Raw genomic sequence first — 72089 nt, forward strand, 5'->3', positions numbered from 1 at the left:
AGTGCTGAAAGTAAAGACCATCTGATCCAATGTTTTCCCAAAGTTGCCTGATCACTTGGGGTATATTTATGAAGAAAAAGAAAATGATTTCAGGCCTCTTATATGGAGGAGGGTGAGGGCCAGAAAACCCCCTCCCCCCTTTTCCTTTAGCAAGCACTCCAGATAAACCTTCAGATCAAGTAAGTTTTGGAAGCTGAGTTAGGGCAGCCTCTCCAAGGCCAACACTGTTCAAGTGATTCACTTGAGGTTACAGCTTTATTTTGTCATGTTTACATTTTCCCCATATAATTGACTGCCACAAGAATATCACTTTTGTTCCTTTATATATCAAAGTCTTTGACAGGAATTTAGGTTTGGATCCAAAATTGTGATTTCTAAAGTGTTCACTTAGAAGTTTCCAGACTCCATCGCAAGACTTAAGGTGTTGGAGACAGAATGGTGGCACCACAGCTTTTTTTTTTTTTTTCCCAATGCTCTCTTCTCTCCACCAGAATAGCCTTATTCTTATCTGATTTATACATTCAGTTTTCTGGAAAAGTTCAATGAGCAATGTTTGTTGCTTAAAAGAAGAATTTGAGAATAAGTGATATAAAATGTTCTCATCTGTAAGCCTGATCAACTTAGAAGTTCACCTGTCTCAAAAGGAAAAAGTATTCCAGAGCTCTTATTTCAAAGTTGATTCAATGTTCATTAATCCCCCTGCTAGTAACATCTGTGTATACTTATCTAAAGGCCATATGTATTTTATTATTGGTCATTGTGCATCTCAAATAGTTCATACTTAATAAGGACTTAGCAACAATTTGGTAGAGGAGTTTAATACCTATTCTCTAATGTAAAAAATACAAAATCTACAACCCACCTTGGAAAATAATAAACACCAGTGAACTGTAGGCTCCTGGGGATAAACCAGCACACACCTCCTTCTTTTACAAAGCAATTCTTAACCAGGATGATGCAGCCATGGAAGCATGGCGAACACTTCCCAGCTATGCTGTGAACACCTCAAAGATTTGATGCTGGCTGGGCCCGGTGGCTCATGCCTATAATCCCAGCACTTTGGGAGGCCAAGGCAGGCAGATCATTTGAGATCAGGAGTTCGAGACCAGCCTAGTCACCTGACCAACATGGTGAAACCCCATCTCTACTAAAAATACAAAAATTAGCCAGGCATGGTGGTGGGCGCCTATAATCCCAGCTACTTGGGAGGCTGAGGCAGGAGAATCACTTGAACCCATGAGGCAGAGGTTGCAGTGAGCAGAGATCACACCACTGCCTGACAGAGCAAGACTCCATCTCAAAGAAAAAAAAAAGATTTGATGCCATGCTTTGACTAATGTGCAGAATTTATTTCTGCTCTGAGTTTATGTATTGATAAGATAATGCTGTTGGTTTCAGGTCATATTTAGTCAGACATGCTTGGTACCAGCAACAGGAGAAAATGTAGTTTAACACTAATCTGGCACCAAAGAAATATTTATGCTTATTGAAATATGAGATTTTGCCTTATGGATATGTAAGAAGGTCTTCTCAGAGCAATACACATTCTTACTCAAACCAAGACTCAGAACTCTAGGACAGATAAGTGAACAGTACAACTAAATGCCTGTGTCGTTAATGAAAGGCATTATGATTCAGTAGTAGCGATTGTGTGGTCATCATTAGTGGCTTGTTCAATGCTCCTTTGAGTCTCTGAATTCCTTTCAAGTGTGCCTCCTGAAACTCTATAGTGGTAACTTCTTACAAAATAGAAAGAACTACCACAGTAACATAACCAAAAGATTTAGGGCAAAAAGATTTTATCCTTCCCAATCAAGGCACCAGGACTGGTCCCTGGAATGCTCCCCATATGAGAAATTCATAATGATGCTGGGTGTTGTTTGCTCCAGAATAGGACGAAAATAGTGAGCACTCTGACTTCCATTCTCGAGAGGCTAACCCCACATAGCACTTACTGGTCTCAGAGAAGGAAAGTAAGACTTGAACAAGTCCTGCTGGGTCCACATCATTGCCTTTCCCCGACCGACATTATGAAGATTGTTAAGTGCCATCAGTAGCTCTTCATAATGGAAGCTTCTCTTTCCCCCAGACTTCTAGACAAAATGTCTTATCTATGAAAGAGTTACTGCTTCACAACTCAATTTTTAAAATGCTTGTTGAACAATTACTATTTTCCTCATACCTTTAAAAATACAATAGAAGTATAAAAAAACCTCTTTTCTCAAAAATAGAAAGGTATATAATATTTGGGGAAGACATAGGACATAACTAGACTTGTGATATGTATATAATAAAGGCCTAATATTCAGGTCAAATGTAAAGGACACACAATGAGTGCTATGGAGGGGTCAGAAAGGAAGGCATCAATTATGATAAGAGTTGATAGAGGGAATTTTCATGAAGATACTACAGAATAATGTAAATAATTGATGGCTTTGAGATTCAAATTCTATTACCACTTATTGAGTATTTACCATGTCTCAGATAGCAAACTATGAACTTTAACCAAATTATTATAATTTTGCAAAAAATACAAAGACTGGAAGAAAACTTGAAAAAATGTGTATGGATGATATATGATGGTTTATCATCATGATGGTGATGACCGGTGATGATTTTATTTCTTCTAAAAGTTTTTCTTTGTTAATATTTTGTATTGTGCATACAATAAGTAATGAAAAAGAATTTGTAAGATTTGGGCATATAAGAAGTAATGAAAACTGTTTTATAATTGGAGAAGATATGGTTTGCAAAAAACATGACAGATAATTAATACATCATGTGCTGCGGACAACGGGGTGTTAGAGTGAGAGAGGGTCATATTACAAGAAACCTTGACTGTTTCACAGAGGAGTTTGTGTTTAACCATATCTACAATGGGAATCTCTTAAAGTTCCTGAGATGAAGGAATCATTGAAAGGCAATATTTACAAAGATTACTCTTGCAACATACAGTGAATATTTCAGCCAAGAGAGATTAGACATAAGAGAATCACAAATAAAGACTGAAGTATGAGGAATGTGAGCAACTGAAGGGTTGAACTAGAATCACAGTGGAAGAGGTAGAATCTGAACCCAGGTCTGTCTGTCTGTCCAAAGCCCATGATTCTTCTGCTTCTTTTTTTTTTTGAGACGGAGTCTCGCTCTGTCGCCCAGGCTGGAGTGCAGTGGCTGGATCTCAGCTCACTGCAAGCTCTGCCTCCCGGGTTCACGCCATTCTCCTGCCTCAGCCTCCCAAGTAGCTGGGACTACAGGCGCCTGCCACCTCGCCTGGCTAGCTTTTTGTATTTTTTAGTAGAGACGGGGTTTCACCGTGTTCACCAGGATGGTCTCGATCTCCTGACCTTGTGATCCGCCCGTCTCAGCCTCCCAAAGTGCTGGGATTACAGGCTTGAGCCACCGTGCCCGGCTTTTTATTTTTTTTATTTTTTTTAAGAGACAGGGCACTGCTGTGTTGCCCAGGCTGATCTTGAACTACTGGTCTCAAGCAATCCTCCCACCTCAATCTCCCAAAGTGCTGGGATTATAGGCATGAGCCACTGCACGGGCTGATTATTCTACTTTACACACCTGTCACATTTGGAACCAGATGAACCTTGATTCTACTCTACTCCTTCCCCACTTCTCAAACTCCTCCATCAATTTGTTCCTGAGAACCTGGGGCACAATCTTAGGATATCCACCTGCAAACCAAAACTTTCTTTGAAGTAGCAGATTTTATCTTTACAATTCAAGCAACACTTTTATTTTCTTATATTGTGTATTCATATTTGTTTTAATATAAAATTAATATTTAGAATTTTATTGAGTAAAATTAACAAGTACGATCATGCACTGTGCAACATTTCAGTCAATGATGGACTGCAGATATGAGCTATCTTAAGTGATTCCTCAAAACTAGCAATTTTACAACATACATAGAGAGAGTTAAAAAAGCAGTTTTACTATTCACAATAGAGAAGACATGGAATCAACCTAAATGCCCATCAGTGATAGACTAGATAAAGAAAATGTGGACCGGGCGCGGTGGCTCATGCCTGTAATCCCAGCACTTTGGGAGGCCGAGGTGGGTGGATCACAAGGTCAGGAGATCGAGACCATCCTGGCTGACATGGTGAAACCCCGTCTCTAATAAAAATACTAAAATTACTGGGTGTGGTGGCATGTGCCTGTAATCCCAGCTGCTCGGGAGGCTGAGGCAGGAGAATCGCTTGAACCAGACATTCAGAGGTTACAGTGAGCTGAGATCGCACTGCTGCACTCCAGCCTGCTGACAGAACAAGATTCCATCTCAAAAAAAAAGAAAAGAAAAGAAAAGAAAGAAAGAAAGAAAGAAAGAAAGAAAGAAAGAAAGAAAAAGAAAATGTACATACACCATGGAATACTGTACAGTCATAGAAACAATGAGATCATGTCTTCTGCAGGAACATAATTGGATGTGAAGGCCATTATCCTTAGCAAACTAACACAGGAACAGAAAACCAAATACTATATGTTCTCACTTATAAGTGGCAGCTAAATGATGAGAACACATGGACACACAGAGGGGAGCAACACACACTGGGGCCTTTTGGAGGGTTGAGGATGGGAAGAGGGAGAGGATTAGGAAAAATAACTAATGGGTACTAGGCTTAATATCTGGGTGACGAAATAATCTGTACAACAAACCCCTATGACACAAGTTTATCTATGTAACGAACCTACACTTGTACCCCTGAATTTAAAATAAAAGTTTAAAAAGAAGATTATAGCATTTTTACCTTACCTTTTCTGTATTTAGATATGTTTAGGCATTGTGTTACAATTGCCTACGGTATTCAGTATAGTAACATACTATGCAGGTTTGTATCCTAGGAGCAATGGGCTATATCATACAGCCTAGGTATGTAGTAGACTTTTCTAGCTAGATTGTTTAAGTACACTCTATGATGTTCACACAATGATGAAATCACCTAGCAATGCATTTCCCAGAATCTGTCTCCACTGTTAAGCAATGCATGACTGCATATTCTATTCTAATTATACATGGGCTGAGAAAGCTCTCCTTCAGCTACTGCAAATAAGTGATAATCAGGCCCTTTTTAAAAATTTATTTATTTATATTTGGAGACAGAGTCTCACTCTGTCACCCAGGTTGAAGTGCAATGGTGCAATCTTGGCCTGCAACCTCGACCTCCTGGGTTCAAGCCATTCTCCCACCTCAGCCTCCCAAGTAGCTGGGATTACAGGTGTGTGCCATCACTCCCAGCTAATTTTTGTATTTTTAGTAGAGATAAGGTTTCACCATGTTGGCCAGGCTGGTCTCAAACTCCTGACCTCAGGTGATCCGCCTGCCTTGGCATCTCAAAGTGCTGGGATTATAGGCGTGAGCCACCGCACCTGGCCCAGGCTCTTTTTAAATCCCCACAGAGAATGATCAAAATCTTCTAGATCATATGAGTCTATGTTAGTAAGAAAGTTATTTCATATAGTTTAGATATAATCTTTTTTAAAAGTCTGATCATTGGTTCTACTCTTATAGGGCTGCAGAGAGTGGAGATGGAGGAAGCAGCACAAAATCTGAAACAACTCATATGATGTCCTACAGACAATATCTTCCCACCAATTAAGAAAACTTGGTTCTAGTGAGTACAATGATCAGGAGGACGTCAAAAATAAAATAAAATAAAAGACGAAGACTGAGATTAAAGACAGAATGAAGAAAGGATCAACAGGATTTGGTAACAGAATGATACAAGATAATTTTAAAAAGAAAAAAATAAAATGAGAAGAAGTCGATGGAGAAATTGATGACTCCCAGTGTAGGTGACTGGGAGAAACTTCAGTAACATCTTTAACAAAAATGTCAAAAAGTCCAGAAGTTTGCTGAAGAGACAAAGTGAGTTCAATATTATTTATGCTGCCCTTCAAACAATAACAGAAGTCAGGTGGAAATGTCTCAAGAAATATATTTGGAGTCATCACTAAAATGTTGAGCCTTTAAGATAGAATATTGTTTCCCAGGAAGCAAGCAGTGCAAGAGTGGAGAGGAGATTTTGAAGCTGGACCGTGATGTGCTGGCTCTGATTCAGCTGAACCCCAGGGAGAAGCAGCAGGTGCATGGCCTGCGAGGAAATCGTTTTGGAGAGAAGCAAGTAATAAGGAGTGTAAAATCTGGCACACATGTAAATGTGAATAAAAACAGGGGAAATACCAAGATTTGGGTAAGAAAAAGGTAATTGCTAACTTTAAGAAAAATGGTTTCAATAGTGTAATGGGAATAGAAGTGATATGAACGAGAATTTAGGAGAAATGGTGGTAAGCCGCTCATGGGTAATGAAAGCTGTGAACATTTATAGAAAATTCAATGAAGTAATAGCCATCAGTGTTTTATAATAATCGTAATCTAATCTATCTAAATGAATTGCAACTTCCAGTAACAATTCAGGAGCAATACATAAGAGGTATCGATAGTGCCATATTATTGCAATTACATTGTTTCAGCAACGGTTAAAAAAAAACGTGTAAATCCAAATGGAAACTCTTGATACACACATTTTTCTGAGGAAGGCCAAAAATTGTCTCTGAACTAGAAACAATACACATCTGTCTGGGTGTTTTCCATTTCAACTGAAAAAAATATGAGAATTTGAACCAGACAATTTAGTAACCCTCTTTCTGGTACACAGAATGATTCTATGCTTTTATCAATATCCAAGTCTAAACAGAAACAAAGTCCATGGTGAGAACTTTTATTAGTGATAAATTCCAATACAAGATACTCTGGAAAAACAGAAAACATCAGTGTTGGTACCAAAGGCTTCATAATCCAACACTTAATAGTTAGGTATTCAGGATATTGAAGTTGCGTATGTAGTGAAGTCTCAGGATCTAGCTGCATTTATTACATAGGACGCACATTGAGCATGACACTTATGTACTTATGTGTACATAAATATGGATTGATGATAAATGTATAGCTGATATTTACTAAGGAACTCATGGAAGTCCAGCCACTTTAATAGACCCATAATGTTGAAATTAAACCAAAATAGTCCCTTTGATCTGTGAAAGAACCTTTTGGGTTTTTTTGTTTTAGAGATGGAGTCTCGCCGTGTTTGCCAGGTTCATTTTGAATTCATGGTCTAAAGCGATCCTCCCGCCTCGGCCTCCCAAAGTGCTGGGTTACAGGTGTGAACCACTGTGTCTGTCTTATATAACCTTTTGTTTCTGCTGTGCCTCTTTTAGTAAATGAAGTAAATTATACTGTTCATTCCAACAAAAATTACCTTTTTTGATGTGGTTGTTTGTGTTGAACTATAAGCATTTGCCAAACTTTGTTGAACAGAGAAGTTCAAAATGGCAACACAATTCCAGTAAAAAGCAAAGTTATGGCCAAGCTCAATAAAGAAAGTAACCTAGAAAGATCCTCTACGGCCTTAGCAGGGAGACTCTGGGGAGCGCAGCTTTATGTTAGGCTAACAGAAAGTAGGCCTATTACAACTACAATACCTCAACTGAAGAAAAATTGCCATTACTTTACCTTTTTTTTTGCTTTCAATTAAAAACTGGCTTTAGAAGAGATGAGCCTTCTTTCTTAAAAATATATATATTTCTACGGGTGTTAGGATGAAAATATACAACACACACACATACACAGGCTAATGACGCTGAATTTAAGAAGAAAACTAGGGAAATATATCAGAACCCTTGGAAATATAAACATCTTGTCATTAAAATATCCAGATGGAGGTGGGGCGTGGTGGCTCACGCCTGTAATCTCAGCACGCTGGGAGACGAAGGTGGATGGATCACAAGGTCAAGAGATGGAGACCATCCTGGCCAACGTGGTGAAATCCCGTCTCTACTAAAAATACAAAAATTAGCTGGATGTGGTGGTGCACACCTGTAGTCTCAGCTACTCGGAAGGCTGAGGCAGGAGAATCACTTGAACCCGGGAAACAGAGGTTGCAGTGAGCCGAGGTGGCACTACTGCACTCTAGTCTGGTGATAGAGTAAGACTCTATCTCAAAAAATAATAATAATAAATAATAATAAAAGAAAAAAATATATCCAGAAGGAGACCTCAGAATCTGCACTCAATAAAGTAACTAGGTAATTGTATTTATAAAATAAACTGTCTCAATTTATACTACAAAAATAATCATCACATAATTACATCCTAACATTTTGGAGGCTTTTATAACTGTTTAAAATTCATGTACAGTATTTGGACCAATCAGGTAAAATGTTACAAATATTATATTTACAATTACTTTCCACTATATTTTTCCTCTGAAAAACTACTCTGTTTGCAGAATTCAAGCAGCTTTGGCTGCTTGAAATCCTGAAATACCTTTGTGCTTTCAAAAATCACACTTCATAAAGGGCATTTATTCTACAGAATTAAAGTTTACTGAATAATAAATATACTTTAAGTGATGCAAGCTGTCAAAACCCTTGAATGTTGAAGTTAAAGCTGATAGCCCTTCATAATTTTTGTTGCTTTGGAAAAGGAAAAGAAGCAGAATGAGAATGATTAAGTAAAGGCAATTTCACCTTCCAATTTCTTCATCTTTGTATATTTGTCATAAATAACAATTTAAATATCCTCTAAGGTTAATATTTTCTGATTTGATATGAAAGTACAGAAAAAATTAATATATTCAGGCATAATATGAGGCAACAGAGACTGAAGCATCTTATTTGTAGCAAATTTTATTTTCAAATAACCATAAAAGGTATCCAATTACTTTTCAGGTTAATTTATAGGATCATGCAAAATGTAAACAGAAAGTTCCAAAAGAAAAAAACGTTCCTGACAATTCTAATATGTGAGGGAAAAGTACACAGAAATGCACACCAGGAACTTTCTACATATGGCTAATATCTGGATCTTTATTCTTGCTTGCTTTTTGTTATCTTATCACAAGATAAAATGTAATGCAAAGAAGCAAAAATTAATCCAAGGGAGGAGAAACTTATTGATGTGATACATGATAAGGGAGGGTTAACTATGTTAATATTCACAGAGAAATGCTGCAAGTAGGGAGTGATGTTAGATAAAATTATCTTATTCTGCAACACAGTTAAACAGAAATTTAGTTGCGGCAATAATGTTACTACTTACATCATAGTCATAGACTTTTCCTTGAGTATCATGCACAGTTCTGAAATTTCCCTCTCCCGACCTCACCCCCCACCCCCAACTGCCAGGGAACCTCATAAAATAAAATGGAAATCTTCCCAGAGGGCATTTAAAATAATATTTTAAGTTAGAATTATAATTTATTTTTAAAATAAGGTAAATCATAATATTATTCTGAAAACAAACTGTTGTGAGGGCAGAGCAAGTATTATTAAAATGTTTAAAATCAACAGCAAACCATTAAACAAAACTTCCTATTTTTGACATTGACTGGAAGCAAAGGGCTGTGGCTTTACATTAGAGGCATTTTATTTATATTAATATTGAGAGTTTGTTCCCAATTACTAAAAACAGAAAATATATCTAAAAGGCCAATCCAGAGTGTATCTACATATGTGGTTTCAAAGAAAATTCAATGATATTTCTTCAATTTGGACTAAGTCCTACTGTGCTTATTTTGCCCTGTTGTGGAAGAGACTACAAAATGTTAAAGCTATTGAATGAGCTCAAGAGTACACGAACTCTCTACAAGTAAAGCTAGCTTTGTTTATAACATAGTTAAAATTTAAATAGCAAAACTTCATACAAAATTAGGTGTTTATATTTATTTTTTACAACAGTATTATCCCTAATATTCTCTTTAAGAGCCTAGAATGACATGATTCCAAATTTCCATTCCAGAGCTTCCCAGTTCTAATGCTTTCCACCACAACACGCCTTGCAGTCACACTGCAACAGAAAATGAGATGATATTTATATGTGACTAATAAAAAACCATACTTTGACTCCCAAAAAGGGTTATTATAAAAGAATGTATGGTAGATTCCACTGGGATTTTGCTTAATAAAGCTATTTATGTTTTAGGTGATGAAAAATCACCTAAGTTTTAAAAGTGTTTGCTTTGGGTCCTTTATTATGGAGTTTTATCCTTATTTGAGGTATCAAAAACCTACCCACTATGTAAGTCAGTATTAAGGTGGCTATTCAACCAAAGCGCACAGACACTAACTCTCCGTGAAGCTTTTTGCCCAAGATCAATCTGCCAGAAGTTAGACTAACCCAGGCAATTGGGAGGTAGAAGCTATGAAAATTTAGTGCCCTGCTCTCAACTAAGAGGTCCACATTTTTCTATTCCACACCGAACAGTAAGTGTGCAGTTGCTCAGACTCAAAGACTGCTTTACATCACAGTAAAGCACAATAGACCTTACAACTCTGCCTCACACGCTTTCTCGTCCCACTCACATAATTAGTACTCCTTTCTCTCTCTCTCTCTCTCTCTTTTTTTGGTTTTAAAAAATATGCCTGTTTCAAATTTGCATTATTTTTTTCAGATGTCTAATTTCAGTTATGTTCTTTCCCTCTCTGGTCTCTTCCTGCATTTCACATACCAGACAAATATTTAAAGGTCTGTAAAACCAGGCGAAGTTCCAAAATACTTCTAAATGAAATTGCCATAGGTGACAGAACAGCGAAAGAAGGCAAGACTGTAGGGCAAAGATTTGAATAAACTGGCTGGAAATGCATTGGAAAATCTATTTAAGCTGCTATAGCTGTGGATGAGGTTTCAATGAGGCATAAACATTCAAGTTACTGACAAAACCAACATGATTTGTGATCACTCAAAATAGTCTACTTGTCATGGTGCATTGCTTTTTTTTTTAGTAGTAAGTTGCTCTCTCTTCTTTAAAATTTTTTCTTTTTAGTATTCAGGAAGTGAAAGCATTTAAGAAAACATTCAAAATTCTGAGAATACATGTAAGTGAAATATTTAATGTCTGTCATTCATAAAAGTTACATCATTTACATAGGGTTCATTTGTATATAATAAAAATTTCATCATAATGAAAAATTTTCTGGAAATTATATGTTAGTTTGTTTAACATATGCTTTGGATATACAGCTAAATAGGAATAGCTAAAAATTTATTCTTCAAATATTCCCTTTAACAATTAAAAAAACCTCATTCCTAAATATTTGTCTGTCTTTCCATTTGCTTTTTTGTTTGTAATAATCATATGTAACTTGAACTATGCAAAGATTGGATCTTTTTATAGTTCAGAATATATTTGTATACTTCAATAAATTTGTTCATTGCATAGCAAACATGTAAACTCACATAGGATCTATAAATTTTACCCTAGTAATCTAAAAAAGTTGCTGAAATTTTACACAATAGTTTATTCTAAGGTTTATTTTGTTGTAATTTGGATTCACTTTATTTTTTATTTGTAATACATGTGGCAATTGAATACAACAAATGAAAATAAGTCATGAAAAGGTAAAAACCAAGTAATTTTATCCTAGATTACCAGAATTTAATCTCATTATGCTGTTTGTATTTTTTCATTAGTATAACAAGTTGTAAATGTACTGTGCTGCCTCTTTAAGTGTTCAAAATTAATTTCAACAGCGTGTGTTTAACATAAAGTTAACTATGTTTGCATCAAATAAATGTTTATTAATGAAAGCTATTTATCATACAAGAAACAGCAAAGATAAGTCATCATACAGAGGTGTACACTAGAGGTGACATATGTAAAAGTGCATGCAGAGATTTCTGTTTAAAAAGGAAGTAATAAACAATAATACTAAAATTACTGGGGTTTGATCCCTATACTCTTAAATGGGTGATAGCTTTTCTTTGAATTTACAGTTGGAAAATGCCATTAACAGGACTAATACACATTAGCAAGCAGGTGAAATGAATGTTTTGGACTTTATTTTACAACTATTTGTGCTTGACAAATGTGTGGAATTTTTTTCAATAATAATTTTTTTCAAATATGGGGTGGGCATATTACTGCCAGGTTGCTCTGGTTTTGTGCATGGTTTATCTAATTTTGTTTAAACCACATAATTTCAGGCCTTCAGTTGTGTTAGACACCATAAAGAACACAAGTTTCGTTAACATTCAGTAAATGACATTTAAGTCTCTCTCTCTCTCTCTCTCTTTTTTTTTGTCTCAATAAATTTTTTAATGTATGATTATCATAACCTAATAGTGTCTTTGTCTTCACTGCAGTGGATTTCCGATCAAACTTTTCCCCTTCTTTTAATACTTTAGGGAATTTTCAAACGTCGGGATGTTTGGCTGTAATGCCCCAAGATTTGTTCTCCCTGAAAAAAATCATAGTGACAATTTATTAACTACAGAGCAACTTGGCTTTTAGGGGTCTGCAATTTCTATTTAGATTTACAAATATCCATTTGTGCTCAATAGACCTAACATGAAATCTTAATCATATTTAAGGTTTCTTTCCATGCAATTACTTTATATGCTAGTTAGCCTTTTTATTCTAAAAATTGGACTGAGTCAAATCAGTGGGGCATGACTTTTATTATAAGCAAATATATTCAAAGGTATTTCTAGGTTGAATTACATTGCATGTGCAACAATGTGTAACATTTCATATGAATCAGAAGTTTGGAAATCTAAAAACTATTTGTATGTTTAAATATTTCTAAAAATTTTGTATTACCATTTGAATAGCTTTTATATAGATGCTGGAACACACTAGTATGGTTAAAACTTAAATAAAACTGATGGGAAAGAAAACTCCTTAGATTCAAAATGGTTTATTCACACAAATTTAATAGGATATATCACAATTGTTTGGTCCATAAATATTTAGGGGAAATAGTTTCTATACAATGCATTTATCAATAAACAAAGAAACATGGACAATTTTGCTAGACCACTTACTGTACTATAAACACGAAGCTCAATATATAAGATTATTGAATTTATCAACTATATTTGAAAGAGTGCACAACTGCTTTCTATGACATGTTTGTCCCCTCTAACAGGATACACCATAAAAAGAGTTTCAGAAATAAGAGGTAAAACAGTACAAAACTAGTGAGGTGTCAAAAGGGCTTAAAACAGTTAATTTAACAAACAACACATATATCCTGATTTTTCACAAACTTACTTCCAAGTTATATCATAAGGCACATAGGAGAACTGAGTTATAATTAGTCTACTTAATAAAGTAGATCTATAGTACCATATATTGTTCTGTCAAAGAACAAAATTTATAAGCGTCAATATTTTACCTGTAAAAGTGTATTAATAAGATCTCAGCCTTACCAAGGTTGTTTGGTCTGGTTAGTGGTAAATGCCCAAAATGTAATAGAAATATGAAAAGTCAAGATTTAAGCTCCATATAAGATGATAACCATACTTGCTAAATATATAATGGCAATCACACCTTTCTTCTGTTACAGTGTTAACTTATCTTCCATCATCTTTTTTTAAAAAATAAGCTACTTTCTGTGCTAATTTTCTAAAGACCCTGAGCAAAAGTTACAATAATGCACTTTAATGTGGGCAGTGAACTGTCAATATGTAACCACACATTTATACAGCCAGAAGGACACCTTTAACATCTATTAAATAGCCACTTCGACCACCAAAGGAGATTTAAGGGGTCCAAAAAGTGGAGAATATGTGCAAAGTTATTCTTAACAATCCACTAAAGCAAGACATATATCTTGACTTCTTTTTTATTTTTTTTAGGAAATCCACAATCTAATTGGTATTTAACTACAACAGAAGCGTAATAGATGAACATTCACCACTGCCCAGACCATTAAGATTTTAGCTTAAATTAAAAGAAAAAAAAATACTACTGTAAACTAGGAAATATATTCAGATCAGCATCCACAAGGCTTCTGAGTTTATCTACTTTAAGACTAATAACTTCGAATCTCTACTATCAGAAAAATTATTTTCAATACATAAGTCAACCTATGTCAAAATAAAATAAGACAAAACAAAACCGATTGTTGGTATAAGTCTACCAGGCTGGGTATTTTAAACATTATTCATATAGAATGCCAGATACAATATCATGGTACAGCTGAAGCCAATTAATAGAGCTATTAATTAAATTATACTGATTTTTTTACTTCTTAAAACATTATATTTTGCTTATTTCCATTTTCCCTGGGAAAAAAAAAGTAACTTAGAAAGAATGGTTTCCGAGCTATTGAATTTAGCTTTAGGAGGTTAAAATTATGGAATGTCAAAATCTATGCAGAATTTTCATGGATACACAGGGAGCTTAATTATTTTTCAAATGTTGAGAAACAAATAGTCAAGTAAAAAGTTTTTAGAGTTGTACACCCCTAAGAGAAGGAAAAGTCACTTTCCTGTAATAGATTTCTCACCTAATTAATCATTACTATTTTAAATGTCTGTAGTTAATGCTTTTATTTCATCATATTCCTCACTTGAATTAGCAGTTCAGGTAAGAAATAGAAATACTAAAAACAAGTTTTCAGTTTTAAGATTTAAAAAATGTAATGTTTTCAAAACTCCATAATCACACATACAACTGCAAGATTTAAAAAGTAACTAATTAATTAGCTGGTTCTTTATTAACCTAATCATTTAACTGGGAATTTGATTATTTGCCCATAATAATACCACTCTTTTTTTTTTTCTTCGAGATTCTGGAAATAAGTAACATACAATTTTAAGAGGCACTTATTAGAATTATTCAAAAACTCTCCTTACCAACTGAAAGACCTAATTAATATTTTTTTTAAAAAAATCCAAATACACTTTGTAGACAAAATATATTCACTTAAAGGAGACAATACTGTAAACTCATTTGCCAAGTGGCTGCAGATGCTACACACCAAGCTGTTATTTTTATTCCCCAAATATCTTGTGGGTTAGAAGAAAAAAAAGTCTTGTAAATAATAAAATAATAATAATTAGAATAATAATAAAAAGAAGAGGAAGAATTTAAAAAAAAAAAAAAAAAAACCAATGTTAGAAAAGGTTCGTTAAGGTAGTTTGTGAGGGGCTTCCGGATTCGTGGCTGTCCATGTTAGAGGTCACGGATGTCACTACAGTGATAGTGGGATTGGTCAGGTCTGTTAAAGTGGTCGCAGTGCCGGGTGGAGTGAGAGCTCCGCTGTCTGCTGAGGGCGGGGCCGGAAGCGACGTGCCATCAGCTTTATCAACACCCCCATTCTCCTGCCGCAAAAGGTTCCTTCTGAATTTGGCTCGTGCGTTTTGGAACCAAACCTGCAAACCAATCCCAATTGATTTCTTTACCGATGTTCATTTTTATATTTCTTTTCTTTCTCTCTTTTTCTTTCTTTCTTTCTTTTTTTTTTTTTTTTTTTTTTTTTTGATATATGTTTCTCCTTTTAAATAAAATAGTTTGTTTTTCTTAGGAGGAAAGGGGCTTTTTTTCCTTTCTTTTAAAACAAAGTTATTCAAGTAACACTACGGATTTATTCTCTCTCAAATGCACTTATTCCACCTGGTAGCATTAACGAGTGCCACTTGGAACAACTGATGCTTAAGCGGATATACCATGAAAATGAATACATGGTGATAAAGAGGGGGAAATACACGATGATTCCTCAACTGTTACAATAACTGTTGAAAAAGGGCAGGGCCATTGAAAGTATGGCAAAGTAAGAATCACTCATATGAAATGGACATCACTGAAACAGACTTCAAGCCATTTGTGAGCCCAAAACACGGTATATATTCTTCACACAGAAAAAACTCCCAGGGCCACAGACCTCAAACAGCCTGAAACTGTTTAGCAGAATTTAAAATACCTGCTATTTGTCACCAAGAAGTGAGAGAAGACACAGGTGACTTACAGCAACCTATTATAATTTCATTACTTATATGTTCTGACCATGATGAGTTTAGGAAATCAATTGGACAGCAGAACTAACTTCCAGTATTTTGTTTTTAATTATGGTTTGTTAAGGCAGGAAAATACTTGCTCCAATTGGTTGCTGAAACACTAACCATACTTTTGGCTTTTCAGGAGTGGAAAAAAGGTTCCACCTGAATTTGGAAGGTGAGTGAGGCTGCCAAAAGTTTGCCGAGTTAACACAGTGCCAACAGGTCCCTCTCAAGTCTGTTCACTGAGCATAATATTAATGGAAATCTATAGAGCCACGGCCTGTGCAAATAACATCACTCCCATTTGCACAGCAGTGAGTCAAGCTGTGCTGCCTTTGGAGGGCCCATCTCCACATACGTAGAGAGAATGTGGCTGTATTTAAAAAGACACTGGGTCTCTGTTTGGGAACCCTCCAGGAAGCTCCTGCAAAATCTCAGAACATCCTCTAGGGAGATAGCTAAGATAAACTAGTAAGAAGCAATACAGGAAATAGCTGCATCACTCCAACCAGGGAAGAGCACTATTTTTACTGGCAAGGGGAAGGGAAATGTATGCACAGTCAATGATGCACGTGTCTTACCTGCAAAACTCTTTTGGTCAGGCCTGTTTTCTGGGCAAGCTGCTTGAGGTCCTTGGCATCCGGATTGTGGTTGATGGCAAAGTAGGATTTCATGGTCCGGAGCTGGTGATGCTTGAAAGAGGTTCGCATGCGCTTGGTCTTCTGTGAGGGTGGATAAGGCTGCTGGTCCCGGTCCAAGTGGTCTGCCTCATTCTCATTACAACCTGTTGCAGTAACAGTGAACAAACAACTGCTCAGTGGAAATTCTTGCATTAGCTGACATGATGGCAGGCTATAATGACACTGCTATGGTAATAAAGCAGCAGTGAAAAATGCTGTCAACCCAATTATGAGTAGTATCTAGACAAAAAGAAAGAAGATCATTGCTAAAGTAAACTGAACTTGTCTGTTAATGCAGATACAACCAAAGTTTATACAATAGAAAAATATTGGTTAAATCCTGTCTTTTGCTTAATGGTTGCTAGAAGAATTTGAGAATATGAACAAACCCTAAGTAGTAAAGTGGGAGTGAGAGAGACCTACGAGAGTGAAAAGAAGAAACCCTTTTCTAATATAGTTATTTGTACCAGCTTCCCATTGCCTGCACTCACAGTGTTTTAAGACTCTACCTTTTGTCTGTATTTCTGGAATGAGACACACTGTCTGAAGGTACTGCTTCTTGTCATGAGACATAGAGAAACAAGTATTACCACTCTCTCAAGTCTGAAAGTTTCTGAGAGCCCGCCAACTAAGGAAGCATCTAGGTCAGTTCTAATGGTTAGCCTTTTCTCATATTCCTAGAACTCTCTCAGTCAGGAAAAAGTTAGAAAAGGCTGAAAAAGGAGGAGAAGTTAGAAATTTAAAATTTGTGAATTTCTTACGTAAACATAAGAATATTATTTGTTTCAGCTTTTAGCTATGACTGGTTAACGCAGAGCTATACCAGAAAGAAAATATTTTTCCCCTGGAGTGATTTTAATAAATATTTCTGAAAGAGAATGAGCCCAGACTTCCCTTCACACGGTTCATGCCTGAAGTGCTCCCCACAGCTCACAGCTGAGAGACACTGATGGTGCTTATTTCTAGGCTCAGATCTTAGTCCCTTTTGCTCCAGATGTGTGTGAGTGGGATGTGAGCTGTGCCCCTGGCTGGCCTGGCAGAGAGAGGGCGGCATTTTCTCTCCCCTTACAAAGACTTTCTCAGCACCAAGGGCAAAACAACCCAGTCTTTGAAACCAGCCAGAAAGTCATTATCCCCAGGATGTAAAGCTGCACATTTAAAGGGTCATTTCCAAGAATCTACTGGCTCTGCATAAGAAATACAATTGTAAAATGAAAACATTTTGTGAAATATTTACACAACCAACTTCAGCCAACTTCACACATTAAAGTGCATGGCAATTTTTTTTCTTTAAATTCTTCCTTCAGATAGTTATATAAATTTAGATCTAATCATCCTGCCTTGTGCTGCTTTATAACAGAAAATCTAAAACCAACCTGATCATGTCATTCCAGGGAGAAAGAAACCTGAATCTTAAAAAAGGGAGGCATCCCTTAATATTAGCTCTTCCAATCTGCTTAATAAAATGTTATCTGCCTGGTAGGCTCTGTTTATAACAACTCTTTAAAAACTATTCAGCAAATCAGCATATTTACAGAAATACAGAAGTTTTGTAGTCATCAACCAAGAAGTCAGCCACATATAAAAGTCACTTAATAAGAAATTCCTCCTAATGTGATAAGACTAGATACAAACAAATGTCTAGTAAGTAGGAGGACACACTTGGCAAAAGAACAGGTGAGTCCATTGAGGGAAATGACTCTACCATATTCACCTTTGGACTGATTCCCTGAGTCAAACACAGGGGCAGAAGCTCAAGAAACATTCAATCAAGACGTTGGGCCCTTTGTTCATCAGTAAATTACAAGTGGGTATTAATGCAAAATTAAATCAACTTGAAGTAGAATCCAAGTCAGATATACACATTTGAATGTAAAACATAGGCTTCTTAAACTCCACCAGAAAGGGTACCATATGTCCAGAGATAACAGAAAGAGTATGCATTACATTTTATCCCATTTTGGCCCAGTGGGGATATGTCAAGTTCAAATATTCGACAGAATTGCACTTTCATGTCCTCAAATGGATGAAACAGCATCTCTATGACCTACTATAAAACTATACTTATCTCCAGTAAACTGAGCCATATTTCATAACCAGATTATAAATATACCCACAAAAAATAGTCAAAGAGGCACACGTTAGTCATCGGAGGGTTCTTCAAGTAAGATTTCTTTCCTATCATATGTAACATGTAACCTTTCCTGAACAACACATCAAATTGAATTTTACACTTGGGACAGAAGACTTGGTGTTTAAATAATGCCCTTGGCCATCTTTCCCCCATTCCACACCAGGGTAATATATAGAAATGAATATGATTCCCAACATGACTATATAATCATTAGTTCTTAAAATGAAATTTATGAAAAATAATTATAGTAAGATTTGATGAAATTGCTTCCCTGAAAACTCATTCTATATCCATTATTGCTGATTAAAAACTCAGCAGAGCCTTTTAATGTGTTTTAAATACAGTTATAGGCCCCATTTCCACACAAAATACATAATCCAATGTGTAAGGAGATAACTTGTTGGGTCTTTATTAAACAGATATTACTATATATGATATTCCTGTGATGCATTATCTCATATTATGCAACTTAATCAAGAAACCTATTTCTTCTACAGAGTAACAGTGCATTATCTGATATTATTTATGTTTAACTACACATGCATTATATAACTTGCAAATGACTGTTTCTCCAAGGCCTGTTTCTATAGCTGTAGGGGATTTCCCCACTCCCCGAATTATGAGACGAAATGATAACTCTTAAAACTGTCTTAAATATCTACCTGTAAGTTCACATATAGTATTACAAAGTTAATGAGAAGATCTAAGTATTTTATTTCCAGTCACTTACGTGATGGTCACCCATCCTAAAGTGAATGTCTGCTGTGAAGGTATGTAACCTTCTGAGAATTAACTGATCCCTGGAAGACCACTAGGGGTCAGTGCCAGGCTAATTTAACCACCAGGAACCTTAAAAGTTTGGATAGGAAGAAAGGACTTAAGGAAAGGATATTTTGAGAAGTGGCCAAAGTTTAATCTCTCAATTAATGTTTAAATTACACAAATAAGAGCTTCCTATCCTAAACTAAATCTTCTTCTCATCCCTAGAGGGCTTTATTTCAAGTTACCATTTCAGGTAAACTTTCCATGTCTCTTTCTAAAATATTTGCCTGATTAATTTGCACAGAGGTATAAATGAAACTAGGGACTTTCTCATTAAAAGGCATTTGCCTTATGTCAAGCACTAGCTGGCCTTTGCCAAGTTTCACATCTTCTCTGAGATTCTTTGAATCACAAACATGTTTTCTGCACATTTTGAAAACATATTATTATGTAAATTATACTTAGTTTAGTATCAATCTTACCCTTTATGAGACTTGTTTACATTTAATGTTTACATTTAATGACAGATGGCAAGATAAAATCCAAAGAAGGCTAAAACAATGAGTTAAAACTGGATTTATTTTATTTTTTACATTTTAACATGTGTTTAATTTGCTGAAGGGTTTCTTTCCCTAGTTTTGTAACAAAGTGGCATCAGATTCACAAGCACTGTTTTAAATGATGGTCTGATTTCTGGTCAGGAATCTTCAAACCAATTAACCTGATCTTTAACATATATATACTACTTACTAGTATCTCTGGGAAAAGTCCAGAAAGGATGGAGTAGATGTTAACTAAGAGGCATCCAGTTTGTAGTGATGCAAGGTACAAACTCTTCGGGCTAAGGGGGCCTCAGCAATTTTTCCCTCCTTTGGGAGCAAGACAAAAGTGACCTTCTCCACAACAACTTGTAGCAGCATTAATTTGCAAACTAAAGACCTAAGGGGTTCCAAAGGATTCTTTTATTCTTCTTAAAAATAAATTTGTACACTCTAGTTATTTTCAGAGAAGTAAAATAATCTAAATGCTACTGTTCTTAAAGTTCCTTGGATCTAACATGAAGTAAGATCCAAGGCAAAATCAAATTTAGCTAATTAGATTAAATAAAGAATAAAAAAGTCAGGCTTGCCTACTGTTTGGCTAGAAATCTTCACCCTTCTGGACTTTATCTGGGCTGAGAGATCCCTTCTTTCCAAAAAAATCTCGCTAGTTGTGTATGAGTGGCACTCTCTCGCTTGCTCAAGCTCTCTCTCTCTCTCTCTCTTTCCCCCTCTCATTAGGGCATTAGGGCCTTGGTGAGTGGCTTGAGATTCCAATGTCATCTTCTATTAATAAAGAACAATTAGTGCCCTGCCTGCCCTGCCCTGGGGACCACGCATCAAAGAAGATGAAGTAAGCATGCTGGGCAAAGTGGCCCCTAACCAAATCTCCCGCCCCAGCACAGCAGGGGCCAGTGTGAGGGCACGGCCACTACTGAGGGTTGCCAAAACCTGGGGCTTCACCCGCTGCCCTCATACAGATTGACCGACCCTGGTGAGATTTGCAGTGAGCTGGCAGGTCCTTTTCTTTTTATCCGGCAACCCTGGTATGAACCCCCTAGGGACAAGTGCTGCCGCACAGTGTTCCCCATTGCTCCCCATTCTCCCAGCAAGGCCACCTGCTGTGCTTGCCCATAAAGGATTCTCCTCTTCTGTTAGATCAGGCAGTAGAGAACCCCAGGAGAGAGCCTAACAGAGGTCTGAGAGAGCAACCACTCATCCTGTGTGGGTTCTCCTGAAAACTCTAAACTCAGAGCAGGACCCTTAGCTCCATATTCACACTGGCTGTGTGATCTTGGGCAAATCACTTAACTGGCTGGACACTGTTCTTTACCTTGACTAGCAATGTCAGGCACCATACCAGGCCCTGCGAACTGGAAGAGAAAAACAGGCAAAATCCTGTGCTCTGGGGTGCCCATGTGTTGTATCTGGGGGCATTTGGAGTAATACAGTGGGGTTGCCATAATAAGGTCCTCAACGTTCCTTCCAACAGAATGGTCTCCCCTGTCCTGAGCGTCAGTCTGCTGAGATTCTCAGCCAGGTCTGGGCCAGGGCACTGAAAGCCAAAGCAGTTAACTTAGGCTCCCCAAAAGTTAGCCAGGGCTTTCTAATACCTCTTTTTTCCAGTGATTGGGACTCACAAAAAGAGTTTCTGTTCTGCTCAGAGTTCACATCTGCAGAGTGGATCACCATCCTCACCTGGAGGATGGGAAGTGGGGGCCCGCTACCAACAATGGGAAACTGATGCATGTGAGATTGACACATGATAGGTGTGTCCCCTAAAGCAAGGAAGAATGTGTTCTTGACTCCTTGCCTGCGGGTTGTTTTTAATGAAGAGAGAAGGTGATTGAGTATAGATGAATGGTCTGAGATACCATTAAGCTTCCTCAGGGGGCCCAACCTGAAGGTTCTTTCAGTTGGCCAGGGGTCTGGATGTCTGGATGGTCTATCACACCGGGAATGAGACAGCTGGATGAATATCCTGACTTAGGAAAGACACAGGCTAGCTCAGCTGTGGAGAGTGATTCCCACCCCTACAACTGCTTTTTGCCAAGATCAGGGATTAGGTTTTTCAACACTCTTGCCAACCGTGTTCCTGATTAACTTTGGGCTGGTGACCACAGCCTCTGACCCCTCTAGACAGACTGGGGTTGGGCTCTGAAGACTTTTTTTTTTTTTTCTTCAGTATTTAGGAAACCTCCTCCAGGATCTATAATTTGGCCTCCACAAAGAAATTGCCCTGGGGCTGTTTTGCTCCAACTGAGAGCCAGAAACTAATGGGCTCATTAACTAACAGGCAACAACGATTTGGCTCTGCCTGTTTGGGGGAAATCACTACAGCCCCATAGTTATGGATGTGTTTTTTGCCACAACCTAAATAAAGTGTTGCCTTTCCCTCCCCTCCCTCCTCCTCCTCCTCCCTCTCTCCCTTCCTTCAGAGTGACAGGGGGTTGTGGTGAGAACAGAGGCATCGGGCAAAACACTCTTGCAGCAAGACTTTGGACGGGGAAGGAGCTCTACGAAATTTCCTCAGGGAGGCCGGGGCTGCGCCGGGGGTGAGGATAGGGGGCACACCTGAGTTGTAATTGACGATGTCTACTCCCAGCGCTGGGCTCTTCCGCTTCCGGGGCCGCCCCTTCTGCACGGTGCCCGTACCATTGAAGTAAGGCAGGGCCAGGCCGCCGCTCTTGGCCGCCAGCTCCGTGTAGCTCAGCTGAGGTGGATACTCTCCTTGCAAGAGGGTCTCGAAGTGGGCGCGGCAGTACACCAGGCTGTCCTTCATGCCGAAATGGTCGCCCGTGGTCAGAGTCTTGTTGCAAGTGGAGCAGGTGAAGCAGCTCAGGTGGTAGACTGAGTCTCGGGCGCGCATGACCATCTCTGAGGCGGAAATGCCAAGGTGGCAGCGGGCACATCTCTGCACAGAGAACCTTCTGGAAGGAAACAGTTGAGTCAGGGTGCTAGTTGAAGCAAGGCAAAGCCATCTCCCACCCGCGACACCTGGGCTTGGTCTGCAGTGGCTTCAGACTGGGACCTGGGAGGGTTCCAGGAGGACAGGACAGTGGACATTAATTTTATTTGCCCATCGACCTTTTCTGATAAACCGAGACAAAGGATCCTTACATTAAAGTCAGAAGAATCGGGCAACTAAGTCTTAGTTTTCTTCTCTGTAAAGTGAACATTAAAACAAATTTTTTAAAAATTTAAAAAAGCAAACCACTAGTTAGAACGATCTAACAGTACTAGAATATTAAATTGCCATGCCAAGTAAAAACAGTTAATCAATTACAAAATATTCTATGAATGAGGGAAGATATAATTATTCCTGGATGTGCGAGTGTGCGGGAAAACATGCCGACACAGTCCTGGAAAATGACGATTTTGTAGAGGAAAGGTTATTATTTTTTTAACCACTTATCTTGTTTGGGCTGAGAGCGGAGCTAGGTCATCTGCACATAGTTCTGTCTTTCCCAATCCAGAAATATAACTGAGAAGAATCAATAAAGACGCCTGCTGCTGACTTTTCTCTCCAATCTGGCGGACATAGTTGTAACTAGCGATAAAAGGAACTCGGAACTGAGTGGCTTGGGTTTTGGCAATGGCATTTATTCCTTTTCATAGTCATTTACAGAGTCTCCTGCCACCTGCGAAAACCTAACACTCTGTTGCTGCTGCCCGAGCCAACTAGTTCAGTTTCAAGGCGCAGAACTTGCCCAATTCGTAGCAAGCGGAAAACAAAAACCCAGTCAAGTCTCAGTCGACGGAGACCACGTCCATTTACTCTTCCCCAGATTTCCCCAAGTTCCTCCAGCCAAGCTGAGAAGTGATGGGAGCGCGTGGTATTCGCTGATAGAGCTCTAGACCTTGAATGTCCCTCCCACCCACCCTCACCGTCGGTCAGGGAGATTGCAGCTTGAAGGCATATGCAGTGGGTTTCCCTGGTCTCCGAAGTGATAACCGCACCCGGAATGGGGCAAAAGGTGGGAGACGGAGAGGGGATTCCGGGCTCAGGCAGATAACCCCGCCAGGTGTACTTGGGCGGGCGTAAGAAGTGGGGGTGTAGGGGAGTACCTGTAGTAATCCTCCTTGCAGTAAATGCTACCGTCCTTGGCAAAGCAGGTGAGCTCGGACTCGAGGGCCAGCTTACATTCACAGCACTTCAGGCATCTCAGATGCCACTGTTTGTCCACAGCCAGCAGGTAGTACCTGTCCGAGATCTTGCCCCCGCAGCCGGCGCACAGGGCGGGCTTCTCCGGGCTAAGCGGGGGCATGCCCTGCAAAGAAAGCACACCGCAAGGCTGAGGAGGGCGCGCGGTGTCGCCGCACGACGCGGGGTTCTCCCCCAGGAAGACCGAGCCCAGGGCGTGCAGGGAGCGCGGCAGGGGCCAGGGTCCACTGCACAAAGGCAAAAGTCGGGGAAAACATTTGTGATTTCTCTCTTTGCGGCTCGCTCGCTTTCTTCCGTATCCGCCTAAACCGGCATTCGCGTCCTCCCGGGACTATTAGCCTAAAGACGTTCCGGCCATCAGAAGCCTCGCTTAAAAAGGACTGGCAGAATATTGACTATAGTTTAGTGGTCGTTTCCGAATTCAAATAAATACAAGCTAAAAATTGTGGCTTTCGACGCACACAAAATAAAACAACGGAAATGATTGGGGAGTGAAATGGAAATTTCAACGAGCACAGGTTATTTTAAACAAAAAATATTACAGTTCGATTTCTCTAAATTCTTATAAGCAGCATTGAAATCAAAAGCAAAGGGGAGATTATTGGACCTGTGCTCATAACTTGGTCGACTTTGTTTTGATTGAGATATATTTGGCAGACCCTGCTGTTCCCTAATTTTCAGGACTATTGGTCCCGTTCCCAATAAGTGTGTAAAGTGGTTGTTCCGAAAGAGGGTCCGTTGTCCAGCCCGCTCTATACAGTCCCCTCTTTCCCTAGCATCAACAGGCGTACAAACAAGACCTTTGTCTTGAAAATCTGTTTAGTGCCCAAGTTACGCTTCCCTTCTGGGTCCCACTGACCCGACTGAGGATGCCCCAGTGACCCCACCTTGAGGAGCCCAGCCCCACTGCAAAATTTGGGTTTGGGTTGCTACTATTTGATTTAAACGTGATGACCAGAAAAAGGGAAAAGGAGTTAACCTCCGGACATTTCCCTCACGACTAGCAGAAATGGGTTGAACTTCCCCATGAAATTTCAGTGGGCCTGAAAAAGTAAAGTTTAGCCCTTTACTCTGACCAAGGGCCCTGGCACGGAATGAGTGTTACAAATATAGACACGTTCACCAGTTGGGATACTTGCCGGACCCAAAACCCAGCTGACAGGGCTAGAGCAGTCTCCTGATTAGTTTGGGCTACAAGTCCTACTGTGGTACCAAAGGATCTACACAGCTATGTTTGGCTGAAATCATTTCCGGAGACTTCTGTAGTTTCCCCCGCTCCAGTTAGTAATCGGGAAAGGGAAGCACTTAGATAAGTAATTGGTTTTCTTTATTAGGAGGACATAACTTTATCATTATGGATAGGAGAAACAGTGGTAGTTGATTAGCTTGTTTAAGGGTTGGTTATAAAGTTCGTGCGTTTCGACTGGGTGCCGCGCTCCTCCGTATGTTTTATTTGATTTCCCCCTACACATGACACCCGCCCGGTCCCGGCGCTAAACGTAGTGCTGTCTCGTTAGAGGGACTGAGTCAGGATGCCAGAAACCCTGAGATTCTCTCAGTTAGGGGTCCCAAGACCCGAGCGTCTAGAGAACTGGAAATGACCCAGTCGCGTCCGAATCTGCTCCAAAGGTCCAGTCATCAGGGCCAGAGACTAAGGCCACCTGGGCTCCCGCTTGGCTCGGACGCCTAGGCAGCGCGCCGTCCTCTTATTGCTTGCGCCCAGCTTACTCTCGGAGCTGCGGATCCTCGCCGGGGAGACTCCTGCCCCGGAATCAAGGGAACCTTGAGGTCTGTAGAAGAGAACGCCACCTCCCCACTCCACCTCCTCCCAGCTCCTCTCCCTGCTCTTTCGGAATCAGCTACGACAGAGGCTAGTCAGCTAATGAAGACATTTCAATTCAGAAAAACGACGATTCTTAGCCCTGCAGACCTAGTGGACGGGAGAAAACCCACCCGCCAGCCTCAAGCGGACGTCTCTACCACCCGCCGCCCCCGATCTCCTCCGGCCAGGGAGTCTGCTTGGCTTAACAGAGGGCGCAGGGGTGCCCGGCTACCGCCGCGGCGGAGCCCTTCCTTACCGCGTCGCGGCCGTTGAGTTGGGCGCCTTTGGCCAGACGGGCCTCAGTCTTGGATCTGCGCTCCATCTCCTCCATGATGCCTTGGATGTGGCCTCCAGAGATCCCGTGGAAGAGCATGGCTGGGGGGCGGAAAGGACACGAGTTGTCTTCTGCTCGGCACCCCACTATTTCCATATACACACGCCCAGGGCTTTCAGCTCATCCGAATGAGGGAGGCAAGGGACCCGAGAGGGCTGCGCTGTGGGAGCGCAGAGAGGCTCGGGGATGGAGGGAAAGAGGGAGAGAGAAGAGGGGAAGAAAGAGACAGAGTGGAAATCGGTCTGCTTGGGGGGACTGGGGGAAGCAAAAAGAAGTGGGAAGAGTGGTGGGGTAAGCCTCAGCGGCTCCCTGAAGGAGATGTGCAGAAAACAAACAATTCGGGTGGAGGAGAAAAGAGGCGTAGAAGGCAAATCTTACTGCTCTGAGAGATCGAGTTACTAATGGGAAACAACTGCAGCGGGGAGGAAAACAAAATCTGGTGAAGAAAGAAAATAGTTTTGAACACAAAGAAAGAAAAAGAAGTGCTATTTTCAGCGTTCCCTGACTGCTTGCAAGTTCCCAGTTCCTGTAGGTTGGGTTGGGGACTGCTCCTGCCTGAGCTGTGTCCAATTTGTTAAGAGACTAAAGCCAGCCCATTTTTGATAATTTAGTAGGAGGAGTTCTCTCCCCGGAGCTGCCACGGATTTTTATTCAGACAACAAAGACCTGTCATACTCCTCTCAACCCCCTGGTGATGGGCAAGCAGGACAAACATTACAAAGGGGTGGGGGGATAGAGAGCGGGGAGGCAGGAGGAGGGGGCATTTACCTCCCCACAAAACACACACACACGCGCGCGCGCACACACACACACACACATCCAAGAGTTCCCAGCAGTCATGTTTTAAAGGGGAAAAGGAGCTCTTGTCCCCGCCCTGGTGCAGGAGGCCTAGAGCCCGCCTATTTGATCCGAGTTCAAGATCAGACCTTGGCTCAGGACACACAGAATATCAACTTCAAACTTTGGGTTTGCTCCTTGTGGACTTTTTCATCCCCAGCCTGCAGGACTGTCACCAGAAATGCATAAATATTGCGCAGAAATGTAAGCACTTCACTGAAGTGGAGATAATGTTGGCTCCTCTCCTCCCCATCCCATCTTCCTCAATCCACTTTTAAAAGCAGCTGTCTGACAATGCAGGTCTTTGCCTCACCTCCTTGAGGGCTGGAGACCCTACTAGGTGCGGGCTTCATCCAAAGTGGAAAGCGCGTTTGGAGCGTCTACATTTCGCAGGGTTACTTTTGGCAAAACAATTTTCTTTGAGAAAAGCAGAGTGTATGGGACAGGGCATGGACTTGTACACATGGGTATGCAATTGAGCCTTGGCCATAGGGCGGCTTATTCTTTTCCCCGGTTCAGGTTTGAAGGAAGGCTGCCGGAGATTCTAATGTCTCATTTGAAACTTGCCAATATAGGAAGCGACTTGGGGCCTCCCGGGAGCTTGGCGCCTGCCCCGCAGGACTGGGCACTAGCCCCATCGCATGCTGCTCCCACTACCCTGGCAGGACAGGGGACTTGTAAAACTGGGCGCACCCGCACACTCAGAAGGGTGTGAAAGGGACTCTTTGCCTTGGAGGAGGGGAAGGTGAGAACGGACAAGCAGAATGGCAGACCTGCTCCTCACAAAAGGTGGGATTGTTCTGTCGCCCTCTGTTCCCGGTAGCGGCGGCCCCTCCCTGGCCCCATTAAAAAGTGTCCACAATACTCTGATATTGTCGATTCATTCAAACGGCCACAGGCCCCCTAGGGGCCCGAAGCACAGCGCTGCGGCAGGAACCAGCGTGGCTTTACCCAGAGAGGAGGACGCGCGGGCCGCTCTCTGCTCCTTTCGTCCGGGTCATCAGCCTGCGTTCCCCACTACTTCCCGCCGCCTTTCCCAGGACTGTGGTGCCTGTGTCCTGGCACATCCTAGACACCTCAGAAGAGCCGCCCAGCCGCAGACCCGCTTCCCTCCGCCCGGGGGAGCCCGACAGGGAACTGTGGCCAAAGCTAGAAAGACCACGGGAGAAAATCCAGGGAGAGAAGGAGGAAAGGAGGGAGAGAAGAAAGAAAGAAAAAAGGAAGGGAGAGGATGAGAAGAAGGGAAAGGAAGGAAGGCAGAAATAAAGCGAGGGAGGAAACGGCCCCTGGTGCAGCAGCCTGACTTCCTGTCTCAAAGCGTTGCCTACTGAGGCTGCTGGAGTGGCCTCTTCCATGAAACTCAAGACTCTACTGCTTCCCCTCCTTTTTTCTCAGGGTCAAAAATAATGTTATTTGCAGACTGGACGCGGTTTAGGTCCTCCGGGTGCCAGAATGCAGCTCATAAAACACAATTTCACACAAAAATGAAGCCAATCAAGTGCACTAAGCTGGAAACATCCCCCTCCTCCTCACTTTGGCAGCTATACCTGACAGCAGGGCTGCTATTTACTGTAAGTAATGTAATTAGCCCCTTTGGATGGGAATCAATGAGCTTTTCAAACCCACGTGCACACAAGAAGGGCCCTGAGGAGGGGCTGGGGGCAGCAGTCCTTTCAGAGACAGCAGGTCCTCTCACAAAGGGGCAGATTGCCTTCACACAAGTCAGAGGCTAAACTGACTCAGAGCTGGAGGAGGAGAGGGAGAAAGAGGAGGAGGAGTAGGAGGAGGAGGAGTCTCTGAGAAATCCCCTCAGTCAATTCACCCAAGGAAGCTCCAAGCAAAAAGTAAATACAGGACTTCAACTGACTTTGTCTAGTTTCTGTGCTAAACCCTCTCCCAATGCCCAAATGGGGGTATTTGAAATTAGGTTTGGTTCTTGTTGCATATTGCCCTTACTCAGCAAAATCAACAACAAAGAACGCAAGAATACCACTGTTTCCTTGCAAGAGATAAAACTTTGGAGATTGCATGCAGGGAAAGTTAAACAACTCCAGGAAAAAGCCAGAACTTTACAGAGTCTCCAGGGAAGCCAAACACAGAGGTTTTGTAAGCCCTCCAATCATCCATTCATTCTGCGATTCCACACGTATTTGTTAATCATCTAGGTACAGGCAAGGCAGAACACCTTCTGCAATCAGTTTCCAAGTTGAATCCTAGCTATTGTTGCTCTTATAAAACTCAGGTTATAAGTTCCTGCATTCAGTGGCATTTGCTACTTCCTGTAAAGAAGCGAACTGCCAGGATTCTTCCTTCACAGCAAATGCAGGAAGTCTGGAGAAAGCTGGGGGTGGGGTGGGGGTCTGCAGGAGTTTGGGAGGTCCTTGTTAGCTCTGCAGAAATAGGTCCCCATGGGTCCAGACCTGCCTCCTCTCATAGTTCCTAAGGAGGAAGCCCATGAAGAGTGGGAAGGAATGCCCTCAAATTGGGTGTGTGACCCTGAGTTTTCTACTTTTTGTCTTGGAGTCCCCAAGAGAGATTGCCTAAGAGCTCCCCGCTCCTCATTCTCAAAGGACGTTAAGCACTTTAAATAAAGAGAGCATCTTTGTACTCCTTTCACCTCTCCAGCAGAGGGACTGAGGCCCGGTGGCTGGTGACAAAAAAAAAAAAAAAAAAAAAAAAAAAAATTCCCCCTTCTCCCAGCTCTAGTCTGAATGGCCCGCAAGTGTTCTATAAAAATTAGAGTGTTCATTTTTTCAGTTCCTGGGCTGCGCCACTTCCTCACTTGATGGGACAGGTGCATGTGGTTCTCTCTAACCTGCATCGAGGATAGGATCTTAAGTCTCCTCTAAATTCAGAGCTCTACCAGGAATAATGGGGCAGGTCCCTTGACCAGCACTGCTCTCCCTCACAATTGAGCACACACAGTCCACTAAGCTTTCTTTCCTTTCTATTCTGACAGCACCCATCCCGCTACTGTTGCCACTTTTAGGAAAGTGGACAGCCAGACTATAGTGGAGCATAGTAGGTGGAACTGAGAGTTCGAGATCTCAGAATCTCTATGAAGGTCAAGAAGACTGCAGCGCCCTTGTCCCGGGCTCAGGTGGGTCTACCTGGGCAAAGAACCTGAGCCCAGTAGAACTCCCCAGGGGAGAGGAAAGGGAAATTAAACCCACAGGACAGTTAGGGTTGAGAGGGAAGAAGTAACCCAACAAATGTGCATCTTTTGAGAGCAAAGGTGACTTAAGGTCTCTTTCTACCTGAATTTTGGAGGCCATGATTCTGTGCCTCTAAGTTTGCCCTTTAAAGAAGGAGGTGTTACCTTTCCTCCAGACCCTGTTAAGCTAGTTAAGGAGCCCCTTTGGTTTGAAAGGCGAGACTCTTAAAACAGTATCCAGCTTCTGGCAGTGTCCTGAGCACCCCAAGGCCCAGTGAAACGTCAGCATCATCCTGAGGCTCAGAACCATGCGTTCAGTGCCATGCCACCTGTCCCTGGATGCCCGGGCTGCGCTGGATGGAAGGTGAGAGGATGGCCGGGACACTCTGGGGCCTTTCTCCAGAGAGTGGAGACTGAAATACTCTATGTGTAAAACTTCCCCCTACACCTAGGTGGGCAGATCTATACTGAGGCTGCTACACGGGCGCACTTCTGGTTCAGTCCTACTAGAGGGGCCTCCCTCAAGACAAATGGAAGTGAGCCAAGCAGAGCTGGGACAGAGGGAGTTCGGCTGCCTGGAAAGGGGCACCCGAGGCCACGCTCCAGCTGCACACCCTTGCCAGTCTCTCGCTGGGCGGTAGTCCCCAGCCAAGGCCCTGCCCCTTCGCACGTTCTCTGCCTACCCTCACCCTTTGTGACAAAAAGCCTCTCGCCGACTTTTGCTTCCTTCAAACCTCTATCCTCTATAGGCCCGGGGCTCTTCTCCCCAAAGGGGCCTGCGCCAAGTTTAGAATACAGCGCTTCTGAAATCTGATGCTCTTTTACCTGAGATTTGTTGCGCCGCCTGCCCTCAGCTCCGCAGAAATAAAGGGAGAAGTCCCGCACTGCGTCCACTGAGATCCGGCGCAGAAACTGCTGCGCTAGGTTAGGACTGAACAACAACAAAAGAATGTGGGTGAAGCCAGTTTCCAGTTAACCCCTACCCGGGTGAGAAACGGTGTCTTCTCGGCCCCCCTTCCATCCCTTCCAAGAAAGAGACATCCCCAGCAGCTCAGCGGAGGGTCGGGAGCGCTTCCCTTGCGCCACTGACTACTGGAGGATCAGTGGAACCAGGACCTCTGCCTGGCGCCCCGGACCCTGATCCTGAGGAAAGTCGAAGACAGTCAAAGAGAAAGGCAAAAAGAGGGAAACGAAGGTTTCAGGAATCCTATCAGGAGACTCTGAAAACGAATGTGTTTTTTTGAGCCTACGAAGCGCGGTTTAATTTTTAAGACAAACACACACTCCTCTTCGTTCCACCCAGCGAAGGCGCACACACATGCACACACACTCACATGACATACGCACTGGCCCAAGGGGCAGAGAACATCGCAAGGAACCTGGCACATAACTCACCTGCCTCTAGAGTGGTACCGTTCAGCATTCTTGGAGGAAAAGGAGTGGATCACGCCGTAATGGTGGTTGCACTGGCAGAGAAAAGCCGCGCGTCAGCCGGGCGGTACGGCCCGGCTTCCCCAAGCACCTCCTCCCATCCGGTGGGGCGCGTCCAAACCGCTCCTCCCGCGGAGACCTCAGGTAGGGACTCGGCTTGGAGCAAAGCCGGACCTTCCTCTGGTAGGCTCCCAAGACGTCCCTGAAACTCCCGGCCGTCCGGGCGCACTCCGAGGGGAGAAAACTGCTCCAACTAAAACATCTCCATCAGGGTCTTACCTTGAGGTCCAGATGTCAGACGTTTCCCCCACTAGAACTCGGTTCTTGGCGAGGAAAGGCGGGAGGCGGCGGCCAGAGGTGCGGGTCAGTCCTCGAGTCTCGCTGAGGGTCCCTCTGTTAATTCAAATAAATAAATAAAGCGTTGGATGAAAATTAATTTCTCCCTTCTCTCTCTCCCCCACCCCGTTGGAGTTGATCTGATTCCCTCACCTCTGACCCTTAGCTCTCTCCACCTGTCTTTTATTTTCTGTTTATGCTTCCAAATCGGGAGGGGGAGGAAGAAGGGGTGGGCAGAGGGCACAGACGCGGGCCGGTGCCCAGAGAAACGCTCTGAGGCTGCGTTCAGCCCTTCCAGCCTCTCAATAATCAGAGGAGGTGTTAATGGAGGACTCGGCGGTAACTGAACCTCATAAAGCCCAGAGCATCTTGAGGCTGGGGCGCAGCAGGGGGGCTGGAGTCCCGCGGCGTGCCCTGGGCTCCCGGCCCCCCAGCCAGCTTTTGCCTCCCTGCAGCTTGTACCTAAAAGATGCTGCCGCCAGCTGGTGCCTGCATAGACGGTGGATGGGCGGTAGCTCCTGCGGGGAAACTAGGCTAAGCCATTGATTGTTCACCCACCGCGTCCCCGCCTTCCCCTCCCGGTCCCTCCTTCACTCTCCGCGCTCCCGGGCTGGGTATCAAGAACCCAACACTCTGGGGAGTATTCTGCGCTCGAAGTCGGCGTTTGCGGCGGGGTCAACAAGAGAGCCGGGGCATCTCTTCCTCCCGGGCCCCGGCTAGGGGATGGGGGTGGTGGTTAACCTTCCAGGAGAAAATCCGCACTTGGACCCGGGCAGGCAAGGGTTCGAGGGGATGCAGCCAGACCTGGGACGGGGTGGAGGCCACATTACCTGGTGTCAGGTTCCCGAGGGGCTGCGTTGCCCTGCGCGCAGTCAGGCAGCGGGAAAGTGGAGGGAGAACCGGGAAGCTGGGCCTTGGGCCAGTTATTTACCCATTCCCCCACCCGGTGCGCCCCTCACAGTCTGAGATGGGAGGGCGGGAGATTACAGCAAGGCTCCCACACGGGTGGGGAGGAGAATATGAGCAGTGAGATTGGCCGCTCCAAGATGCTGGTCCGGGTGATGGTGCCGCCCTGCCTACCCGCCCCTCCTCCACGTGCCACCATAGCTACTCCTTGGCGGTGCGTGGCTTGGGTCCAGGGCGCAGTGGGCGGGGTGGGGGGACGCCCGCTTGCCTCCAAGCCGCTTGCGAAAACCGCGTGGGATTGCGGCTGCACGTGGGGCACGTGGGGGTGGACGCCGCCTCCACGCCTGCCCCACAAGCTCTGCCATACATTTTAGGGTCCGTAAGGAACAGACCAGGAGCTGGGAACCCGAGCTCCCTGGCTTTCTCTTTTCATCCCAAATCCGGGAATGTCGCTCGGAGTACCTCCTACAAGATCTCTCTTCCTACCCAACATTTGGCTTCGCTAACTAGTCCCACCAGCCCGGTCAGTCCCACCAGTTTACCTTTCAATCTCCCCCACGCCTGACTTTCCTCTTTCCGCCCTGGCCTCCTTAGCTCTTTCTTCTAGAATATCCCCTATATCGGTCAGGTTTCGCAGCCAGGAAAAGACAGTCCTCCCGGGTTCATCTTCTATGCTCATCAGCGAGGCCATCGAATGAATGGACGGCGATACCCTCCCAAAAACTCTTGGGTGCTTTCAACTCATCCCTGTCTAAAGCAACCGGGCTTAACCTCTTTGCGGTCCAATACCGTTTTAGGTATTTGGTAACGACATCCATTCTACACACACACACTCACACACACACACACACGCAGGCGCACGCACACTGAAACGCGCACCGAAGCTCACACTTTCGAATACAAATTTCTGCTTGGAGGATGTGGTCGTTAAAGCTCTCCCAATTCCTCTAGCGTCCACGATTCCTTGGTTAACACTGCCTTTTATGACTGCAGTGCCAGAAAGGAAAGCCACGTGAATCTGTGCGTTTTGTGTCATGAGCCCAACCTCGAAGCTGTTTATGGGGACAGAGGTCAACCCAGTGCCCTGGGCACCCCAGCACACATCAGAGCATCCAGAGGTCCATGGTACGCTGGACATTCCAGGGATAGCTCAGTCTCTGGCTAAAGATAGTTAGGGGTTCTTCCACAACCTTTTTCTCAGAAATCAGGCTCTTCACAGAGACTGGCGAAATAGGATGTAGACTTTCTCTGCCCTCCACCCCCGACTTAAATATCTTACTTTTTTAATGAGGGGAGGGGATAGTTTTGGCATCCAGGATTATGTCTTAATTTTTGCATGGTAGTGAAAAAATAGCACCAATTTTTCACTCCTCCACCATAGACATCCAATCCACAAACTCAAGCCATGGCTTGAATGTTAGAAAAGATGAAATGGCAGGTGTCAGCAAGGAGTGGAGGGCGAAGTTCCTTTTGCACTAGCCAGGGGCTGTGGGATCTCAAAGTGCTCATAGGAAGACAATATGCCAATTGCCATTTGTCTGGCAGTGAGCTCTCTTCCCCAGTCTTGTCTGGAGACAAATCTAAGATTCGCAGATTTCTGACAGTGGAACCGTGTGTGTGGAACAGACTTTGCCAATGCCTTTGGAGAAGGGGTGCTGCTCTGGAACAAAGACACGTGCCAGGCCCAGAGACTGCCTCCACTTCTAAGGGCGCTGTTTCAAACACACCCTGTTTGGGAACCTTAAATTTTACTTGAAAAAATAAAAGCCCTTCTCTTCCCTGCTCTATATAAACGGTGGGGGCAGTGCTGCTTCTTGAAGAGAGAGGAGTGTGCATCATGATCCACCTGCTGGAGAATCAACGCTGCAGGGATCTGTCTTCACATCCCACCCTGATAACCTTCACAACAAGATTCCCCAGTTTCCGTTGGGTCGTTTCACATACAAAACAACCTAAAAATCAATTTCCCTTGATTTATTGCACCCTGGGGCAGAAGGAGTCTCCAGAAACCTTGAAAGTGAAGCAGCACCAGAGTTGATTTAAACTCTAAAGTCTCCAAGTAAGTCTCTATTTCTTGGCATCCACATGTTTTTGTATACATACACCTAATAAGAAACCTGAATTTTACTTTACAATGTGCGAATACAATATAGCTTAAAGCTCTTACAGGAGACCCATTTATGTGGCCATATTGTATTTAATGTGGAAGCACCCGCCCCCGCTGCCACCCCTAACGTGTTGTTCACATGCATCACTCTAGAACTACAGCAAACTTCAGCCCTCCTTCTGGATCCAGGAGCAGGGAAGACTATGAGCATCTCTCTTCCCTAGTCCCCGCCGCAGCCCCCCAGCGGCTCCTTTGCTGTTGTTGCCCTTAAGGCTTTAAGTTCTGCCAGGAAGAATTGCCGAGAAGAATTACAAACGTCCCACATAAGGGTCCTCCGTGATGAACATCCTTTCTTTTTTGGCCAGTTTCCTACTACAGGAAGAGCACTGGGAAGAGGCAAGAGCTGCCAAGAGGAAGGAGGCATCTTTCCATCTGCTAAGGGGCTTTCTCAGAACAGTCTTACCTCAGACCCCTTTTCAAAATGAACTTCCTTTGTTCGTTCCCCTATTCTCCAGGAAGACAACATTTTAGACTCTTCTGTCTTGGGGGGCTGCTAAAGAAACATTATCTATGCCCCACACAGAAAATTGCCTTGTTAATCTTCAAATCGAGCAGAAAACATGGAACTGTGGTTGCTTCTTGACCAAAAAATGGAAAGGAAACTGGCTCCCAGGAAGCCCTATGCTTTTCTGGAAAACTGCTTCAATGATCACAATGCTGCTCCTACTCCTCTCAAAGTAGTTTCCAGATAGGACAGTACCAGTCCACAGACACCACTCTTTTACATCCTGCTGTTACCTCTCAGGGCTCATGGGCAGTGTTACTGAGGGCACCATGGTTAGAGCACCAGTAAAAGTAGGGCCCAAAAAGCAACAATTTGGGGAGACACTTTAATAGTTGACATTAAAAAAAAAAAGACATAATCAAGAGGAAAATTAGAACCTTATTGGGCTTCTTCTCACTTATTTCATGGTTAAAAATGGCTTTTATTTTGAATTGAATGTGGGAGAAGGTACCAAAACATTTTGTGCTTAAGATTTCTAAAGCTGTTATTTGGGCCACAGGCAGAACCTGAGGCAGACCCCTGAGAAGTCCAAGAACCTTTCAGATTCCACTGAGGGAAGGCTGGGAGTCAGCTCTGGGCAAAGCCAGTCTTCCAAGTGGGCAGCAGCCTCATTTTTCTGAGCAGCTGCAACTGGTTAGGAAAGGGCTTCCTGGGGACTGCTATCCTCATAGGAAGCCGGGAAGGTGTGGAAAGAAGCTCATGTAAGCTCCTGACTCAGGCTGGAGACTGATGCCCACCGGCATCACCGCAGTGAATGAAAAGTGTACAGCTAATAAAATGTTCAAAGATAGGTTTGCCTAGGAAATGCCAAAAGAAATACAGGAGGAAAGGGTGGGGGACAAAAGAAAGGATGGTCTAAGTGACACATCTTCAGCTGCCTAACCCTCAAGTCAAAATGATTTAAAGTTTTTATGGAAAGAACAGATGGAAGATGAGAGCATTTCTTGATGCAGGATGGCACTTGGGCATTCATATGCTGCACGATATATTATATCAATCTCCATATAGCTCAAGATATAAATAAAATGAAGAATACATTAAAACTCTTCTATTTGCCAGCAACCTCCCTTGGATTGCTAACACTGTATGAGAAAACAGTAGGAGAACGGAGGCTAAGAAAAACCAAGAGCTACTAATGTGACCCAATTGCTACTATTTATTTAGTGGAACAGCCATTATTTTCTTTCTTCAACATATGTGTCCGATAATGAAGCAAAAAGAAAGGAAAATAACTATCAATGTGCCATTTCAGAAACACACAAACATTTGTTAGCTTTTTCATTTTATTGATGTTCTTTTAATGTATGTATTTAGGATTAAACTAGTGTTCAAAACTAATAACCCAGCAATTCTGAATTAGGGCTTTATTTTTTTAAAAATACAAGCACAGTTAGAGAACACAGATGAAACTGTTGTCAAACATAAAAATATGAATTGAATTGCTTCTTTTTAGATGGATCTTTAACATTGACTTGACCATACGGACACTGCAGAAGAAATAAAACAAATTATTACTAAATATTTAACAATCATCTTGAAAAAGCACACTTCTCATGGTGACAAAAAGAGACTGTTAACAATTTTATATAGATCATTTGATCTATCAGGTCCTGCAGACTAAGAGAATATTGGCAACCTCAGGCAAATGGTCCTAATTAGCATCCAAGAACCATTTCCTAAATTCATCCTTCCAAATTTAAGAATTTTACTGTCAAAAAAATCCACTTTTAGAAAATCCTCAAGTCCTCAATTTACAAAAAGCTCTTAGGCATTTGATTAGAAACAGCTAAGGGCACAGGAACATACATAAAATGGAAGGTTTAATTTTTAATCCTGGCTATAGTTAATACATGCATTTAGTGTCTATTCTTTAATTATAGAGTGGCCAGTTAAAGGAAATTACACCTTCTTGCACCAAAACATACAAAGTGTTCTGTAAACAGAGGTTGTTACTGTTTATAATCTTGACCTATAACAATTTACCTCACCACTTTGCCTTTAAAAAGTAATAGTGAAGAACCCATTTCCATTTATTTTTTGCTTATAATAGGGAAGGAGAAGTTAGTTTATCTTAATTAGTGAACATAGAGAGGTACCTATTGAAATAAACATTTTAGGAAATGTATAGGCACTACATGCGGTACAATCTTGTTTCACAGTTATTTCAAACACAGACTGGAAAAAAGCCACAGAAAGAACCAGAGAGAGGAAGGGTGGGCAGAGGGGGAGAGAGAGAAAGAGAGAGAGAGAGAGACAGGAGGAAAAATGGGAGGGAGTGAAGGAAGAAAAGAAGAAAAGAAAAAATCATTATCTGAAGGAAACCTACCTCTCAATGCTGGGTGAGTTTCTATTTATTCAACTAATAAAGAAGAGGGATCTAGTTTGCAACATTCTAGATTTCTTTTCCTGCCCTCTTTGTACTTGCCTAATGAAAACAACTTATTTGAAACCCCATGAAAAGTTTCCTTGTAATAAAGAGCTCCCATGAATTTCAAATCACAGCATTTCAAGGAATTGATGCTCACAGTGAAATTTTACAAAATTCCATTAACTTTAAAGGTCCTACGTTGGTACTAAGGACTTCATTGTCGTTGGCTAAAGTAGCTTGTAAAAAGCGCACTCCAGGTCTATTTGGCTTTTTTATTTGACTTGTTGTTCAAATAATAGGTATTTACGAAGTTACAGAAGCACCGCACACTGCTGCTGTAATGCGAGAATTGCTACTCACATGTCTGCAAGCAGAGCCACAACATTCACCTCTTTGCAAGTGGGCAATCTGTGTGAGCACCACATAGCCAGTAGCTGGATCCACATAGTTTAGCTGGCCAGCCTGAAGTGCAATAAAATGAAACAATTCATTAATCTCAATATTCATCATATCTCCTCACCATTTTGTCTACTCATAAAATACTGCAGAAAATTTTAAACAATATTAAACTTCTTCCCAGCAGTTTTAGTGGCACTTGCAATTAAAGACCAAAAGCACTCCAGCATTATATACAATCCAACTTTATGTGACATAAGGAGAAAATATACAGTTTGAGAAAAATGAGAAGTTGATGGAAAAACAAGAACTCCTCTGTACCTAATAACTATGTAGCCACTGCTCTGATATTTTTCATTTGGTTTCTAGGTAACAAGCTTAATAACAGGTGATTTAAATGATTTTAAGAGCTTAAGAGGTTGAAAATGAACTTTCACTCAGAAGTTGCAGTTGGAATTTCAGTACTTAAAATATGTGGATAATGATTTAAACTTACAGAAAAGGCGCTAATCAAAACCAACGGTCCTTATAGAAAAGTATTACCTTTGCTATTATTGAACACTTTCTTTACCTTCATGTGTTACTTCATTGCACATTTTATACTTTTTTTTTTTTTTTTGCTGGTGTATTATTAGTTGTATTTTTAAGTGAAAAAAAGTATTGTTTTAACATATTAACTCTCACTGCTTTGACAAGTTTGATCAAAAGAAACTTTTATTGTACTATTTCAAATGTCAAGGAAGCATATTCTATCTATATTCAAACATGACTTACAAAGGCGCCTCAAGTACTTTGTGGGAAGGGAAAAGTAAATAACAACCTTTTCTGTGGATTTGGGTCGTGTGGATGATATTACTTAGCCTTGGGTTTTTGTAGAGGAACGTTCCCATGCACTTTTTATACAACCTTTTTACCACGCAGTAACTCAGTGTGTATCAATCTTGTACAGAGGTTTTTTCATTAAAATACACATGAAACTTGCATATCTTATGACAAACACATTTTTGTATGAACCACCAACAACTTCTTCAGTGTCTTATTTAATGGCAGAATATTTTATTCTGGTTGAGGTTTTAACCCAATATGTTTCATGAATAAAGTGTGTAGCAAAAGGACAGGCACAATTAAGTCTAGTCTCACCCTAAGGCATTCCAGCAAAGGTAGAGCAGGGCAGGGCAGCAGAAATCCAAGCAAGTCCCAAGGCTGGTCTGAGAGAGGCTTCCCAAATCCAGTGGGACCACAGAAGCAGATTACAGGAAATCAGGAGCACTCAGCACTACCTTAGAATGACCCATTGTCAGGACCTCACTTCTTTATTTATTTACAAAGCTCCTGTTTGGAGACTTGGAAGAAAAACAAAAAAACACTAGGAACTCTGTAGCAGGCTTCTTTTCACTTTTCATAGCTTCTGGGAGTCTTCTGAGGGCAATTATCTGGCAACCTGGAAGCCTAACAGATTGCTCCTGCGCATGCGCCTGCTCTACAGCTTTCCATGTTGATTGAGCACCTCTGAGCTTGCTGGCTGCCCACACAAACTTAATTTGTCCTCAGTAAATGAGCGTCACGTAATGGTGGCCACAGACAAAGATGAGGCAAGGGTGCTGACAGTTTGACTGGAGAAGAAGATGTTCAGTGATGCGTACCCAGAGAAAGGTAAGAGAGCTATCTGCCTTGAGGCTGGAAGAAGGACCATCGTGAAGGGGCTCTGATTTGTCGAAAAAGAAAAACAAGCAGCTTGTTATTTACTGGGCTTACTTATGGTCTCCTGGATAGTCATTTAACCTGTGATACTGACACTGATGAAACAAGTGTGGATTTCCCGAGTGAGAAAAAGTTCCTTTCCTTCCCTAGGCTGATTGAAAATTTCTTCACATGATACTGGTGTTTGCTCTAAAGAGAATGAAACTTTTCTTTAATATCCACCATATCTATATGGTGAATTATGAGAACAAATTACATACTTTTTTTTTTTTAAAGGAGAGCATAACCAAGAATAATCAAAAGCTGCCAGTCACTTCCTGATGAGTCTTTATTCAGTTTCAACACTTGAACGGGTCAGACCGACAGTGGATTCTCAGGGCCTACTAACTGTCATTACTGAAATAAGTCAATTTGAGGTAAGCTCCGAGATTTTCTTCTCTACCCCTTTGGCTTAAGTCATACCATATAATATTAGTCCCATCAAGTACTGGAGGCACATACACACAGCTTATTAAATGGGTTCATTTCATACTTCTTTTCTATCTTTATTATAGTCAGTTTCTCTTTTTTTCTGTTTCTTTTGTAAAGGTAATAACATAACCATGCTGCCTTTAAACTCACGCAGACTGTGTTAGAAGGCGTAAAGGGAGAGAAGTTTAGATACTGGTACTAACAGGCAATTGTCAAATCCGCAAAACAAGAGAAAACAGCTCGAGTGTCTACAAACGCCAGATTGTAGTTCCCTCTGCTCCGCCCGCTAAGAGTTAAGAGAAAGGACAAGAAGGCAATGGAAAAATTAAAATAAATGTGTCAATGTCTTAGTTTTTTCATTTTTAAGAATCACTGGATGGCTAAGTGTTCAACTGACAATGCAGAAAAACACACATTTTTGTTGTGACTTCTCAGTCTCTCCACTTTCTCCATCAATTCCTTGACACCCCCTTCCGCAACACACACACATACACCACAAAAGAGCGGCAGTGGGTCCCACACCGCGACCGGAGTTTAGCTCGGACGCTGACTGGAAAACCAATCACACTCATACTCAAGACAGATACAGGGTAAATAAACCCTTTGTCTGGAACGCGAACTGTGGCCAGTTTTCCCGCGAAAAGGTCGGAGCTGGAAGCTAGTGTGCGTGCGCGCGTGTCGCCCGAGGCAGGACAGCACCGGCGTCCAGCAACCCTTGCCTCTGCCCTGCGGCCTTCGGGTCCGCAGAGGCCGGGGATGCGCAGGCGCGCCGAGCCCCGGGCGGCCGCGGCGGGGGCGGGGCGGGGCGGGGCGGGCAGGAGGGGGTCTCACCGCGCAGGCGGCGGCGTGCAGCTCCGCTATACGTCGCTCCGCCACGGTTAACTCTTCGCTCACCGAAGGCCTCGCCGCTCTCTCCGGCCTACTCGGCGTGCCGGGCGCGGAGCCGCCGCAGTGTCCCTCGTTAGCAGAGTAGAGGGTTAAACTGAGCTGCTGTCGGAACCCAGATCGGACCCAGAGAGGTGCTGGCGGTGGGGCGGCGGGAGGTTGCCTCCAGAGCGCGGGACCCGCCAGTGCCCAGATCTGCCTGGCCGCCATGCCGCCGCCGGTCTTGGGAGGCGGAGCACCCGGCGCTGGGGCCCCGAGGGGCGACCAACGCGGGCCTGAGCCCGGCGAGCCGGTCTTGGGCAGCTCGTGGCCACTGCTGCGTGGGGTCGGTTTGCGCTGCCAGGGCAGCAGGTGGAGGCCCACGGACGGAGCCTTCTGCCTTCACCACCGGGCCCGCTGCGGAAATAAAATGAGCTTTTAAGGCAGCTAACGAGGCTCTAATGAGCTGCCAGGACGGGGAAGAGCCTGCTGTTTCCACATCTTTGGACTTGAATTCTAAGCTCTTCTTCTTCTCCCCCCACGCCCACCCAGCTGAAAGGTGGACATTTTTTCTCATGTCAAACTGGACTTGGGATCATTCAGTATAATCTCCACTACTGTTAAGATCCCAGGAAGTGATCAAAAGACCTGAGGTTTGTGAATCACCACCTTGGGCCTATCCAGAAAAGGCTGAGTGTTTCCAGGTAATATGTGATATGAATAAAGGTGGAAGTGGAGCCTTCTTTGCTTGGTTCTTTGGCCCACCCTAAAATAAGGGCCAAAAGTAAAATCGTACACTGAATAAGAAAAGGTGTTGTGTTCATGTTGCTGAATAGTTACAAAATCAAAACTAAAACCCTTTTTCCTTTCTGATAGATGAAAGTTATCTTGATACCGTCACAGAATTGAATTTGAGAAAATTATCGCAAGCCCAGGAGGTAATTTCAGGTGTTAGGATTAAATTAACACCACCCCTTCTTCCTACCCCCCGTCTGGGTTTCAAGAAAAGGAGGGCTGAAGAGTACCAATTTTGTTAGTGCTTTTCAATATTGAAGAACTGAGGGCAGGAATTGATCTTTGAGGACAAAAGTTGATTCTTCAGGTGTATAGGAGAAAGGTGACTAAGCCACTATAGACCATCACTACGTGTTTTTTGGTTTCTGTGTTTACCATGCAACCCTGTAGTCATATTGTCATTTTCTTAAATCTTAGCAGGAGCTGATCGAAACAATCCTATTGGTTCATTAAAAATCTCAGTGAATTAATAAATTGAAATTCTATTTTGCAAATTGGTTTTCTTTTTGTTGGAATAAAAAATTAGGATCTGGAGACTGTTTAGTAATTTGAGAGAGTTTAAAATCTGGAAAGCAAAGGAGGGACCCTAGGGAAAGCTGTGGAAGAGTGGGACCAAACTTGAGATCACCAAAAATGAACAACTGTGATATTACTTACATTCACCATAAGTCAGGTCCCCGCACCAACAAAAACCTGAAATTAATTTATTGCATTGTCTTTAAAATTAAGGATCAGGATCCACTAATAGGCCATGTCATCGATTCAAAGGGTAGAGACAGCATTTTACAGGAATGAAATAGACTAGACCAGATTTAAACAGAAAATAATAGAACTATCTTATCTAGAAAGAGTACATATTGTTACATGAAACTTCTTTTGGTGGAGATGAGAGGGTGTTAGTGACTGTAAAGGGCTGAACAACAGAGATCTTGTAGGTAACAGAATAATTCTTTATCTTGACCATGATGATTACACAAATTTACATGTGATAAGATGCCATGGAGCTATACATACGTTGTTTTAATGTCAACTTCCTGGTTTTCATATTGTACTGTTAGTATTAAGGTGTAAGCATTGGGGGAAACTGGGTGAAGTAAATACAGTACCATATCTGCAACTGCATGTGGACCTATAATTATTTCAAAATTTAAAAACTAATTTTTTTTTTTTGAGACAGAGTCTCACTCTGTTGCCCAGGCTGGAGTGCAGTGGTGCAATCATAGCTCACTGCACTCTCTAATTTCTGATTTCAAGTCATCCTCCTACCTCAGCCTCCCGAGTAGCTGGAACTACAGGTGTGTGCCACCATGCTTGGCTAATTTTTTATTTGTAGATACGGGGTCTCCCAGTGTTGCACAGGCTGCTTTTGAACTCCTGGATTCAAGGGCTCCTCCCACCTCTGCTTCCCAAAGTGCTGTGATTACAGGTGTGAGCCATCATGCCTGGCCTAAAAACAGCAATTTTAAAGAGATGTAGAAATGAATTTCGGATTATTTGGTAAAGCAGATTACTGAATTAACCAAAAACGTTTTTTTCTGTCTTCTCCATTCCCATTATCATTTAGATGTTGAATAGATTATCTGCCCCCTTCAATTTTCATTTGATCTTCATACTTTAGAGTCCATGTCATTTCTCACCAAGTAACTTTCATTCATTATGTCTCTTGTTTTAGAAAGCCTCCTCAGGGCTTTACCCTTAGCTTATTCTATCATGTGCTCATTTCTCAGATTCTCTGTGCTCATAGTAGACAAAACTGTATGAAAGTGGGGTACTAAGTCCCACCTTAGAGTGTTGCATAAAGTTTGAACTTTATTTACAAAGTATTTACATTTAGATTTGCCCTAGAAAGAGTCATTTTGTGCCACAACTCTGTGTGTAACATGTAATGTAATATTTGATATATTTTATAACATTGATTATATCATTTGGGATATTTGTGTTAATATTGAACATGCTTGTTATGTTGGAGGTGGGGAGATCAGAGAAATGCATTCCCCTAGATTTCATTGATATTAATTTTTAAATAGGTATGTTAGGACTCTGTAGGTTGCAAGATACAGATTACACAACTCAATCGGGTTACAATAAAAGGAATGTGTTTGCTCATATAACCATGAAGCATGACTTGATTCAGGATTCACCAGGGCTTGGTTTTCATTTTTCGGCTTAGCCTCTTCAATGCTAATTCTCTTTTCAGGCACGCATTTTTCTCATTGGTGAAATATAGCTGCAGACAGCTCCCATGGTTTCATCCTTTCTGGTCCTTGTCCAAGTTTTAAAAAAAAAAGAGTCATGTTATGAAGCTCCAAGATAAGAGAAACCCTTTTTCCCTTCTGAAAGTCCTGTCAGCCATATCTTTATCATGTGCCCATTTCAGAACCAGTCTTTTGAGTATAGATTATACTTAAGCCAGTCAGGGTCTATCCCTGGATCTGCCTCTGGGCAACCAACCCAAATCTATTGCTGAAAATGGCCTGTATTAATGCTGAGGATACAATTCACAAAAGACCACTATAGCGTGACTTTCAAAAGCAAAGAAAATTCCGCCAGCCCACCCAGTCCTTTTTAATATTTAGTATTTAAAAGTTCATTTTTAAAGTTTTTTTATGTTCCTCTGTCCCCTCTAAAAGCCTTCCTTTGATTTCTCACAATTATTTGTGCCATTTCAACTTTTTGTATTTTTTTGCATTGTTTTCCCAACAGGTCATAATAGGGAACATGTCATTTTCATCTTTTTATCTCCACAGCCCAACTTGTACTTCTGCAGAAAGTATTACGGTACAAGGTGAATAATGGATAATGAATTTTTGAATGGATAAATGAGTCAGCAGTTTTTTATTCTCAAATACATATTCCTAATTACTGGACAAAAATGTCATGAAATTTTAATATTAAATTTCTATACATAGTATTGCATATTTGAAAATATTGTTGCAAATATTTCTGTAAAAAACTAAGTGAAAGAGATACTAAATCTGAAATCTTATTGAATTATATTATTAAATAAAGTGAGCTATTTTACTGACAAACAAGACAGATGCATATATTATTAAATGATCTGATCTAAGCCCTTGAGATGCTGCCTTTAAGTGCTACCTTTTAATGAATTATGAATGTATTGAGCTGATAGTGGACAAATTATTGCTGGATACACAGAGCTACCAACAGACTTCTTGTCCATTTACTGCCGGTTTTGCACACTTCCATTTGGACACTGATTATGTATTTGATGTTTTCCAAATACCCGAATGGTGTGTTATGACATGTCATGCTCCATGTAGAGTAGATTTTCACTATCAATTCTTATGATTGAGAGCAAATGTTACATGCCCCTAAGGTTGCCTATAGGGAATCTTTGTTTCATTTAATCGGACATCCAATAGCACACTTTGTTTCACAGAGCTGGTCTTAGAAAATTCTTTTGGGAATTATAACCATTTCTATTTGCAAGTCCAGCAAATCTACTGACTTCACAGTAGATGCGACTCCACTAGTGTTACATGCCTAGAGCACTGCTGCATTTGGCTCTCATCTTTCCATTTTGTTTTCCTTATCTTGGACGAGTATAGATGAGCTATATAATATGAAGTAATCTAGCCATTTCATCTCTTCATCCACTCAGTCATTCTCTAATGGAATGGTAGTCTGGCTTCTACCTGCACTGCCAACTTAAAGTGTTACTAAATCCAGTGCACTTATACAGTACTCCCCTAACTAACACTCCTTGTACTTTTAAGGTGGTCAGTTTTCTGCCCCTCAAAGCTATTCTCTTGACTTCTTGAACCCCAAATTCTTAAAATTTGCTTTTTATTTTTAGGATTATTCTTTGAATTTTTAAAGAGCCCTTCTGTCCTCTCCATCCTTAAATGTTGATTTTCTTCAGATTTCTTCAACAATTCTCAGCCCACTGCTCTCACTGTATAATCCTTCTCCAAGTGATGTTATCCATGCTTATGTTTTTAATCTATTACCATGTAATGATTCTTTATCATGTTCAAAGCTTTTGAGAGCAACATACCTATCTAGTCATCTGTCTGCTAGACATAGATATTTAAAATCCCAAACTCATCATGTCTAAAACAGACTTAATCACCATTACCTTTGAAATCTTACTTTTCCATTTATTTTCAATTTTAAAGGCATGGGTGCCCAATCTTTCATCAAATTCAGAGATCTTGGAGTAATTGTACACTTTTTCTACATCTCCCCTTCCAGACCGTCACCAACTCTTGCCAGTTTTGTCTGTGAAGTCTCAAATTGTCTCTAATTTGTCAAAAAATCTCAAGTTGGTCCTTTCCTTTGCTTCTGTCATTGTTCATTGTCTTTATCATTTCTTTCCCCTGACTACAGCTATAACAGAATGGTTTCTTAATGGAAATAATATATAAGGAGGGCTTACTGTGTATCAGGGCACTCTGATAAGTGCTGGAGATTTATTATTCATATTTTGCATCTGCTGTTTAGTCTGACAAAAAATACCCTGTTCTCATCACCTCAATCTTCAGCTCATGTCCTTGATGAAGTTATACCTGTATTTAAGGCCTCAGCCTATGTACCACCTTCTCTAGTAAGCTTTTCCTGACTGCTCACTCTACTCCTTGTCTCCTTTCCCCAGTCTTCTCTGCAGGCTGGCTCGGCACGCCACCCCATGGCTCCCTATAATATCCAAAGCATGACTCTACTTTTGCACTTTCCTATTGTATAATTTTATGTTTATGAGTTTTTACTGCCAGACTGTGAGGTCTTTAAGGATAAAGATTGTCTTAATAATCTGTATCTCCAGTAGCACAAGTTCATAGAAAATGCTTTAAAAAATGCTTGTTTAAACAAATAGATGAATGAATAATGGTGGCAAAAACCTACATATGAGTAACATAGCAAATAAATTATACAAATGTATTTTTCCCTAATATTTTATGGTTATGAAGCAGTATTGGGTTTTGCCAATACATCAGTTCTCTGGCTATTGTTTATGAGACACAATATACTAAAATAACAACATACTATGATTTTATTTGGCAATCCATTTAGTAAGTTTCCCCCAAACAGTCATTGAATTAATGGTAAGTGCAGTGTATGAGCTGCATTCCAAATGAAGTAAGTATATGTTGACAGTGAAGTGTAGCCTTGTTAACCCTGAACAATCATTTCAATTATAAACTACATGTATATAATCACTGTCACATAAAATATCCAGACTAATTACTTCTAGCCCTTTTGTTATACAAGTATTAGATATGAAACCCACTCTTACGTATATTTAGTATAACAGTGAAATCTCCAGGAACATTGTTAGAAAAAAAAGGAAGAATTTTTACATTAGTAAGATAAATGGATTAGTATCATGCTTTTAAAATTGCATGGGCAACCACTGTTTTGTAGGATTTCCCACATATCAACACATTTGTAATAGATCTTGTTTAAGACCATAAATACAACATACAAATCAGAGCGTTGTTCTCTGCACTCTTGTTGCTGCCTGAGGGAGAAAACCATGTCCACTGTTCCATGACTGGAATGAAAGGCACACTGAGTTTTAGGTCAAATATCCATGACATTGACGTGTATGACTAGTCTACTGAGTATGATACATGTTAATATCTTCTCAGTGGTGGGCACGAGCGATATGGCTCAGTGATCAACACAGCACACACAACCCCTTTAGGTTTTCTACAGGTGTAAATTTGATGCATCTTTGAAATCCTGTGGAATGTGATTCTTCAATGTGCAGTTAAACTGTACTATTGCTATGTGAGTTTTCTTTGTATAATTCTGTAAGAATGTCATCAACATCAGTTGCTCCATCTGATGGTATTTTTGATGGCACATTTCAGACAGCATTGTTATAAGCTAAACCTGTTTGCATTGCATTGTTGGACCAATAAAAACAGAAAAAGCAAAGTTTCATGGCTGACTGAGTGCTGCAAAATATTAAGTGCTATGCCCACATTATGATTTCTGAAATGGTCAGTGGTTCATTTGTAACATAATTTTTTAATTCATATACAATCTAAGTTTTATGATAGAAACATATATATTCTTCCTATCATCTTATTCCATTGTTAAGGACAGTGACTCACCCATAATTCACTCACCCATATATTCTTGAGTGGTAGCATGGCATATTGAAAGAGCATTGGCTTTGAAGGCATTAGGATGTGAATTGAATCTTAACCTATCCACTTTCTAATTCTGTGACGTTGAGATTATTTAAACTAAACCTTAGTTTCCTCCTCTGTGGAATGTGAACAGTATCTCAAAGCTGAATTATTGTGAAGGTTAAATGACATAGTATATATAAAACATCTGTCATGGTGTCTAGCATAGTGGGAGCTCATAAATATTAGCTGTTGTTACTGCTGAACTGGGAAACCACTTTTGTGCTTTTAGCCTTTTTGTATGTTAGCCTTCTGCTGCTTAATAGTTGCCTGTTTTACCATCAATCCTTAATGGAATGAGGCTTAGGTTGTTTGAATGATGACTATTTTTTTTATAAATGACAAGAGCTTGTTATATACCTACATAATCAAACAGATTTTTCCATTAATTAAAAGCTTTGTACAATGAGCTAAAATTATATGTTAAGATTCCAGAGATCATGTTTCCAAAGCATATTGACTGTAAGCATATAAATAACCTACTCCTTGAGTAGCCCTAAATAGTTATAGACAGTAAGTGATACAGGTATTCAGAATAGGGAGATATCTTTGTAAGTTTCTTGGTGAGAAAAAGTTACATGACAGAAGAAGAATTTGAACTGAGTATTAAAAAATGTTTATGATTTTGATAAGATCTATGAATGAACACCTTATTTTAGGCAAGAAAAAGATTTGAAGAAGAGAGCTTTTGTGGATGCTATTAGGATGCTTTTGGTTACAAGTGACAGCAAATGGCAACTCTCTTTGCATAAAATGAGAACATTGATCTTGTCACAAAACAAGAAGTCCAGAGATAAGTGCTGCAGGGTAAGCTGGCTCAATGGCTTTGTAGCAGCAGCAAGGACCGAAGTTCTTTGTCTTTCGCCCTGGCATTCTGAGTGAGCCCACTTGATACTCTTATTGCTTGCCTTAGAATGACAGCCTGGCTTGCTACAGTTTCAGGCATCATATCCAGACATGGCAATGTTCAGGTGATGTGGTTTGGATGTTTTGTCCCCTCCAAGTCTCATGTTGAAATGTGATCTCCAGTGTTGGAGATGGGCCTAATGGGAGGTGTCTAGGTCTTGGGGGTAGATTCCTCATGAATGGTTTCAAGTTGTCCTCAAAGCAATGAGGGAGTTCTCACTCTGTGGGTTCACACAAGATCTAGTTGTTTAAAAGAGCCTGGCCCCTCCTCCCTTTCCCTCTCGTGTGCTCTCTCTCTCTTCTCCTCTTCTCGCTCTTGCTCTCTCACCATGTGACATGTTGGCTCCCCCTTTGCCCTCTACCATGATTGGAAGCTTCCTGAAGCCTCACCAGGAGAAGATGCTGACACTGTTTCTTGTACACCCTGCAGAACTGTGAGCCAAAATAAACCTCTTTTCTTTATACATTATCCAGCCTTAGGTAGTGCTTTATAGCAATACAGATGGACTGTCACACCAGTGAAAGAGGAAGGATGAGTTTTCTTGTGCCTCTTAAATTTTATTATGAATATGTGAACACACATACAAATATGAAGAGAGTATAACCAATACCCATATTCCTGTTACCCAGTTGAAAACATTAGAAACACAGTTGTAACTCCCTGTGCATACCACTCCAAGCATATTTCTCTTCCTCACATTCTGAATTTATCATTTCTGGTGTGCTATGGCTTTATGTGTTCCTCCAAAATTTACATGTTGAAACCTAATCAATAATGTGATGGTATTAGAAGGTGGAGCCTCTGAGAGGTGACTAGGTCATGAGCACTCTACACTCATGAATGGGACTAATGCCCTTACAAAAAGACTGGAGGGAAGTAGCTAGGTTCTTTTACCCTTCCCTCCCTTCTGCCTTGTGAAGACAGTGTTCATTCCTTTTTGTCCCCCTTTTTGTTCATTCCTTTTTGTCCCCTTTTTGCACCCATGTTAGGGTGCAGCAACAGGCACCATCTTGGAAACAGCAGCCTTCACCAGGCATTGAATCTGCTGGCACCTTGATCATGGACTTACCAGCCTCCAGAACTGTGATAAATAAATTTCTGTTATTTATAAATTACCTAGTATCAAATATTTTGTTGTAGCAGAAACAGACTAAGATACCATACATCCCTTTCACTACATGTATATCCCTCAACAATGTAGTATTGCTCCTCAACAATATAGTATTGCTCAACAATATAGTATCCCTCAACAATATAGTATTGCTTTTTATGTTGTTCAACTTTACATAAATGATTTCATACAGCTATATAACCTTATAAAACTTGATTTTTCATTAACTTTGTGAGATGCACCTATGTTAATTCATGTAGCTTTAGCACATTCCTTTTCATCATGTATAGGATTCTATTTTGTAAATATAGCTAAAAGTATTCAACATTAATAATTGGGAATGCAAATCAAAACTATAATGAGATATTATCTCATATCTATTAGGATGGTTATTATCCAAAAATAATAATAAAATGAAAATAACAAGTGTTGGCAAGGATGTGGAGGAAAGGGAACCCTAACATATACTATCAGTGAGAACATGAATTGGTACAGCCACTACGGGAAACAATATGAAGGCTTCTCAAAAAATTAATAATAGAACTACAATATGATCCAGCAATCCCACTTCTGGTTATTTATCCAAAGGAATTGAAATCAGGATCTTGAAGAGATACCTATATTTATTGCAGCATTATTCAGAACAACCAAGACATAGAAGCAACCACAATGTTCATCAACAGATGAATGGATAAAGAAAATGTGGTATATACATACAATGGAGTACTACTCAGCCATAAGGAGGAAATCCTGCAATATGGGACAACATGGATGAACCTGGGGGACATTATGCTAGGTGAAATAAGCCAATCACAGAAGGACAAATAACATGATACCACTTATATGGGAAATCTAAAGGAGTCAAACTCAGAGAAGCAGAGATAGAATAGTAGTTGCCAGGGATTTGGGGGAGGGGAAAACAGAGAGGTATTAGTCAAAGGGTACAAAGTTCCAGTTACACAGGATGAGTAAGTCCTAGTGATGTACTGTACATCAAAGTACCTATAGTTAACAATAATGTATACTGAAACATTGCAAAGAAATTGGATCTTAAAATTCTCACCACAAAAAAAAAAAAAGTGAGGTGATGGATATGCTAATTATCTTGATTTAATCATTTCACAATGAATACATATATGAAAACATCACATTGTACACCATAAATGTAAGCTTCTGTCAATTCTAGATAAAGCTGCAAAGGGGAAAAAGTTTATTTTTTACTTATCCAAAATCCACTGTTGTTGTGTCTCATCAGTCATTTCTCCTGGACAGTTCCCCATTAAGTAGTAATCCAAGAAATCAGGCTCCTTTTATTTTTGGCTGCAATTATTTGTAAGATATATCCTTTAAGTTTGCTGAAAGATACATAACCTACTCAGCGGGGAAGTGAGTTTGCTTCACTCACCATTCATATTGCCTCATTCTTCAACTCTACTTTCCATTCCTGACTTACCACTGTAATCCTTTGCTCTTCATACCTTTCTTTAACAGGAAAATTTATATGTCCCTTCTCCCAGCAGTTGTCCCAGCACAATGAGCTATAACAGCCTTAAGGAATAGAGACACACCTACTAGCTCCTGCTGCAGTACCCAAATTAAATCCTTACATATGGTCGAGATACCCTAATAAAGATTTATATAGTCTTACATAATTTTTGAAGTACATTCAGAAACTGTAATATTTACATTCTTTTAAGATATGTATTAAATATATAATCACCTCAATTTTACAAATGAGAAAACTGGTCTTTATCACACTATCAAATATATTTAAGGGCACCAAATACTTGCTTTTTTCTCCCCTAACTTATCCAGTATCCAACTGAATCACCAAATTCCATTTATTCTTCTCTCATAATTTGTCTCCCTTCCTTTGAATTCCTATTGCAATTTAACATGGTTTAGTTCATTATCATTTCATGCCTAAGTTACTGCAAAGTTTCCTAAATTATAATTACTGCCTCTAGTCTCTTCCCTCTCTAATTCATTCTCAACACTATTTACAAAATAGTACATTCTTATTATCATTTTCTGTTTCAGAAATCCTCAATATCACAACTGTACATGTAGGATAAAATATTAACTAATTACCTAGGCATTCATGGTACTCCCACACCTTCACACCTGACATACCTTTTCAGTCTTATGTTCTGCTGCCTTCCAATTCAAACACATGGTTCTAGTCAGACAAATCTGCCCAGTCTCCCCTAAATTATCCATATTGCAGACATGCTATTTTTGTCTCCCCAAAAGCTATTCCCCCCATTCCCCAATTTTGTTTCATTGTCCATCACTTTCACATGTGTCCCTGAGGTAAGTCCTGACTAGTCTTTAATTAAATTTTGGAAACCACACTTTTCTTGCCACTGATTGATTTATGCAAGCAAGTGGCCAATGACACATGAGAGGAAATTCTGCAGGGAGACTACTGGGAAAGATTTCCTTATGGGAATTTTGGTTTCCAAGAATATGGCATAGTAGATACCCTTAAAATGGAAAAATAAAACTGTATCTTAAAAATGTGTAGCTGAGCCTACATAAAGTAGAGAAAAATTGAAAACTGAGCTAAACATTAAAGAGGTAATTTGTCTCTGGCACTACGGTTGCCCTGGAGAAATTTGTCAGTCTTTGTAACCATGATGATTGAGTTTTAGCATCTGAATGGAATCAGAAGTAAGAGCTTTGGCCTGTGCCAGGCAAGTAATTTAAGCCAAGATTCCTTTGTAAAATTGGAACATTCAAAGAGCTCTACCCTTAGTCAGGCCAGGACTAGGGTGAAGCAAGTAAGGAACTTACCTTAGTCACAGCCCGGCCCTTAGTGGATGGGTGGACTATAAACTAAATCTACCTGCCAATCATGGGACAAGGCAGAACACTTGTCTATCTCTGTCCAAGCTCCCCTGAAAATTTATGAAGAGATGTCCGCTCACACATGAGTTTGAGATTAAAAGTTTATGTTTCCTAAGTAAAACCCACATCAGGAAAACCCTTGTCCAGTAAAATCCAATAACAAGAACTTGTCTTAGGTTGGTAAAATCCCTGGTTGCTTGAGAGAAGCAAAAAGAGAGAAATAAATTATCTCTAGAGAATTTACAAAAAAAAGAACCTTAATCCTTGTCTCATAAGATTCCTGTAGAAAAAGCCCTGCTGAACATAATCCCACAGCCCAAAATTACAAAACACATGAGGAATTTGGGCATCATGTAAACACAAATAACAAACAGCATAATTTGACAACCAAAATTTCCAAAAATAAAATTGCTGATGTTAAGAGAAAAACATTCAACAAATTAAAGAGTTTAAATAAGCCAAGAACAATTTATGAATTGGGCAGCCCCCAGAACCAGAACAGGTTCAGATAAACTCCAGGACTGCCACATGGTTGGATCACATTTATGGAGAGAAAAAAAAAGTTGCATACAGAAAACAGAAGTAAGGTACAAAAACAGCTGGATTGGTTACAGCTAGGTGTTTAACTTATATGAACCTTACATAAATTTACCTTATATGATTTGAACAGTTGGCTGCCTATGGTTGACTAAATTTTAGCTACTGTGATTGGCCGATACTCCAATACTTGTTACAAGAGTAGGTTACATTCTGCTTACACATCAAGTTTTGTTACAGTTTATTATGTACGCAGAAACCTTTAGGCACTTACATAAGGAGGCAGCCTTAGGCCAAACTTAATTTAATAGTGGATAGAGAATATAAAATAATGCTTTAAATTTGTAAGGAAATAAGAGTTAGAATTGGAACATGAGAAACAGGATAAAAGATTTTAAAAAGCCAGATAGGTTTAAACAGCAACTAAATGAAAATTCATCAGTGAAAACAAGAATAGCTAACATTAAAAACTCAATGAGTGGGTTAAAGAGCAGGTTCAGCACAAGTGAAACAATAGTTAATTAGAATTAGAGAAACAGGGAGTGGTAGCTTCTGCCTACAGTCTTAGCTACTCAGGAGGCTAAGGTGAGACGATTGCTTAAGCCCAGGAATTTGAGACCAATCTGAGCAATATAGTGAGACATCATCTCTATTATAATAATAATAATAATAATTTGAATTAATCAAGAATTAGAAAAAATATTCATATACAAAGAAATCCAGAATGAAGCACAGAAAGAGCAAGAAATGTGAGGTTTTAAATGGGGTAAAAATACATAGAAGACAGAATTAGAAGATCTATAGTATAGATCTTCTAAAAGGAGATAATGAAGGGAATAGGAAAGAGTAGCAAGAATTTTGTTCTGTAATGGCCAGGCATGGTGGCTCATGCCTGTAATCCCAGCACTTTGGGAGGCCAAGGCAGGTGGATCACTTTAGGCCAGGAGTTCAAGACCAGTCTAGCCAATATGGTGAAACACGTGTCTACTAAAAAAACACAAAAATTCAAAAATTAGCCTGGCATGGTGGCACATGCCTGTAATCCCAGTTACTGGGGAGGCTGAGGCACAAGAATCACTTGAACTCAGAAGGTGGAGGCTCCAATGAGCCAACATTGCGCCACTGCACTCCAGCCTGGGCAACAGAGTGAGACTGTCTGGAAAAAAAAAAAAAAAAGAATTTTGTTCTGTAACTGATAGAACACATAGAATCTGAGATTCAAGAGGTACACTGAATTCTGAACAGGTTAAAAATAAATAGGCACTTATGAACACTCATAGTGAATGTGTGGAACATTAAAACAAAGGGAGGATCTTTCTAAAAAGCCAGAGAGAAAAGGCAAGTTATCTACTCAGGAATTACAATTAGACTAACAGCTGATTTGAAAGCAGCAACAATAGAAACAAGAAGGCAATAATGGCATACTGTTTTTTAAAAGCTGTGAAAAAATCTGTCAACCTGGAATTGGATATCAAGGTAAACTACTGTTGGAGAATAGGGGTGAAAAATGTTTTTCAGACAATAGCTTAAAATATTGATCAACAGTAGATACTAAAGGAACTCCTCAACGATGTGCTGCAGAAAGGACTGAGATGTGTGAAGGGAAGGTAAGCAGTGATAATTGTAAATTTGTGAGTAAAGCTAAACAAAGGCTGATTATTTGAAATTATAATCCTAATGTATAATTTATGGGATTTAAAAAACACCATTAAATAAAGCTAAAATAATAGTCAATAGTAGGATGTAAGCCTAGGGAGGGATAAGCAGAATTAAAGAGTTTTAAAATCTTGAATTGTTTGGAGGAGTAAAAAGTTATTGTAACCTTAGATTTAGTTAAATATGCTTGCTAAAATTCAAAAGTAACCACAAAAAGTATAGAAAGAGTATGCAATTTTGAAAACAGAAAAAAATGACATAAGCAAAAAAAATCAGTCAATCCAAAATATGGCAGGAAGAGAAAAAAATTGAATGAATAAGAATAAAATTAGGGAAATAAACTAAAATATATCAGTAATCATTAGTAAAAGTGAACTAACCTCTTAAAATATAAAAATTATTAGAAATGAGTTTTCAAATATCTATGTTATTTTAAAAAATACAAAATATGAGTGCAGAAAGGTTGAAAGAGAAAAGAAGAAAAATATATACCAGGCAAATTCTAACCAGAGAAAGCTGTTATATTAATATCAGACAAAATAAACTTTGAGACAAAAACATTACTAGAATGTAAAGGAATGGTACATAAACACAAAAGGTTTAGTTCACCAGAAAACTAGTACTTCTAAACAACTGTGTACATAGGATTAGAAAGAATCTTCCTAAAATGATTCAAACGTAGCTGGAAACATCGACTGCGAACATCATTCTAAATGGTGAAACTTTAGAAGACTGCTTTAAAACATAGAATAAATAAAGATATCTGCTATCACCACCCATTTCCAACAATGTACTGAAATCCCTTATCAGCATTAAGACGAGGTAGGTAAATAAAAAGTATAAACTTTGAAAAGATAGAAATAAAATATCATACATTTGTCATAAAATACACAAAAAGTTTAATTACCTATTAGAGCTAACATGAAAATGTACAGGGTTATTGGAGTTCAAAATTCACATTAAAAGCCAACTTGATTATTTCTATATATGTTACAAATAATTAGAAGATACAATTTTAAAAGACGGATTTACAATACATCAAAAATACAAAGTATCTAGGAACAAATAGAACAAAAAATGTGCAAGAACGTTTTGGAGAAATTTTTAAAACTTTATAGGAGGACATAAAAGACAGCATAAACCATTGAAAAGCATTATAGATAGAGACTCAATGTAATAGCAATATCAATGGTTCTTACACTGATCTCTATATTCAATGTATTTCCCATGATGAAAACCAACAGGGATTTTCATTGAACAAGAAAAGTTGATTTTAAAATGAAATCATTCCAAGTGTAATCATTATATGGAAGATAAATGGGCAGACTACTACAAAAGACTTTGAAAACAAAGAACAAGATATGGGGTGGTACTACCCTGTTAGATGTCCAGATATTGTAAAAGTAATGCAATTAAGACAACATGGACTTGGATAAGTGGTAGTAGACAAATAGTCATTGGAACATAGCATACATCTCATAAACAGAAACACAAATGTATGGAAACTTGATATAATGCAGTGGTGGCATTGAAGTTCGGTGGGAAATATGTAGACTATTTAATCAATAGTCCTAGCTTATTTAGATAAGTATATTTTTTTAAAAAAAGATGTCTATTTCACACTATATGTAAAACCCAGCTTCTGCTGAATAAAATACTTCAAAGTGAAATGTAAAACTTTAAATTTTCCAAGACAATACATGAGATTACTTTATGACTTTTGAGTTAGGAGAATTTTTTTCAAACAAGATATAAAAAGCACAACACGGAAAGATTTTACCTGGGTGCACCCAAGAAGGCCAAATAGGAACAGCTCCAGCCTGCAGCTCCCAGCGTGAATGACACAGAAGACGGATAATTTCTGCATTTTCAACTGAGGTACCAGGTTCATCTCACTAGGGCGTGTCGGACAGTTGGTGCTGGTCCGCGGGTGCAGCCCGCCCAGTGAGAGCTGAAGCAGGGCGAGGCATCGCCTCACCTGGGAAGCACAAGGGGGAAGGGAATACCTTTTCCTAGCCAAAGGAAAGTGAGACACAACACCTGGAAAATCGGGTAATTCTCACCCTAATACTGCGCTTTACCAAGGGTCTTAGCAAACAGCACTCCAGGAGATTTTATCCCACACCTGGCCCGGAGGGTCCCAAGCCTACGTAGCCTCCCTCACTGCTAGCACAGCAGTCTGAGATCTAACTGCAAGGTGGCAGTGAGGCTGGGGGAGGGGCGCCCACCATTGCTGAGGCTTAAGTAGGTAAACAAAGCCGCCAGGAAGCTCAAATTGGGTGGAGCCCACCACAGCTCAAGGATGCCTGCCTGCCTCTGTAGACTCCACCTCTGGGGATAGGGCATAGCTAAACAAAAAGCAGCAGAAACCTCAGCAGAGGTAAATGTCCCTGTGAGATCTGAGAACAAGCAGACTGCCTACTCAAGTGGGTCCCTGACCCATGAGTAGCCTAACTGGGAGATCCCCCACTAGGTGCAGACCGACACCTCACACCTCACACTGCTGGGTATACCCCAGAGAAGCAGCTTCCAGAGCAAGAATCAGACAGCAACACTCACTGTTCAGCAATATTCTATCTTCTGCAGCCTCCGCTGCTGATACCCAGGCAAACAGGGTCTGGAGTAGACCTCAGTCAAACTCCAACAGACCTACAGCTGAGGGTCCTGACTATTAGAAGGAAAACTAACAAACAGAAAGGACACCCACACCAAAACCCCATCAGTAGGTCATCAACATCAAAGACCAAAGGCGGATAAAACCACAAAGATGGGGAAAAAGCAGTACAGAGAAGCTGGAAATTCAAAAAATCAGAGCGCATCTCCCCCTCCAAAGGAACACAGCTCATCACCAGCAATGGAACAAAGCTGGACGGAGAACGACTTTGATGAGTTGAGAGAAGAAGGCTTCAGTCGATCAAACTTCTCAGAGCTAAAGGAGGAAATATGTAACCAGCGCAAAGAAACTAAAAACCTTGAAAAAAGATTTGAAAATGGCTAACTAGAATAGCCAACGTAGAGAAGTCCTTAAAATAACTGATAGAGATGAAAACCATAACATGAGAACTACGTGACAAATGCACAAGCCTCAGTAACGGAATCGATCAACTGGAAGAAAGAATATCAGAGATTGAAAATTAAATGAATGAAATGATGCAAGAAGAGAAGTGTAGAGAAAAAAGAGTAAAAAGAAATGAACAAAGCCTCCAAGAAATATGGAATTATGTGGAAAGACCAAATCTATGTCTGATTGGTGTGCCTGAAAGTGACGGGGAAAACTGAACCAAGTTGGAAAACACTCTTTAGGATATCATCCAGGAGAACTTCTGCAACCTAGTAAGGCAGGCCAACATTCGAATTCAGGAAATACAGAGAACACCAAAAAGATACTCCTTGAGAAGAGCAACTCCAAGACACATAATTGTCAGATTCACTAGTGTTGAAATGAAGGAAAAAATGTCAGGGGCAGCCAAACAGAAAGGTCCGGTTACCCACAAAGGGAAGCCCCTCAGACTAACAGCAGACCTCTTGGCAGAAACTCTCCAAGCCAGAAGAGAGTGGGGGCCAATATTCAACATTCTTAAAGAAAAGAATTTTCAAGCCAGAATTTCATATCCAGTCAAACCAAGTTGCATAAGTGAAGGAGAAATAAAATCCTTTACAGACAAGCAAATGCTTAGAGATTTTGTCACTACCAGGCCTGCCCTACAAGAGATCCTGAAGGAAGCACTAAACATGGAAAGGAACAACAGGTACCAGCCATTGCAAAAACATGCCAAAATGTAAAGTCCATCAATGCTAGGAAGAATCTGCATCAACTAACGAGCAAAATAACCAGCTAATATCATAATGACAGGATCAAGTTCACACATAACAATATTAACCTTAAATGTAAATGGACTAAATGGTCCAATTAAAAGACACAGACTGGCAAATTGGATAAAGAGTCAAGACACATCAGTTTGCTGTATTCAGGAGACCCATCTCACATGCAGAGACACACATAGGCTCAAAATAAAGGGATGGAGGAAGATCTACCAAGCAAATGGAAAACTAAAAAAAGCAGGGGTTGCAATCCTAGTCTCTGATAAAACAGACTTTAAACCATCAAAGATCAAAAGAGACAAAGAAGGTAATTACATAATGGTAAAGGGATCAATTCATCAGGAAGAGCTAACTATCCTAAATATATATGCACACAATACAGGAGCACCCAGATTCATAAAGCAAGTCCTTAGAGACTTACAAAGAGACTTAGACTCCCATACAATAATAATGGGAGACTTTAACACCCCACTGTCAACATTAGACAGATCAACGAGACAGAAAGTTAACAAAGATATCCAGGAATTGAACTCAACTCTGCACTAAGTGGACCTAATAGACATCTATAGAACTCTCCACTCCAAAGCAACAGAATATACATTCTTCTCAGCATCACATCACATGTATTCAAAAATTGACCACATAGTTGGAAGTAAAGCACTCCTCAGCAAAGGTAAAAGAACAGAAATGATAACAAACTGTCTATCAGACCACAGTGCAATCAAACTAGAACTCAGGACTAAGAAACTCAATCAAAACCGCTCAACTACATGGAAACTGAACAACCTGCTCCTGAATGACTACTGGGTACATAACGAAATGAAGGCAGAAATAAAGATGTTCTTTGAAACCAATGAGAACAAAGATACAACATACCAGATCTCTGGGACACATTTAAAGCAGTGTGTAGAGGGAAATTTATAGCACTAAATGCCCACAAGAGAAAGCAGGAAAGATCTAAAATTGACACCCTAACATCACAATTAAAAGAACTAGAGAAGCAAGAGCAAACACATTCAAAAGCTAGCAGAAGGCAAGAAATAACTAAGATCAGAGTAGAACTGAAGGAGATAGAGACACAAAAAACCCTCCAAAAAATCAATGAATCCAGGAGCTGGTTTTTTGAAAAGATCAACAAAATTGATAGATGGCTAGCAAGACTAATAAAGAAGAAAAGAGAGAATAATCAAATAGACACAATAAAGAAATGATAAAAAGGATATCACTACCGACCCCAAAGAAATACAAACTACCATCAGAGAATAGTATAAACATCTCTACGCAAATAAACTAGAAAACCTAGAAGAAATGGATAATTTCCTGGACACTTACACTCTTCCAAGACTAAACCAGGAAGAAGTTGAATCCCTGAATAGACCAATAGCAGGCTCTGAAATTGAGGCAATAATTAATAGCCTACCAACCAAAAAAAGTCCAGGACCAGACAGAATCACAGCCGAATTCTACCAGAGATACAAGGAGGAGTTGGTACCATTCCTTCTGAAACTATTCCAGTCAATAGAAAACGAGGGAATCCTCCTTAACTCATTTTACGAGGCCAACATCATCCTGATACCAAAGACTGGCAGAGATACAACAAAAAAAGAGAATTTTAGACCAATATCCCTGATGAACATTGATGCAAAAATCCTCAATAAAATACTGGCAAACTGAATCCAGCAGCACATCAAAAAGCTTATCCACCATGATCAAGTGGGCTTCATCCCTGGGATGCAAGGCTGGTTCAACATACGCAAATCAATAAACGTAATCCAGCATATAAACAGAACCAAAGACAAAAACCACATGATTATCTCAATAGATGCAGAAAAGGCCTTTGACAAATTCAACAGCCCTTCATGCTAAAAACTCTCAATAAATTCAGTATTGATGGAACGTATCTCAAAATAATAAGAGCTATTTATGACAAACGCACAGCCAATATCATACTGAATGCACAAAACTGGAAGCATTCCCTTTGAAAACTGGCACAAGACAGGGATGCCCTCTCTCACCACTCCTATTCAACATAGTGTTGGAAGTTCTGGCTAGGACAATCAGGCAAGAGAAAGAAATAAAGGGTATTCAGTTAGGAAAAGAAGAAGTCAAATTGTCCCTGTTTGCAGCTGACATGATTGTATATTTAGAAAACCCCATTGTCTCAGCCCAAAATCTCCTTAAGCTGATAAGCAACTTCAGCAAAGTCTCAGGATACAAAATCAATGTGCAAAAATCACAAGCATTCTTATACACCAGTAACAGACAAACAGGGAACCAAATCATGAATGAAATTCCATTCACAATTGCTTTAAAGAGAATAAAATACCCAGGAATCCAACTTACAAGGGATGTGAAGGACCTCTTCAAGGAGAACTTCAAACCACTGCTTAGTGAAATAAAAGAGGACACAAACAAATGGAAGAACATACCATGCTCTTGGATAGGAAGAATCAATATTGTGAAAATGGCCATACTGCCCAAGGTAATTTATAGATTCAATGCCATCCCCATTAAGCTACCAATGACTTTCTTCACAGAATTGGAAAAAACTGCTTTAAAGTTCATATGGAACCAACAAAGACCTTGCATTGCCAAGACAATCCTAAACCCAAAGAACAAAGCTGGAGGCATCACACTACTTGACTTCAAACTATTCTACAAGGCTACAGTAACCAAAACAGCATGGTACTGGTACCAAAACAGAGATATAGACCAATAGAACAGAACAGAGCCCTAAGAAATAATACCACACATCTACAGCCATCTGATCTTTGACAAAACTGAGAAAAACAAGAAATGGGAAAGGATTCCCTATTTAATAAATGGTGCTGGGAAAATTGGCTAGCCATAAGTAGAAAGCTGAAACTGGATCCTTTCCTTACTCCTTATATGAGAATTAATTCAAGATGGATTAGAGTCCTAAATGTTAGACCTAAAACCATAAAAATCCTAGAAGAAAACCTAGGTAATACCATTCAGGACATAGGCATGGGCAAGGACTTCATGTCTAAAACACCAAAAGCAATGGCAACAAAAGCCAAAATTGACAAACGGGATCTAATTAAACTAAAGAGCTTCTGCACAGCAAAAGAAACTACCATCAGAGTGAACAGGCAACCTACAGAATGGGAGAAAATTTTTGCAATCTACTCATCTGACAAAGGGCTAATATCTAGAACCTACAAAGAACTCAATCAAATTTACAAGAAAAAAACAACCCCATCCAAAAGTGGGCAAAGGATATGAACAGACACTTCTCAAAAGAAGACATTCATACAGCTAAGAGGCACATGAAAAAATGCTCATCATCACTCACCATCAGAGAAATGCAAATCAAAACCACAATGAGATACCATCTCCCACCAGTTAGAATGACAATCATTAAAAAGTCAGGAAACAACAGGTGCTGGAAAGGACGTGGAGAAATAGGAACACTTTTACACTGTTGGTGGGACTGTAAACTAGTTCAACCATCGTGGAAAAAAGTGTGGCGATTCCTCAAGGAGCTAGAACTAGAAATACCATTTGACCCAGCCATCACATTACTGGGTATATACCCAAAGGATTATAAGTCATGCTGTTATAAAGACACATGCACAAGTATGTTTATTGCGGCCCTATTCACAATAGCAAAGACTTGGAATCAACCCAAATGTCCATCAGTGGCAGACTGGATTAAGAAAATGTGGCACATATACACCATGGAATACTACGCAGCCATAAAAAAGGATGAGTTCGTGTCCTTTGTAGGGATACAGATGCAGCTGGAAACCATCATTCTCAGCAAACTATCCACAAGAACAGAAAATCAAATACCCCATGTTCTCACTCATAGGTGGGAATTGAACAATGAGATCACTTGGACACAGGAAGGGGAATATCACACACCGGGTCCTATTGTGGGGAGGGGGTAGTAGAGAGGGATAGCATTAGGAGATATACCTAATATAAATGTCGAATTAATGGGTGCAGCACACCAACATGGCATATGTATACATATGTAACAAACCTGCTCATTGTGCACATGTACCCTAGAACTTAAAGTATAATAAAAAAAAAGCACAACACACAAAGAAAATGATAGATAAATTTGACTAAATTAAAATTAAACTTCTGTTCTTCAAAATATACCATAAAAGAGGCAGGCCACAAACTGGGAGAAAATATTTTTAACATATATAAGTGACAAAAGATTATTGTCCAGAAATATAAACTCATACGGACTGGTAAGAACAATGCAAATTAATAAAATGTCAAAAGACATGAATAGTTATTTCAAGAAAAGAAAACATAAATGTCTAATACAAGTATGAAAAAATGCTGAGACTATATTCCTTAGGACAATTCAAATTAATACCACAATTAGTTATTATTTTATACCAACAGATTGTAAAAAAAAAAAAGTCTGAGAATATTGAGTATTATCTTGAGAATGGAACAAAGGAAACAGTTATACTCTGTGGGTAGGAGTATAAGCACAAGTGTTTTGGAAAACAACTTTGAACTCTAATAACGTCAAAGATATGCATGTCTTATAACCAATAATTTCACTTTTGACAATATATCTCCCGTGTTTTCCCCAAATTCATATGTTGAAACATAATCCCCAATGTAACAGTGTTAAGCATACGGCATTTGGGAAATGATTAGGTCACGAGGGCTCCACCTTCATGAATGGTGTTAGTGCTCTTATGTAAGAGGTTTGAGAACTACCCTTATACCATGTGAGGACACATGGAAGACACCAGAGAACCCTCCCCAGACACTGAATCTGCTGGTGCCTTGATTTTGGACTTTAAGCCTCCAGAACTGTCAGTAATACATTTCTGTTGTTTATACATTACCCAGTCTAAGGTATTTTGTTATAGCAGCTAGAGGAGACTAAGAAAGTATCATAAATGTGTGTCTACAAACTTGTAGAAGGTTGTTCCTAACAGCATAGTTTGTAAACAAAAATCTGTAGACCATGAAAATGTCATCCAGCAATGTGATTCCGGACAGCAATGAAAGCAAATGAACTGCAGCTACACAAATCAACATGAAAGAATCTCACAAACATAATATTGATGAAAAAAAGTTTTGAAGAATATGTGCATGCAAAATCATTTATATAAAGTTCAAAAAACATGCAAACATCAAACTTATTTACCTGTGAACATATGTGTTTCAAAAATTATAAAGAAAAATGGGAGCATTCATAGTATGACAATGCTTGGTTAACAGTCAATATTCCTCAATCACTGGTGTTCAGAAATCTGATAAGACACAACACAGCTTGATTTTACAACTGTCTCTTTAAGCACTGATATGCCTTGGCTCTGTGTCCCCACCCAAATCTCATCTTGAATTGTAATGCCCATTGTTGGGAGGGACCTGGTAGGAGGTGATTAAATCATGGGGGCACATTTTCCCCTTGCTGTTCTCCTGATAGTGAGTACATTCCCATGAGATCTGGTGCTTGAAAGTTTGTAGTAGCACTTCCCCCTTTGCACTCTTGCGCTTTCTCTCCTGCTCCACCATGGTAAGATGTGCTAGCTTCTTCTTCACTTTCTGCCATAATTTTAAGCTTCCTGAGGCTTCCCAGCCATTCTTCTTTTATAGCTTGCCAAACTGTGAGTCAACTAAACCTCTTTCTTTATAAATTACCCAGTCTCAGGTAGTTCTTTATAGCAGTGTGAGAACAGATTAATACAAGCATTTCAAAAGCCAGCTTCTCCAATTATTAAAAGTTTTTGGAGGCTGGCAAGATGGCCAAATAGGAACAGCTGTGGTCTGCAGCTTCCAGCAAGATCAACGCACAAGGTGGGTGATTTCTGCATTTCCAACTGAGGTAACCAGTTCATGTCATTGGGACTGGTTGGACAGTAGGTGCAGCCCATGGAGGGTGAGCCGAAGCAGGGTGAGGTGTCACCTCACACGGGAAGAACAAGGGGTCGAGGGACTTTCCTCCCCTAGTCAAGGGAAGCCGTGAGAGGCTGTACCTGGAGGAATGGTGCACTCGGGCCCAGATACTGCAGGGTCTTCACAACCGGCAGACCAGGAGATTCCCTCCAGTGCCTACGCCACCCAGGGCCCTGGGTTTCAACCACAAAACTGGGCGGCCATTCGGGCAGACACTGAAATAGCTGCAGGAGTTTTTTTTTCATACCCCAGTAGCACCTGGAATGCCAGCGAGACAGAACCATTCACTCCTCTGGAAAGGGAGTTGAAGCCAGGGAGCCAAGTGGTCTGGCTTGGCGGGTACCACCCCCATGGAGTCCAGCAAGCTAAGATCCACTGGCTTGAAATTCTCACGGGGAGAACAGCAATGTGAGCTCGACCTGGGACGTTTGAGCTTGGTGGGGGTAAGGGGCATCTGCCATTGCTGAGGCTTGAGTAGGCGGTTTTTCCCTCACAGGGTAAACAAAGCTGCCTGGAAGTTCAAACTGGGAGGAGGCCACCGCAGCTCAGCAAGGCCGCTGCGGCCAGACTGCCTCTCTAGACTCCTCTCTGGGCAGGGCATATCTGAAAAAAAGGCAGCAGCCCCAGTCAGGGACTTATAGATAAAACCTTCATCTACCTGGTACAGAGCTCCTGGGGGAAGGGGTGGCTATGGGCACAGCTTCAGCAGACATAAACATCCCTGCCTGACATCTATGAATAGAGCAGCAGATCTCCCAGTGCAGCATTCGAGCTCTGATAAGGGACAGAATGCCTCCCCTGTGCCTCCTGACGGGGAGACACCTCCCATCAGGGGTCGACAGACACTTCATACAGGAGAGCTCCGGCTGGCATCTGGTGGGTGCCCTTCTGGGACGAAGCTTCCATAGGAAGGGACAGGCAACAATCTTTGCTGTTCTGCAGCTTCTGCTGGTGATATCCAGGCAAACAGGGTCTGGTGTGAACCTTTAGCAAACTCCAGCAGACCTGCAGCAGAGGGACCTGACTGTTAGAAGGAAAACTAACAAACAGAAAGGAATAGATTCAACATCAACAAAAAAGGCATCCACTCAGAGACCTTATCTGAAGGTCACCAACATCAAAGACCAAAGATAGATATATTCACGAAGATGGGGAGAGATCAGCACAAAAAGGCTGAAAATTCCAAACACCAGAATGACTCTTCTCCTCCAAAGGATCACAGCTCCTCATCAGCAAGAGAACAAAACTGAATGGAGAATGAGTTTAATGAATTGATAGAAGTAGGTGGGTAATAAATAAACTCCTCTGAGGTAAAGCAGCATGTTCTAATCTAATGCAAGAAAGCTAAGAACTTTGAAAAAAGGTTAGAGGAAATGCTAACTAGAATAACCAGTTTAGAGAAAAACATAAATAACCTGATGGAGCTGAAAAACACAGCATGAGAACTTCATGAAGCATACATAACTATCAATAGCCGAATCAATCAAGTGGAAGAAAGGATATCAGAAATTGAAGATCAACTCAATGAAATAAAGTGAGAAGACAAGATTAGAGAAAAAAGAGTGAAAAGAAATGAACAAAGCCTCCAAGAAATATGGGACTATGTGAAAAGACCAAATTTACATTTGATTGATGTACCTGAAAGTGATGGGGAGAATGGAACCAAGTTGGAAAACACTCTTCAGGATATTTTCCAGGAGAACTTCCCCAAACTAGCAAGCCAGGCCAACATTCAAATTCAGGAAATACAGAGAACACCACAAAGATACTACTCAAGAAGAGCAATCCCAAGACATATAATTGTCAGATTCACTAAGGTTGAAATGAAGGAAAAGTGTTAAAGGCAGCCAGAGAGTAAGGTCAGGTTACTCACAAAGGGAAATCCCTCAGACTAACAGTGGATCTCTCAGCAGAAACCCTACAAGCCAGAAGAGAGTCGGGCACTCCTGAAGGAAGCACTAAACATGGAAAGGAACAACTGGTACAAGCCACTGCAAAAACATAAAAATTGTAAAGACCATTGACACTATGAAAAAATGGCATGAACTAATGGACAAAATAACGAGCTAGCATCATAATGACAGGATCAAATTCACACATAACAATATTAACGTTAAATGTAAACAGGCTAAATGCCCCAATTAAAAGACACAGACTGGCAAATTGGATACAGTCAAGACCGTTTGGTGTGCTGTATTAGGGGGAGACCCATCTCACTTGCAAAGACATACATAGGCTCAAAATAAAGGGATGGAAGAATATTTACAAAGCAAATGGAAAGTAAAAAAATGAAAATAAAAAATAACCAGGGGTTGCAAACCCAGTCTGATAAAACAGACTTTAAACCAACAAAGATCTAAAGAGACAAACAAGGGCATTACATGATGGTAAAGGGATCAATGCAACAAGAAGAGCTAACTATCCTAAATATATATGCACACAATACAGGAGCACCCAGATTCATAAAGCAAGTCCTTAGAGACTTACAAAGAGACTTAGACTCCCACACAATAATAATGGGAGACTGTAACACCCCACTGTCAACGTTAGACAGATCAACGAGACAGAAAGTTAACAAAGATATCCAGGAATTGAACTCAACTCTGCACCAAGTGGACCTAATAGACATCTACAGAACTCTCCACCCCAAATCAACAGAATATGCATTCTTCTCAGCATCACATCACACTTATTCTAAAATTGACAACATAATTGGAAGTAAAGCACTCCTCAGCAAATGCAAAACAACGAGAATCATAACAAACAGTCTCTCAGGCACAGTGCAATCAAATTAGAGCTCAGGATCAAGAAACTCACTCAAAACCACACAACTACATGGAAACTGAACAACTTACTCCTGAATGACTACTAGGTAAATAACGAAATGAAGGCAGAAATAAAGATGTTCTTTGAAACCAATGAGAACAAAGACACAACATACCAGAATCTCTGGGACACACTTAAAGCAATGTGTAGAAGGAAATTTATAGCACTAAATGCTCACAGGAGAAAGCAGGAAAGATCTAAAATTGACACCCTAACATCACAATTAAAAGAACTAGAGAAGCAAGAGCAAACAAACTCAAAAGCAAGTAGAAGACAAGAAATAACTAAGATCAGAGCAGAACTGAAGGAGATAGAGACATGAAAAACCCTTCAAAAAAATCAATGAATCCAGGAGCTGGTTTTTTGAAAAGATCAACAAAGTAGACAGACCGCTAGACAGATAAAGAAGAAAAGAGAGAAGAATCAAATGGATGCAATAAAAAATGATAAAGAGAATATCACCACTGATCCCACAGAAATACAAACTACCATCAGAGAATACTATAAACACCTCTACCCCCCTCCCAGAAAAAAACTAGAAAATCTAGAATAAATGGATAAATTCCTGGACATATACATCCTCCAAAGACTAAACCAGGAAAAAGTCAGATCTCTGAATAGACCAATGACAAGTTCTGAAATTGAGGCAGTAATTAATAGCCTACCAACCAAGAAAAGTCCAGGACCAGACGGATTCACAGTTGAATTCTCCCAGAGGTACAAAGGGGAGATGGTACCATTCCTTCTGAAACTATTCCAAACAATAGTAACAGAGAGACTCCTCCCTAACTCATTTTATGAGGCCAGCATCATCCTGATACCAAAACCTGGCAGAGACACAACAAAAAAAGAACATTTTATGCCAGTATCCCTGATGAACATCGATGTGAAAATCTTCAATAAAATACTGGCACACCGAATCCATCAGCACATCAAAAAGCTTGACCATGATCAAGTCAGCTTCATCCCTGGGATGCAAGGTTGGTTCAACATATGCAAATGAATAAACATAATCCATGACATAAACAGAACCAATGACAAAAACCACATGATTATCTCAATAGATGCAGAAAAGGCCTTTGACAAAATTCAACAGCTCTTCATGCTAAAAACTCTCAATAAACTAGGTATTGATAGAATGTATCTCAAAATAATAACAGCTATTTATGACAAACCCACAGCCAATATCATACTGAATGCACAAAACTGGAAGCATTCCCTTTGAAAACCGGCACAAGACAAGGATGCCCTGCTCCCCACTCCTATTCAACATAGTGTTGGAAGTTCTGTCCCGGGCAATCAGGCAAGAGAAAGAAATTAAGGGTATTCAGTTAGGAAAAGATGAAGTAAAATTGTCTCTGTTTGCAGATGACATAACTGTATATTTAGAAAACCCCATCGTCTCAGCCCCAAATCTCCTTAAGCTGATAAGCAACTTCAGCAGTCTCAGGATACAAAATCAATGTGCAAAAATCAAAAGCATTCCTATACACCAATAACAGACAAACAGAGAGTCAAACCATGAGTGAATTCCCATTCACGATTGCTACAAAGAGAATAAAATACCTAGGAATCCAACTTACAAGGGATGTGAAGGACCTCTTCAAGGAGAGCTACAAACCACTGCTAAGGAAATAAGAGAGGACACAGACAAATGGAAAAGCATTCCATGCTCATGGATAGGAAGAATCAATATCGTGAAAATGGCCATACTGCCCAAAGTAATTTATAGATTCAATACTATCCCCATCAAGCTACCATTGACTTTCTTCACAGAATTGGAAAAAACTACTTTAAATTTCATATGGAACCAAAAAAGAGCCCGCATAGCCAAGACAATCCTAAGCAAAAAGAACAAAGCTGGAGGCATCACGCTACCTGACTTCAAACTATACTACAAAGGCTACAGTAACCAAAACAGCATGGTACTGGTACCGAAACACATATATAGACCAATAGAACAGAAGGGAGGCCTCAGAAATAACACCACACATCTACAACCATCTGATCTTTGACAAATCTTGACAAAAACAAGCAATAGGGAAAGGATTCCCTATTTAATAAATGGTGTTGGGAAAACTGAATAGCCATATGCAGAAAGCTGAAACTGGATCCCTTCCTTACACCTTATACAAAAATCAACTCAAGATGGATCGAAGACTTAAACATAAGACCTAAAACCATAAAAGCCCTAGAAGAAAACCTAGGTAATGCCATCCAGGACATAGGCATGGGTAAAGACTTCATGAATAAAACACCAAAAGCAATGGCAACAAATGCCAAAATGGACAAATGGGATCCAATTAAACTAAAGAGCTACTGCACAGCAAAAGAAACTATCATCAGAGAGAACAGGCAACTTACAGAATGGGAGAAAATTTTTGCAATCTATCCATCTGACAAAGGGCTAATATCCAGAATCTACAAAGAACTTAAACAAATTTCCAAGAAAAAAAAAAAAACCCAAACAACCCCATCAAAAAGTGAGCAAAGGATATGAACAGATAATTCTCAAAAGAAGACATTTATTTGGCCAACAAACATGAAAAAAAGCTCATCATCACTGTTCATTAGAGAAATGCAAATCAAAACCACATTGAGATATCATCTCACGCCAGTTAGAATGGTGATCATTAAAATGTCAGGAAACAACAGATGCTGGAGAGGATGCGGAGAAATAGGAATGCTTTTAAACTGTTGGTGGGAGTGTAAATTAGTTCAACCATTGTGAAAGACAGTGTGGCTATTCCTCAAGGATCTAGAACTAGAAATACCATTTGACCCAGTGATCCCATTACTGGGTATATACCCAAAGGATTATAAGTCATTCTGCTATAAAGACTCATGCACCCGTATGTTTATTGTGGCACTGTTAACAATAGCAAAGACTTGGAACCAACCCAAATCCCCATCAATGATAGACTGGTTAAGAAAATGTGGCACATATACCCATGGAATACTATGCAGCCATAAAAAAGGATGAGTTCATGTCCTTTGCAGGGACATGGATGAAGCTGGAAACCATCATTCTCAGCTAACACAAGAACAGAAAACCAAATACCACATGTTCTCACTCATAGGTGGGAATTGAACAATGAGATCACTTGGACACAGGAAGGGGAACATCACACACCAGGGCCTGTTGGGCGGTGGGGGCCTAGGTGAGGGATAGTATTAGGAGAAATACCTACTGTAGATGACAGGTTGATGGGTGCAGCAAACCACCACAGCACATGTATACATATGTAACAAACCTGCATGCTCTGCACATGTTCCCCATAACTTAAAGTATAATAATAAAAAAAAAGCAGTGTTTTTCAGACCTTGTTGACAGTGACACACAGTCAAAAATAAAGTTTGCTTCAAGACGTAGTACATATGTACTGAAATACAAGTTTTCATAAAATATATACACTCTAAAAGAAAAGATTGTCCCACACGCTGGCTGGGACAAGGATGTTTTGGGAATATAAGCCACAAAACTCTTCTTGGAAATCAATGGTATGTCTGATTAAGTGCTTAAGCAATTTTCTGATGAAAAAATAGAATAAAAAAGTTTGTTATACTTAAAAAATATTCTGGTTTATTTGACTAATTATTTCTGTTCTGCCATTTTTATTAGGAAAAGTAGAGGCAAAGGCCAAGTATGTAACAATAGAGAATAAGATGGGATACTCTATCTGTCCAACAATTAGTGGATTACTTAAATTATGGCAGGTTTTAAAATATATGTATAGGATGATCCAATTTTTAAATAAAATAGAGCACACACATATACATACATACAAATACATAAGCATAGAAAAAGATCTGAGAAGTATTAGCTGAATTTTCTCAGAGTAGATGAGATTATGTAAATTCATTATGTTATCCTTATGATTATCTTTATTTTTTGACATTGCCTTTGTAATAAAACTTAGTCAAAGAAATTAGAAGAGAATCTTACAATTGGGCATTAGGTTGTTCCAACTAAACATGTACACATTCCTTGCCCAGAGCACTTAGCCATTAAATATGTTGAGTGAAAGTTTTTTCAAATCAATCTCTCTTTGGATATATGATTTTTTCTTTCTTTTCCAAAGTACCAAAGAGATATTTTGGTAACTTTGGTGGAATAATTTCAAAAGCATTGTCTTATGACATGTTTTCAGATTGCTACAT

At 40.5% G+C, this 72089-nt stretch overlaps 2 protein-coding genes and 1 long non-coding RNA gene across 6 annotated transcripts; 1 reads left to right on the forward strand and 2 right to left on the reverse strand.

Annotated features, from left to right (window-relative positions):
- Positions 1-8671: 8671 nt before the first annotated feature.
- Positions 8672-31711, reverse strand: LHX9 (LIM homeobox 9). Of its 3 annotated transcripts, XM_007989051.3 has the most exons (6): positions 31616-31711; positions 26152-26270; positions 23977-24179; positions 22483-22838; positions 16375-16577; positions 8672-15169 (listed from the first exon to the last, which is right to left on the reverse strand). In XM_007989051.3, exons 1-6 carry the CDS (start codon positions 31641-31643, stop codon positions 14912-14914), a joined length of 1167 nt encoding a protein of 388 aa, XP_007987242.1. In that variant the 5' UTR covers positions 31644-31711; the 3' UTR covers positions 8672-14911. The 3 variants fall into 3 exon arrangements, with proteins under 3 accessions (XP_007987242.1, XP_007987241.1, XP_007987244.1); XM_007989050.3 differs by lacking the exon at positions 31616-31711 and having other exon boundaries at positions 26152-26894; XM_007989053.3 differs by lacking the exon at positions 31616-31711 and having other exon boundaries at positions 11709-12246; positions 26152-26894.
- Positions 31712-36830: 5119 nt separating this feature from the next.
- On the reverse strand, positions 36831-42094 carry C25H1orf53 (chromosome 25 C1orf53 homolog). 2 transcript variants are annotated; one of them, XM_007989054.3, is made up of 3 exons: positions 41333-42094; positions 38294-38395; positions 36831-37052 (listed from the first exon to the last, which is right to left on the reverse strand). In XM_007989054.3, exons 1-3 carry the CDS (start codon positions 41594-41596, stop codon positions 36981-36983), a joined length of 438 nt encoding a protein of 145 aa, XP_007987245.3. In that variant the 5' UTR covers positions 41597-42094; the 3' UTR covers positions 36831-36980. The 2 variants fall into 2 exon arrangements, with proteins under 2 accessions (XP_007987245.3, XP_007987246.2); XM_007989055.3 differs by having other exon boundaries at positions 41396-41921.
- On the forward strand, positions 41951-45189 carry LOC140710265 (uncharacterized). The gene is made up of 2 exons (XR_012091222.1): positions 41951-42069; positions 42242-45189. It is a non-coding gene; the product is annotated as an uncharacterized lncRNA (long non-coding RNA).
- Positions 45190-72089: the final 26900 nt, after the last annotated feature.

Source organism: Chlorocebus sabaeus, chromosome 25 (genome assembly GCF_047675955.1).
Source record: "Chlorocebus sabaeus isolate Y175 chromosome 25, mChlSab1.0.hap1, whole genome shotgun sequence".
NCBI lineage: Eukaryota > Metazoa > Chordata > Mammalia > Primates > Cercopithecidae > Chlorocebus > Chlorocebus sabaeus.

Bases quoted from the DNA above. Each gene is read 5' to 3' on its own strand.
- LHX9 (XM_007989050.3), bottom strand. From the start codon at position 26,325: ATGGAAATAGTGGGGTGCCGAGCAGAAGACAACTCGTGTCCTTTCCGC. The intron at 22,839-23,976 runs GTACTCCCCTAC...GTTTCCTTCCAG, and splicing joins TGCAAGGAGGATTACTACAG to AAGGTTCTCTGTGCAGAGAT. The intron at 16,578-22,482 runs GTGTGCCCCCTA...TTACTGCAACAG, and splicing joins CATCGTCAATTACAACTCAG to GTTGTAATGAGAATGAGGCA.
- C25H1orf53 (XM_007989054.3), bottom strand. From the start codon at position 41,596: ATGGCGGCCAGGCAGATCTGGGCACTGGCGGGTCCCGCGCTCTGGAGG. The intron at 38,396-41,332 runs GTGAGACCCCCT...ATTGCACTTCAG, and splicing joins TGCACGCCGCCGCCTGCGCG to GCTGGCCAGCTAAACTATGT. The intron at 37,053-38,293 runs GTGAGTAGCAAT...TTTCTTCTGCAG, and splicing joins GTGGCTCTGCTTGCAGACAT to TGTCCGTATGGTCAAGTCAA.